At 37.0% G+C, this 53,866-nt stretch overlaps 1 protein-coding gene across 1 annotated transcript; it reads left to right on the top strand.

The window, feature by feature from the left end:
* Positions 1-4,941: 4,941 nt before the first annotated feature.
* NMD3 (NMD3 ribosome export adaptor) lies at positions 4,942-32,120 on the top strand. Its single transcript, XM_059391617.1, has 16 exons — positions 4,942-5,089; positions 5,653-5,709; positions 6,635-6,769; positions 9,421-9,517; positions 12,824-12,904; positions 13,500-13,628; positions 13,912-14,002; positions 19,800-19,878; positions 20,545-20,641; positions 22,614-22,731; positions 23,816-23,961; positions 26,438-26,550; positions 27,338-27,410; positions 29,114-29,220; positions 30,232-30,302; positions 30,734-32,120. Exons 2-16 carry the CDS (start codon positions 5,666-5,668, stop codon positions 30,865-30,867), a joined length of 1,515 nt encoding a protein of 504 aa, XP_059247600.1. The 5' UTR covers positions 4,942-5,089; positions 5,653-5,665; the 3' UTR covers positions 30,868-32,120.
* Positions 32,121-53,866: the final 21,746 nt, after the last annotated feature.

The following is a 53,866-nucleotide window of genomic DNA, read 5'->3' as shown; positions in this document are numbered from 1 at the left end:
GCCAAGGTCAAACACACAGAATTTAAGTTTGTAAACACACACTAAAGCAAAGATTTGAATAAGGACAGAGATCCTGAACATAGGACTATGGGATAATAGAACTCATTTTTCTAAGATGAGATTTGAGGGTTAAGTAAGAAGTGCAAAACAAACTTCTCTCTGGTGAAATTTGCCCGTGTTACCTGTTCTGAGGCCAATCTTAGCAAGCTCATCCTAGGTTTGCAGCAGAGACATTTGACACCAAGCACTTACTTCTGACATCTGGAGATCTTATCAGGAGGGGAAAGACTATGAGGAGAGATATAGGTACTTTCTGTCACATAAGTATTTCATTTGTCAAAAGCCTGTGGCCTTGGGGTGCCTGGGTGGCTCAGTGGGTTAAATCCTCTGCCTTCGGCTCAGGTCATGGTCCCAGGGTCCTGGGATTGATCCCCGCATCAGGCTCCCTGCTCAATGGGAAGCCAGCTTCCTCCTCTCTCTCTGACTGCCTCTCCACCTACTTGAGATCTCTGTCTGTCAAATAAATAAATAAAATCTTAAAAAAAAAAAAAAAGCCGTGGACATTCTGTGCTAACAAGAGAGGGGTCCATATGAGGATCTATATTGTTCTGGATTTCCATGGAACCTGAAGGAAACTTTCACAATGTCTGGAGCCCTGGACATCCTCCTGCAAAGGGAGGAGTATGTCCTATAATTCCTTCCAGCAGGAACCTGCTTAGGTGGCACTAACCCTGACTTCTAATTGAAACAGTACATCAGGACACGTGGGTGGCTCCGGTTAAATATCTGCATTCGGCTCAGGTCATGATCCCAGGGTCCCCAAATAGAGTCCCGCATCAGGCTCCATGCTCAGTGGAGACCCTGCTTCTCCCTCTCCTGCTCCCCTGCTTGTGTGCTGTTTCCCTCTCTCTCTGACGGTAAATAAATAAATAAATAAAATCTTAAAAAAAAAAAAAAGAAAAGAAACAGTACATCTACAAAAGAGAAAGCGATGACATATCTCAAACTTGAAGAGATCCTATGAGAAGCTTCTGACAGCAACCATGCCATCGTTGTCATCAAAAACCCAGCTCATGTCAGTGTCATATCATCCAGGAACATGGGCTCTGCTGGACTTGGCTGCTGCCACTGGAGCCACTCCAATTGTGGCCGCCTTCCTCCTGAAACCTTTATTAACCAGGTCCAGGCGGCCTGCAGGAGGGCTGTGTCTCCTGGTGGTTATTATGGATCCCAGGACTGAGCACCATCCTGTCACAGAGATGTCTTAGGGTAACCCACCGGCCATTGCTCTGTGACCCAGACTCTCCTCTGCGCTGTGTGGATGTGGCCATCCCACACAACAGCATGGGGGGTTGACGCAGCGGGTCAGAGGCAGTGGATGCTGGCCCTGGGAAGTTCTGCGCATGCATAGCCCTGTCTCCTGTGAACCTCCATGGGAAGCCACCCCTGATCCCTCCTCCTAACAGAGAGCCTGAAGAGACTGAAAAGGAAGAGCAGGCCCTTGCCGCAAAGGGGAGGAATTTCTTGGTGAATGGGCTGCCCCAGGTCCCAAATTTGCTCCTACTCAGCCCGATGTCTCAGATTATGCGAAGGTGTGCAGGGAGTCCCTGTCCCTGTCCCGCAGTTCCCAGCCGGGGCTTAGGACAGCTCTGCACTCCCACTGCTCAGGTGACTCAGTGCAGAGGAACAACCCCTGAGGTATCTATCCTAAGCTGCTCTACCACAGACCCTTTTTTTTTTTTTTTTAAGATATTGTATGTCCATAAAAGACTCAAACTCAAAAAACAGACTGAGGGTTGCTGGGGGGAGAGGGGACGGGAGAGGGTGGTGGGGAAATGGACATTGGGGAGGGTATGTGCTATGATGAGTGCTGTGAAATGTGTAAACCTGGCGATTCACAGACCTGTACCCCCGGGGATAAAAATACATTATATGTTTATTAAAAAATTAATAAAAAATATATTTGTTTGTTTATTTTGGCGAGAGAGAGCAGGTAGAGTGAGCACTCAAGTGGGGGAGGGGCAAAGAGAGAGGAGAATCTCAAGCAGACCCCATGCTAAGGACAGAGCCAAAGGTAAGGCTCCATCTTACGACCTTGAGATCATGATCAGAGCCTAAGTCAAGAGTCTAATGCTTAACCAACTGAGCCATCCAGGCACCCCTCTTTCATAGACTCTTAAACAGGAAGTGAATCTCTCCTGAAAAGGAAATAAGGCTAATGGAAAGTAAATAGTCTATTTAAAAAGAAAGAAAAAGAACAACAACAACAAAAAACCAAACCTGTGGATAATAGATGTCCTGAGCCTCAGAAAGGCATGCAGCCCGGTGAAGAATGGGTACAGTTAGGTTCACTGTAGTTCAGGTTCCAGTTCTGCCACTTAACTTGCTATAGAACTCACATCAAGTTACCTAAGCTTCTGGAAAATCACCCTGTCTGAAAACGTAAGCTCCACAACGGATGTCTGTGTTGTTCACTGTTGTATATCCAGTGCCTAACAAGCCTGGCACTGCGGCACCTGGTGCCAAATCAAATAGGGTATTAAGGGACTATGTTGAGAAAAAAAAAAAGTCCCTGACATTCAGAAGCTGGCCTGTACTCAGAGGTAGCCCACATTATTCTCTTGTTAGACAAAAACAACTTCACAAAATAGCCACCTCTGCTGAGGTTATTCCAACACCATATTAAAATGAGATAAAGCAAGGCCACTGCATAATTTTGTATAACCATAGATAAATACAAGGTTACTGTGCCACCCGCAAAATGCCAAATACTCCCTCTCTTGGCCAAAACGAGTAATTGCTACTTCTTTACTAACAGCAGTCTGATCTTTTGCCTCTCTTCCCGTACATAAGATTTCTTGAGCTAGCCGCCCATAGAATTACCCCTACTTTCTGACAGCATCCAATCTAAAACAGACCCCTGCTTTCTTAGAGCCTCTCTCAAGTTACCCAAGAAAGCCCAAATTCTGATAGATGTTTTCTTTTTTTACGTATTTTATTTATTTTTTTATTTTAAGAATTTTATTTATTTATTTGAGAGAGAGAGAATGAGCAAGCAAAAGAGAGCACAAGTGCAAAGGGGGTGGCAGGGGAGGGGCAGACAGAAAAACAGATCTCCCTGCTGAGCAGGGAGCCTGATGGGGATGGTGGTCTCCAGTGGAAGACCCTGGATCATGACCTTAGATGAAGGCAGATGCTTAACTGACTGAACCACCCAGGTGCCCCTACTTATTTATGAGAGAGAGAGAGAGAGAGAATCTGCACACAAGCATGAGTGGGAGGAGGGGCAGAAGGAGAGGGAAAGAATCTCAAGCAGATTTCTTGTTAAGCATGAAGCCTAATACTGGGCTTGATTCATGACCCTGAGATCATGATCTGAGCCAAATGCTCAGAGTTAAATGCTTAACCAACTGAGCCACCCAGGAGCCTCTATGATAAGTTTTTCCTAACACCCTCCTAATGAGACACTCCATGATTCCTCGCAATATGTTTGCATTCACTTCAGTGAATAATAAACACAATCTGTTTAGCTACAGTTGTGTTCCTAGTAGTATTTGGCTTAAGGGAAATGACAATATGAATGGAAAAAATGGGAAGATAAGCTGTTTCTTCAGAGCTGTATCAAATGGATACTTAACTCACCAAAATATATTGAGAATCTGTTTTGCACCAGGCACTGTGCTAGGTGCAGGGAATATGGAGAAGAACGAGACTCATACTGCTCTCCAGCAGTTGAACCTGTGGAGGAACATGCACAGTAGAAAATTTATGATCCAATTTAATGTTGTTGGCACCATTATAGATCCAATTTAATGTTGTTGGCACCATTATAGAGGCATACACCTTCTATAAAGATGTTGTAGGACAACACAAAAAGGAAGAACATCTTTTTAGACTTACCACCTTCAAAAGTGGTAAGTTATTTTAAGCTATAAAATTTGTAATTTGCTGCAGAAGCAATACAAAACGAATATATGATACTAGAGCTTAATCTTTAAGGCAGGCTGTCCCAGGCATAGACTAGCTCCTGTAGGACCTGCCCGCTGGCTTGTATGGCTGCCTACTTGAGTATGTGATGGGGTATGTCAGGATTAGATCCTGAAGGGTCTTCTTTCCATGCAGAGAAACTGGAAAGAATCCAAAGGTTGTCAGAGACCACTGAAGGATGAATAGCAGTAGAGTGTGACAAAATCAGATTTGTCTTTAGAGGGGTAGATTGGAGTCTGGAAGTAAGGACAAGGAATGGGAGATTACTTTAGTACCCCAGGCAAGAAATGAGAAGCCTGCTTTGATCACCTTGCTTATTCCTTGAAATTTAGGTGAGAAGACAGAAAGCAATGATTGTGTTCTTCAGATATTTGAAGTTCTGTCATGAGAATGAGTGGTTAGACATGCTCTGTGCTGTACTAAGATCAAGGTATAAAGTCATAAGGAAATATTAAATGTACTAATTAGCATACTTAAATGGACTAGAAACAACAGACTTCACAAATAATTGGGTTTTACCTTTCTTTCATCTCTTCAACAAATATGCACTTGACTAGTTAGAATGTAGCAGACATTAGGCGTATGATGGGAACAAAAGAGATTAAAGACACTGCCCTTGATGGAGCTTAATTTCTTTGTGTACTGTGTGTGGTGCTGTTTACAGATAACTTTTATATAATCATTTAACCAAGAAGCAAGCAAGCTCCCAGGATATCTGAGAAGTGATTTATACACAGGGGAGAGGTTAGCTTGGAATGAACTCTGGCCAGGGAAAACCGGAAAGGAAGACAACCCTAGAGCAGTTGGGAAGCCAGCGCGGGTCTCAGGCACCATGGCCTGAAAGAGGCACACCTTCTCTCCCACAGCTTCCCATTTGCCCCGCCTCTAAGCCCCACCTCCACCTCAACAGCTCGCCAATGCCTTCTCCTTCCTCCGCGTAGCCGCCCCTTTAACTCCCAGCTCTCGGCCCGCGGGATTTCGAGCTCTTCTCTCGCGAGACCCTCGCTGTATTGGAGCCGGCTGTGGTCAGCCCTGAGGGGGCTGTGGGGGGCTGTCGTGTCGCAGTTTTGCCGCAAATCTGGGTCTGTTCCAGACTAGCTAGGTATGTTCTGGGCCGCGCTCCGGCCTGCTGTCGCGCGGGGGTGTCTGAGGAGAGAGTGGGGCGGATTCCCTTTGCTCCGGCAGGCCTCCCGCCGCGTGCGTACCGCGTGTGCGCCGTGGCCCGGGAGTCCGCGTGAGGTCCCACCGGCTGGGTGCGGGGGTCGGGGTGGCCCGCGGGGGTCGGGGTGGCCCGCGGCACCGTGACGCCAACAGCGATTTCTGCAGCACGGGTCCGAGGCCCGGTCGCTGCCGGCGTGAGGGTGAGGGTGGCGGCCCCGGCCCTTTCAAGACCCCCGCTTGGGCCCGTAGGAGTTGGCGCCGAAGTGATGCCTTCGGTCAGCGGCCGAGTTTAATGGCCCGAGGGTCTTACGTGTGGGAAATTCCAGAATTCCCTGGGTTCTGTTATTAAAGGAAGTTAACTTTTTGGAGTGACCACGTGGAATTGGCTTGTTAACCTCTTTACGAGGCTTGGCTGCCTTCCTTACTCAGAGGAGAAGGAAGATTTGTATGGAGCTGAATGTGGACAAATGACTTAAGTCCCACAATTCATTCTCTTAAAATCAGGGCATACAGAAAAATGGAGTATATGGCAGAATCCACCGACCGCACCCCTGGACACATGTGAGTCGTATCCCTTTCCCACGTTCCCCTTCAGTTTAAAGATATTAAAGTGACTCTTTGAAACGTAATGCCTGTGAGGAAAGCTTGTTTTGTTTTTTTGTTTTCGGAGGGAATTCTTTTTCTTCAGTGGGAGAAGTGGAAAGGTTTATTTCCTGAGACAGTCAGACTCATTTTTAGTTGGAAAGTTGTAGTAAATACGTCAAGAGTGTTAAAAAATCCTTCAAGAGTGTTCTAGAGTTCCATGTATGTTCTTGATTGGCTCTGTCCTTGTGAAAACCATTAGGCATACGTGGCTATGTAGATTCAAAGACATTAGCATGAAATAAAATTAAATGTTAAGTTCTGTATTCATACTAGTCACGTTTCCGATTCTGAGTAGCCACATGTGCCTGCTGCCTAGCTACCTTATTGAACATCCATAAATTATAGAACATATTTTTGGGACACATCAGTGATTGCTAAACATTTCCTGTCCCCAGTACACATAGAATGATGCCATCAGTCCATTATACTGAATCACGAGGCATGGTATGTTTTCCATCCTTTGAAAAATTTTCTGCTCTGGTTAAATGTTTGCATTTTGGCAATCCTCTACGGGCATCTTAAAAAAAAAGTCTTTGTACTCTGAAGCTGCCTGATAATCACTATTAGAAATCCGTTAGACTGTCTCAGCCCTTTGGACATCCCCGTACTTAAAGGATTTTTGGAGTTCTAGCCATGCTTGTTTTTTTTTTTGCCTTAGTATTCCAAGGTGACACTTTATGTATAGCATCTTTGAAGATTACTTTGCCAGGATTTTGTATTGTTTTGTTTTCTTATGTTTTTAAAGCAGAGATGCTATAGCCTAACTTGAAGGCTTTTGTTGTCTCTTTGATAACCAGTGCATTTATGAAACTTAACTTGAAAAATTTATGCTTTATTGAAGCTTATGCTGTGAATGTGGTGTCCCGATTAGTCCAAATCCTGCCAATATTTGTGTGGCCTGTTTACGAAGTAAAGTTGACATCAGCCAAGGCATTCCGAAACAGGTCTCTGTATCTTTCTGCAAGCAATGTCAAAGGTACAGTGCAGCACTATTTTATTCTACTTAAAGTTGAGATTTATATGTGGGAAAGCCACTGGGATATGCTGAGATGACATCCAAGGTACGTAGAATAAAGCATATGTAATTGAGATAAAATTGTTATTTATGTTGGTGTCGCCAAAGATTTTAGGTTTTGCAATTTTGTAGTTTACTTTTCTAGTTTGCCCTTTTAATCTGGTAAAGTTAATGTAAAGCTGTTTGAATTTGCTTTTTCTTATAAGGGTTTAATAGGTTTGGTTTATACAGTTAATAGATAGAAGTTGGTGTTTGTAAGGGTAAGTGAAAGCAGATTTAGTTACTAAGGACATAATATTGTTATTATCATGAGGATTTTTTTTTTTTTCACCAGAAGCTATGTATGATAAAATGCCTCTTAAGTTTGAATGTTTAAAGTCAGTTAGCAAGGTGTTTTAAAAATCTATTAAAATGCCAGAGCACCTGGGTGGGTCAGTCTGTTAAGCATCTGCCTTCTGCTTAGGTCATGATTCCTAGGTCCTGGGATTAAGTTCCTGCATTGGGCTACCTGCTTGTGAGGAAGCCTGCTTCTCCCTAGCCCCCTGCACTCCCGCCCCCCAGCTCATGCTCTTGTACGTGCATGCGCATGCTCTCTCTCTCAAATAAATAAATAAAAATTTTTATTAAAAAAATCTATTAAAATGCCATTGTAACAAAGTGATTGTAGTTAGCTGTTGGTAACAAAACTCCCTAATGATACTGCCCACATAAAGTTAATTGCCTGTAATTTCCTAAGTGGGTTAGGACTCTAGTAGTTCTTAACTTTTTGGGGTGGGGAGTGGTTCATGAAACCCTTTGGGAATTTGAACACTGTCTTTCCAGAAAAATATTTAAAATGTACATATAGGGGCGCCTGTGTGGCTCAGTGGGTTAAAGCCTCTGCCTTTGGTCAGAGTCAGGTCATGATCCCGGGGTCCTGGAATCAAGCCCCGTATCTGGCTCTCTGCGAGCCGGCTTCCTCCTCTCTCTCTGCCTGCCTCTCTGCCTACTTGTGATCTCTGCCTGTCAAGTAAATAAAATCTTAAAAAAATAAATAAATAAAAAATAAAATAAAATGTACATATATACAAACACATGAAACTTTCCTGTACTGTTTCAGGGAGATTACAGTTTGCAAGTTTGGCAAGTATAAGACTTAATCAGTTACAGATATTTGCTATTCTTCAAAGCATGGTAGAGTGAAAAAAGCACTGGACAAATAATCTGGAGACCTAGTTTGTCTTGGATTTCTCACAGACTAGCTTTTTGAAACTCTGCCAGTTAACTTCTCTAAAACTTAATCTCATCAGAATGAAAGGGCTTTATTAGATAGATGAAGCCCTTTCTAACTCTAAAAGCATGCTTATAATAAAGGAACCTGTATAAGGTTTTTGAATGAACCTTTACAAGTGAAAATCAGGAGCCTCGCTGGTTCAGTAGGTAGAGGCTTGTGACTGTATCTTGGGGTTATAGGTTCAAGCCCCACATTGGGTGTAGAGATTACTTAAAAATAAAATCTTAAGTAAATAAAAGTGAAAATCAGAACATTCACTTAACAAACATAGTGAAAACAAGTACTTCTATAACATATTTAGAAGTGTTATGTATTTAACATTTATTGAGCACTTACTATGTGCACTGTCCTAAGTCTTATTTATTTATTTATTTATAAAAAGATTTTATTTAGGGCACCTGGGTGGCTCAGTTGGTTAAGCAGCTGCCTTTGGCCCGGGACATAATTCCAGAATTTTGGGATTGCACCCTGTGTCTGGCTCCCTGCTCAGTAGGGCGTCTGTTCTTCCTCTGCCTGGCCCCTTGTGCTCACTCCCTCTTTCTCTTGTCAAATAAATAAATTTTTAAAAAAGTAAAGATTTTATTTATTTGACAGGGAGAGAGAAAGCTCAAGCAGGGGGAGTGGTGGTAGGAGAGGGAGAAGCAAGGTTCCTGCTGAGCAGGGAGCCCCATGTGGGGCATGGTCCTGGGATCATGACCTGACCTGAAGACAGCGCTTAACTGACTAAGCCACTCAGGCACCCCAGTACTGTCCTAAATCTTGAGTAGGCTGGCTTAAAAAATCTTAAGGCATATGCCCAGGGATTGAAATTTTAATTTAATTAGGTTTTATGTAAGATTTAAAAACATGTTTTGCAATGTAAAATTTGAGAAAGGACTTTAAATAGATGAATAGTCTGAACTACTGTTGATACATAGTATGAGGTACTAATTTTACCTTTTCTGTGTGTGAGAAGTCAGTTCTCAACCATTTGGTTTATTATAACCATTTTAAAGCTATTTTCAGGTAACTTCTTACCTGTTTTTCAAGGTATAGCTTCAAGAAACTCTTAGGAATTTTGTTATACCTCCCTGGAATTCTTTACTGGTGTTTGAAATAATATGACCTCTTTAATATCAAATAAGCTTTTTCAAATATACTTGGGATTTCACTTTTTAAACTGAAGCTACTGATCTAATTGAAAGTTTTCTGAAACTATTAAATGTATTTGAAATGCTTCAAACCAGTCTTGGGAATTACTATGTCTGATTAATAATCAGTGTTACATCTGCAGAGTCACATTGAAATTTTTTGTTTTTCCTGAGAGATGCTGGGTTTCAGTATTTTCTTTCCCCCTCAGGTATTTCCAGCCACCTGGAACTTGGATACAGTGTGCATTAGAATCCAGGGAACTTCTTGCATTGTGTTTGAAAAAAATCAAAGCCCCTCTGAGTAAGGTAGGTCAGTCTGTTAAAATCGGTTTTTATAGGTATGTGTTTTTGTTTCTATGTTTTAAAGTTACATGTATTTTTATGGAAAGAAAATCATTTTGCTTTAAAAGATTTAATGTAGAATCATTTTTTTCATTATTTATTGAGAACCTCTATGTGCAATAAATTTTTTTCTGAAAAAATACATAAAACCATTGCTAAACATAATTTAGAAGGCTATAGTATTAAGGCTATGTTATTTAGTTTCTTTTTATTTTCAGTGTTGCTCTAGAAAGAAAATATTTGTGCCTATTACTTAAAATCAGTGCATTAATGTCTCCAAAAAAACCAGACCTTAAGCCCAGTTTATCTTTCTGCATAATAGTTTCAGTTGTCTGTGTTAAACTTTATGACTTCTACTTATATCAGCTATGTTTTTAACTCAAATGAACTCTTGGTTTGAAAGTCCAGATTCTCTTCTAAGCTCTGGAAATTTCATGTAATAGTTCTTTGGGATTTTTTCCTCCATTTCTTTTTTTTTTCCTCCCTGGAATTTCTGTTAGACTGTGTTGTCCCTACTGGCTTAAAACTATCTTTTCCCCCTTATATTGTTTGTTTTTCATCTTTTTGTCTTTTTTTCTGTGTTCTTGGTGCTTTACTTTATATTCTGGTCTCTGTATTGATTTTGTTTTGGTTCCAGCAGTGATATTTTTGTGTTCCAGAGTTTTTACCATAGTCTTAATGTTTTTGATGCATTCTGTTCTTTCTTTAAAAAATCTTTTTCTTTTTAATTTTTTTTTAAATTTTTGGATATAGTTGACAGAATATTAGTTTCAGGCATACAGCATAGTGATTTCACATCTTTATAGGTTATGCTGTATGTACAAGTATAGCTACCATCTTTTACCATGCAATGCTATTACATTATCATTGACTATATTAACCTGTGCTGTACCTTTTATCCCTGTGACTTTTTCATTTCATAACTGGAAGCTGTATTTCCTATTCCCTTTACCCCTTTTGCTTATCCCCACAGCCCCCTTCCCTCTGGCAGTCATCAGTTTGTTCTCTGTATTTATAGTTCTTAATCTGTCTATTTATTCATTTGATTTTTAGATTCCATGTATGACTGGTATCATACGGTATTTCTCAATCTGACTTACTTCACTTAGCTTAATATCCTCTATGTCCACCTGTGTTGTTGCAAATGGCAAGCTCTCATCTTTTTATGGCTATATAATATTTTGTTTTCTATATATACCATATCTTATTTATCCATGCATCTATCAATTAACGTTTAGGTTGCTTCCATATTTTGGTTATGATGAATCATGCTGCAGTGAACATACAGGTGCATATATCTTTTCAAGTTAGTGTTTTTGTTTTCTGTGGTTAAATATCTAGTAATGGTATTTTTGGATCATACGGTATTTCTATTTCTAACTTTTTGAGGAGCCTCTATACTGTTTTCCACAGTGGCTATACCAATTTACATTGCTTCCAACAGCATTGTATTCCGTTGAATTTTTCTGAAGGTTATGATAGTAGGTTTGTAAAAAATTTCCTTCTGTTCCCTAATTTGTCTCTGGACTCAATTTTTTCTGTGATTTTGTCTCACTTTCGTAGTTCTGGCTTTCATGCTTTTGTCAAATGACTGATAAGTCTTAATAACTCATTAGTTCATTCGGCAGCATTGATTAAGTGTCAGCCCTGTCAGTGTGCTTTTGGTGTTGGGGATATAGCAGTGAATGGCAGAGACAAAAATGTCTGTCTTAGGTAACTTTTATTCTTGTTGGAGGGGAGGGTGTGGAGTAGGTGTATTATTCATTTGTTAAAAGGGTCTAAATTCTGTGGAAGGAAAAACCAGGAAGGGGATAAAAACTGCATAGGGGAAGAGTTGCATTTTAAAATGGAGTGGTTAGCATTTTATGTCCACTATACTCAAACAAAATAAATAAGTGAAACAGACTGTTTGGGTAAGGCCTCACTAATAAGGTGATATTTGAGTAAACATTAAAGGCAGTATGGGAGGGAGCTGTGCAGAAGTCTGCAGAAGGGAATTATGGGTAGAAAATGTGTTTGGCTAGAGGCAGGAGCATAGCTATATAGTTAGCATAAAGTGGGAAGGGGAACACTAGTGGGGGATGAAAACAGCAGTCATGGAAAGTCACAGAAGGTTAGGTTTTTGCTCTGAGTGTAATGGGTATAGGGGTAGAGTAGTAAGATGAATGATTTATCATTTATCAGGATCCCTTGCTGCTGTGTTTAGAATACATATGAGGGAAGTAGGAGTGAGGGACCTTTAGGAAGTGATTGTAGAAATCATGAGTAATGCTGATATTTGGGTCAGTAGTGAAGGTGGTGAGAAGTGGACAGTTTGGATCTAAGGAAGGAAATCTGTTATTTACATTTCTGGTTTCTCCATAGAACTCTAAACCAAATGTGTATCTTAATATCCACTGAACAGCTTTGTATAGGTATATCATAGATAGATCCTCTTAAATTCAGGTGTCTGAAACCAAATGCAGCATCTTCTCTCCATCAAATCTGTCCTTTATTTATTTCAGAAAAGTAGTTATTACCTAGATACCCAAACTGGATACTTGAGCCTCATTCTAGAATCTGTTTTTTTTTCCTCCTTCACATACCCAGATGTCATTCAGTCCTGTAGATCTCATTTCCTAAATTAACTCTTGGGTCTTTCTGCTTCTTTTATTTCCAATACCTCTCAGTTCAGATCACCTACAATTCCTGCCTAAATTATTGAAACAACCTCCATTTTGTTCCTCTTCCCTCTTCCTCAAAACACCTATTTTAGCCATATTGAGCTACATTAAGTTCCTCACATGTAGCAGAGTTTTTTGGCCTCTGCTGATAAAGCAGTGAGTTACACTGTGGATTCAGCATGAGATGCCCCCTAATGCATTTTTTTTTTAAAGCTGTGTACTTAATATAGTTAGAATAATCCAAGTAGAAACTTTGCTAATGAAATTTCTAGTAGATGATGAGTCATCAGATCTTTGCTTTCTTCTAAAAAGTATAATTTCCATTTTAAAAAACATTATTTAGGGAAAAAGATTTTTTCTCTGCAAATACTTTAATTTTTGCTTGAATTATACCAGTTGCATTAATGTAGTCCTTAGATGGTCCTTTTACTGCTTTTTGTTGCCATACCTCTGATGATTTTTTTTTTTTTTTACTGGTGATGTTGAGTAGTGATGCTACTCACAGATTCTTTAAACATCTTAGGAAATCTGTTTGTTAATGAGTTGTTCTTTTATCTTTTTTCTCAGGTAGAAACTTACGTTTCTTTTTATTTGTGTCCTTTTGAAGGTCCGACTTGTAGATGCAGGTTTTGTTTGGACTGAGCCCCATTCTAAGAGACTTAAAGTTAAACTGACTATTCAGAAAGAGGTGAGCTGAATACAGTTTTCTCAGCATTTCTGAAGTATAGGTAGTAAAAATGAGGGGATATATTGGCAAGTTATGTTTGAATAGCTTAAAAGGAGAAGATTATACTCTTAATTTTAAGCTTTCTGGGTTTTGGGGGACAGGGGTCATCTGCCAGATGATCAGGTCATTAGTAAGAGCAGCTCTTGCTCTTGATTAGTGGCTAAGGTTATTTTTATTAGGAAAAAGATTGAGATAAAAGCACGAGCTAAGACAGTGTTTCTTAGATTTTGTCTTTTTTTTTAATACATACACATGTATATAGATATTTAAATTCTTCAAAGACTTTTTAAACCACTTTAAAGATAAATGTGAAATGTTAATTTAATCGTACAAATTAAACTTGTTTTTTTCTCAAAATAGGATTATTTTTATGATGTTTAATTGATTTATTGTGGATGTCCTCAAAGCATTTGTGAAAAAAGACTTATGTTAAATATTAACTTTAAATATTAAAGTTACTAAACATTATTTTCTTTTAGGAAAAAATACTTGTTATTAAGCAAAAAGGCAAGAAGGAGGAGTTTGATTTGTTTTTTTTTTCCCCCACTCCCATCAGGTGATGAATGGTGCTATCCTTCAGCAAGTGTTTGTGGTAGATTATGTTGTTCAGCCTCAGATGTGTGGAGATTGCCACAGAGTAGAAGCTAAGGATTTCTGGAAGGCTGTGGTTCAAGTGCGGCAAAAGGTACTGAGAGAAAGATGATGATTGAATCCTGCGTCTTGTATTTCATCTTTGTCAGTTAGGAGCACTTAGTAAAACCTCCTCCTTTCCCTTCTTTTCAAATCCTTTAGGCACCAGGGATAGGCTAGGTTTCTGGAACAATCACTTTTAAAAATAGGTCACTATCATGTTTTAGATAATCTTTAAAGATCATTTTTGTTTTAAAAATCAGTGTGCTAGATATATAGATGCTTTTTTTTTTTTTTTTTACATTTCACTATTAATCTAATAATGCATTCGTATTTAGACTTTGCACAAAAAAACTTTCTACTATTTGGAACAGTTGATTTTGAAATATGGAATGCATCAGAATACACTTCGTATCAAAGAGATTCACGGTGAGTTAAAATTTAAAAGCATTTCAATTGATGTCAGTTATTTCAACTAACATAGGTCTTATCTTTATTGATAATATCTAGAATAGTACTGTACAAAGGAACAGTTTCTTCTCTTAGGAAGAAAAAATCTTGGTTCTTTATTTGCACTGTCCAATATGATAGTCACTAACCGTATATGGCAGTGGAATACTTGAAATGTGTCTAGTGTAATGAAGAACTGAATTCTTGATTTTTTGATGTTTTAATTTAAATTTATACTAAGTAGCTACCAGATGAGTAAACCAGTAACTGCATTAATATAATGTAAAGTGCTCTGATGGAAAATTCATTGAAAACTTGTTGTATGCAAAGATCAGTTACTGATTGGAAGAAAATTAGTTTTGAGATCTGTAAGTTCTTTTGTAATATTTTTGGTTTTGATATACAAGTGATATAGTTAGATTTCTTAAAGGTGGAATTCAAAATTTTTTGCATGATTTCATAATGGTTCCTTAGAGTTTGTTCTGTCTAGAATATTTCTCTGATTTATAGTAGAAAACATAAATATTCTTAAGCATACTCTTAAAGGTTAATATTTTTAAATGGTGCTTGCTACTGGTGAACATCTATATTCATTTGTTTTCCTAGTCTCTATAGACCTATAGATAGCTGTTCTTGAAGGAATGACCAAATTCTTATATCATACTCCTCATTTTAAAGCTCGAGGTTCCATTGTTACTAACTGATCTGTTACTCATCTCTTGTATGTCTTGGGAAAGTACAGAAGTGTGCTCTTGGGTCCTTAAATGAGGGGAGATGTATGTAGTGCTGTCACCTGGAGAAAATCTTTTAAGCTTTGTATCTGACCTAAATGTTTTAGCAGTAGACATAAGGTTAATAGTCCAGATCTGAGAAACACAATTTACTTTATTTATTTTTTTAAAAAATTACTAACTTATTAGAGGGATAGAGAGAGAGATGAGTATGAGCTGGGTGGGGGAGGGGGACAGGGAGGAGCAGAGGGAGAAGGAGAAGCAGATTCCCCTCTGAACAGGGAATCCCATGGCACTCCATCCCAGGACCCTGAGATCATGACCTGAGGCAAAGGCAGATGCCCAACTGACTGAGCCACCCAGGTGCCCCTAAATCGGTGAAACACAATTCAGTGAATACTTACTGTGGGTAAGGTACTATTTAACATAGTGCCTGGCAACTTGTGGTTAGCCACCAGGGAAAAAGACATCTTTGTTCTGCATAACTCTCCTTTGAGTAACTCTTTCGGGGATAAGTAGATCCAATTATTCTAGCTAAGAAAGCAAACCACTATTCTTTTTCATCATCATGGCAGAAATATACTCAAAGAATTTTTTTGTAGCAAAAGACTTGGATACATCTTGGGACATACTTTTGCAGTCATTTTCAAAACCAAAAATACTGCCAAGTTCATCAGCCCTTTTTTCATCAAGAGGAGTTAATCTGTCCTCCCCCACCCCCTTGCCCTGACTAGTTCTTTGTTTGATTTAATGAATTTTTTGTTTGTGGTTTATTTGTAACCTTGTTTTTTAAAATCATAGTAATAGTAAAAATAGTAAAAGTTCACACATATGTGAATAAAAAACGTCTACAACACTTTTATCAGTTTTAGATCCCAGAGGTAGTCCTTTAACACAATATAGTATAATATGTACTCTTTGGGGGAGAGGGAGCAGAGGGAGAATCTTGAGACTCCCATGTCCAATGTGGAGCTCGACAAGGGGCTCAGTCTCACAACACTGAGATCGTGACCTGAGCCAAAATCAAGAATTAGACATTTAAATACACTGAAGTTTGTAAATTTTCATGAGTACATGTTGGTTTTGTAGCTAGTATTTATAGCTACCTTTTTCCACTGTACATTGCATATTTTATTTCAACAAGTGTCTCAGTTGTTTTATTATTTTGGGTATATATCTAGGTGTAGACTTGCTGAATCATGATAAATTTATGTTTATCATCTTTTTTTACATTTATTTTTAAGAAACTGGCAGACTGTTTCTACAGTGGGTGTATAATTTTACGTTCCCATCAGCAGTGTTTGAGGGTTCCAGTTTCTATGTTTCCTCACCAACGTTATTGTCTCTTTTTGTTCATAGTCATTCTAGAGAGTGATGAAGTGGTATCTCATTTTGTGGTTTTAATTTGCATTTCCTAATGACTAATGTTGATCAACTTTTCATAAGGTTATTAGCCATTCCTATATCTTTTTTGGTGACATAACTTTTCAGATCTTTTGCCCATTTTTTAATTGGATTGTTTGTCTTAATAAATTTTAAGAGTTTAAAAAAAATATATTTCCTGGATACTAGTTCCTCATCATGTATATGATTTGCAGGTATTTTCTTGTAGCTCGTAGCCTGTGTTTTCTTTGTCTTAATGTTGTGTTTTTGTTTTTTTTTTTTTTTGTGATGTGAACACTTAACATGAGATCTTCCTTCTTAAAATTTTAAGTGTATAATATATTATTGTTGACTCTAAGTACAATGTACAGCAGCTCACTAAAGCCTATTCATTTTGCTTAACTGAAATTTTATGCTCATTAATTGGTAATTCCCTCTTTCCCCCTTCTCTCAGCCCCTGGCAGCCATCATTCCACTCTTTGAGTCTGTGAATTTGAGTATTTTAGGTATTTTGTATAAGTGGAGTCATGTAGTATTGGTCTTTCTGTGACTGGCTTATTTCACTCAGTATAAGATCCTCAAAGGTCACTCATGTTGCATAATGCAGAATTTCCTCCCTTTTTATTTTATTTTTTATTTTTTAATTTTTTTTAAAGATTTTATTTATTTATTTGACAGAGAGAGATCACAAGTAGGCAGAGAGGCAGGCAGACAGAGAGAGGAGGAAGCAGGCTCCCTGCTGAGCAGAGAGCCTGATGTGGGACTCAATCCCAGGACCCTGAGATCATGACCTGAGCCGAAGGCAGTGGCTTAACCCACTGAGCCACCCAGGCGCCCAATTTCCTCCCTTTTTAAAGCTGAATAAAATCCCGTGGTAGTTATATACCACATTTTATCTATTCCTCTTTTGTGGAAACAACCCAAATGTCCATCATCTTGGCTACTGTGTGCAGTGCTGCAGTATACATGAGAGTGCTAATATCTCTGAGATTCTGATTTCAGTTCTTCTGGATAAATACTTAGAAGTGGGATTAATGGAACGTATGGTAGTTCTGTTTTTTAATTTTTTTGAAGAACTTCCATGCTGTTTTTCATAGTGGCTGTGCTATTTCACATTTCCACTGGTGTACAAGAACCAGTTTACCTGTATCCTCATCAGTACTTGTTTTGTGTTGTTGTTGCTTAAATAATGGCCATCCTAATGAATATGAAGTCATACCTCATTGTAGTTTTTGATTTGCATTTGCCTGATAGTTTTGACCTTGAACATTTTTCATATACTTACTGGTCATTTATAGGTCTTATTTGGAGAGATGTCTATATAGTTCTTCTGCCCATTTTTAAAATTTAAAATTTTAACTAATCAGGTTATTAGTTTTTTTCTTGTTGAGTTGTAGGAGTTCCTAATATATTTTGGAGATTAACTCCTTATCAGATACATATGGTTCACAGATAATTTTTTTCCTTTTTGTAGGCTTCCTTTTCACTGTGTTGATGTTACTTTTGCTGTGCAAAAACTTTTGAGTTTGATGTAGTCCCATTGTTTTCTTTTGTTGCCTGTGCTTTTAGTGTCCTATTCATGAAATCGTTTCCAAGATCAGTGCTGTGAAGCTTTTCCCCCTGTTTTCTTCTAGAGCTTTTATAGTTTCAGGTCTTTTATTGGACTCTAATCCATTTTGAGTTGATTCCTGTGAATGGTGTAAAACAAAGGTCCAGTTTCATTCTTTTGCATGTGGATATCCAGTTTTCCCAATACCATTTGTTGAAGAGACTGTCCAAGAGTGTATTTTTAGTACTTGGAGATCAGTTGACCCTAGATGTGTGGATTGGTTTCTGGGTTCTCTGATCTGTTCCATTGTTTATTAGGACTGTGTTTCTGTCATTACCAAGCTGTTTTGATTATGGTAGCTTTGTATTTTGAGGTCAGGAAGTGTGATGTCATTTGAATTGCAGAAGTTTAAAATTTTGAAGTCCAGTGTGTAAAGGTTTTTCTTTCATCCATTATGCTTTCGTTGTTATGTCTAAGAACTCCTGTTAATCAGTGTCACAAAGATTTTCTCCTGTGTTTCTTCACATGTTTTATAGTTATAGCTCTTAAATTTAGATCTAACCCTTTTTGTGGGTTTTTTTTTTTTTTTTTTTTTTGCATGATGTGAGATGAGTGTCTAAATTCATCTTTTTCTATGTGGCTATCCTGTTTTCCCAATGAAAAGTCTATTCTTACCTCAGTGAATTCTTGGATGTTCTGTCAAAGATCTGTTGACTGTAAATGTCAGAGTTTACTTCTGGATTCTCGTTTGTTCCATAGATCTGTATATCTATGTTACGCTAGTACCATGCTGTCTTGACTAAAGTTACCAGGTTTTGAAATTGGGAAGTATAATTCCTAACAACTTTGTTCATCTTGGGAATTGTTTTGGCTATTCTGAGTTATTTAGTTTCCTAGTTAGCTGAATTGTTTGGAAGAGTATTTCTATAAGCATTTTCCAGCGGGTAGGTAGGTATGTTTTTAATTATCCATTTGTTGCTGATTTCTTATGTTACTGCATTATGATCAGATAATACTGTCTAGTAATTCATACTGTTTAGAATTTATTAAAATTAAAGAAAAACTTTTTATTATTTTATAAATGTTCTATGGATTTTTAAAAATAATATATTTTCTTGGGAACATGTTCTATAATCTCAGTTAAATCAACAAGTTACTCAAATACTGTGTATCCTTCCTATTTTTAGTCAGTTTGGTTATTTTATTTTTGTTTTCTTTTTTATTTAAATTCAATGAATTAACATATATCATTATCATTAGTTTCAGTGGTAGAGTTCAGTGATTCATCAGTTGCAAATAACACCCAGTGCTCATTACATCAAGTGCTCTCTTTAATGCCCATCATCCAGGTACCCCATCCGTTACCTCCCACCCCTCTAGCAGCCCTCAGTTTGTTTCCTGTAGGTAAAAGTCTCTTATGGTTTGTCTTCCTCTCTGATTTCAACATATTTTATTTTCCCCTCCCTTCCCCATGAGCCTCTGTTTTGTTTCTTAAATTCCATATATGAGTGAAATCATACGATAATTGTCTTTCTCTGATTAACTTATTTTGCTTAGTGTAATACCGTCTTGGTCATTTTGTTTTTGATAGTCTCATAGTAACCTCCCATAGTGATTGTGCATGTGTTAACATTTATTAATTCTTTTTTTTTTAATAGTTTTGTTTTCTGCATCTCAGTGCTATGTTATTAGATGCATTCCTTTTATCTTGGGAGATTGTTATATAAAATACACTTCTGTGTAGTTTTTTCTCCCTTCCTCCACTTTCTGTAAGTAGGCTCCATGCCCATTATGAAGCCCAGTGTGGGGCTTGAAACCACAGCCCCAAGTTCTAGACCTGAGCTGAGATGAAGAGTCGGATGTGACTGAACCACCCATGCTCCCCGTTTCTTTCCTCCTTTGACCTTGAGTTTTATTTTGTCTGAAATTAAAATTGTGAATCTTGTTTTCTTTTGTTATTATGTCTGATTTGTTTGTTTTTGTTGTCTTAATTGATAAATTTTTTGTGTTTTCTAATAATTTGTTTACTACACTTTTGTGAGATAGTCATTAGTAGAGGAAAACCTTATTTTGAAGAATTATTTTCATGTGGCTTTTCTTTTTCTTTTTCAAGATGGTCTGGATTTCTACTATTCCTCAAAACAGCATGCTCAGAAAATGGTAGAATTTCTTCAGTGTACAGTTCCTTGTAGGTATGTTCTGAACCTAAATGTGCTTAAGTCCAAGGAGCTGGGAATGAATGTAGATCATATCTGTTCTTCAGGCTTAGGCATCTCTTATGTTAAAAAAATTTTGAATTGTAGTAGGAATAATTATGTAATTAGTAAGCTTCTGTTAGATTAGCCACTTTTAGGGAATTATAACCAAAGAGTATGTAAGAATCTCTTTGGTGAGCTAGACATCACCCTGTGATAAATACTATAGTGCTAAACCTTTGACTGAATGTATTTGAGTAAGATAAAAGATGGGGGTAGAGGGCTTTGGGGAGAGACTTCATGGAAGAGAGGAGATCTCTTAAAATGGGAAATTTTCGAAGGTAGACTTTATAGTGAAAGGTGAGATTAGTGTGAACGAAGACTTTTGGTGGACATTATTGTGGCTTTTAATGGATGCTATATATAGACTACATTGGTCTGAGCCAATAAATAAATAAATAAAATTGAAAAGAGGTAGGGTGCAGTTGGATTGGTGAAGGCTTTGAAATATAAGTGGTTGAAATTCGGCTTTTTCAAAGCAGGCATCAGAAAGCTGTTTCCGACCTTGGGGAGTGATCATTTGATGTGATAAAAATTGATACTCCCTAGACTATAATAAGGAACCTTTGTCTTTTTATTACTATAAACTTTTTTTCTTGGCAGAAACAAAGCCTCACAGAGATTGATCTCTCAGGATATCCATAGTAACACATACAATTACAAAAGCACTTTTTCTGTGGAAATTGTTCCAATATGCAAGGTACTTTTTTTTCATTTAATTAACCCATGTCTGTAAAAGAGTACAAGTAATTAATTGGCTTATATGTAATTATTAGCTCCTGATTTCCTTCTGGGATTGGTTAAAAATTTAGAATAACTTCCCTCTTAAATGATTCCTTTCTGACATACTCAGCCATATTAAAAAGATGTTAAAATTATAACATGCTTAAAATTATAAATTGGCATACCTTTTACTGTGGTAGACTTACTCAGGGCCTGGTTGCAGTTTTTTTAATGTTCATATTCTTTAAAATTTGTGATTCTGGTGGACATATGAAAAGTTTGAATACAGGAAATGACATTAAAATAAATTTCAGTAGTGTGGAAATGAAATTGTAGAATCATTTTTGTGATTTAAAATGATCTAACAAATTGTAGATTATCATTTATTTCATTTCATTGTATTAAGGTAAAATCCTGCTTCAAAAATATAAATGAATTAAAATGCAATAGTTACTGAGGATCTACTGTATAGAAGGCAGTATATTAAGGATTATTATTTAGAGGTCTCTACCATACAGGAACTTACATGTCAGTATCTACTAATAATGATAAGTACCATAATTTATTATGAGCATTCCATATAAATTTGTATCTAAGTACTTGAATATATTTCACTTTTTCATCTTGTTATACCGGGGTAAAGCATTTCATCATTTTGAACATGGTGAAATTGAAGCATGGGGCGTTTAGATGACTTGCCCAAAGTTACATAACTACAAAATGAAGCCAAAATATGTGCCTAGGTCTGTGACTCTAAAGCTTTAAAAATAACTGTACAAATTCATGGTGCAGTGTATAGTAACAGGATGAAATGATAGCTTAGAGCGGTCAGCAGGGACACCTGGCTGGCTCATTAGGAGAACATGTGACTCTTGATCTCAGGGTCATGAGTTCAAACCCCACATTGGGCATGGAGCCCACTTAAAAAAAAAAAAAAAAAAGCAATGTCAGCAAATTTTTTCTGGAAAGGGCCAGATAGTCAATGATTTTGCTTTCAGGCCATATAGTCTATTTGACAAATTGTGGGCAGCTCTGCTGTTTATTTATATAAGTAGCCATAGATAATAGGTAAATGAATAGTGAAATGGTATTTCACTGTTTACAGAAATGGTATTGGGCCAAATTTAACTTGAGGGTCGTATTTTGCTGACCCCTGGTTTAAAACAGTAAACATTTTCCTGGTACAAAGCCTGGGAAATGTGAATCTAGGTGTGATGCCAACTTTAGGCTATAGGTTAAGTGCTTTGAGTGATTCAGGTAAGTAACAGAATAAATGCAAAATGTAAGAGTATTTTCATTAATCCATTGAGACTTAGAAATGAAAAACACAGTGCTGGACTAGGTATTCTTAAGAGATGCACAGGATGCCCCTGCAGTGGAGGAGCCTGTGATTGTGAATACACACAGCTTAAAATACAACTCAGATTTTTTTCATATTTTAATACAGTTTAAAAACAGTGTACACGTGGACACATGTGCTTTTTGGCCATTAAATTTTTGATTATGTATTGATGCATGTATCCATAAAAGAGAAACATGTGGCTTCTCTGAAATTTATTTTTTGTGGAAATTATAAGAAGTCACAGGTGGATTTAGAAAATCACTCTCCTTCTGATGTTTATAATACTTTGTTTAGAATGTACGCTGTATTACTATAGAGCAGTAAGCATTCACACTTCAGTAAAATTGAAATAAACTTAATACTTTGAATAAGATCTGGAAAAATACTTTAAAGCATTTTTATTAAGACAGATATTCCCATCTTTAGAAGGAATAGCTTATTTTCTGTTTAAGATTTGATTGTTTTTCCTTAGGCCCTTTGTTAATAGAATTTACAGTAATGTTTTGGTTTGGGGACATACACTTGGGTCAGGTTTATATTGATGAGTGTTTATTGGAGACAGTTATTTAGGACCAGCTTCACTCTAATTGTTAGTTCTTATGCCTAGGATAATGTTGTTTGTCTGCCTCCAAAACTGGCACAAAGCCTGGGAAATATGAACCAGATTTGTGTGTGTATTCGAGTAACCAGTGCCATCCATCTCATAGATCCAAATACCCTGCAGGGTAAGTTTTAGAAAATATTTACCTTGACAGTTTTGCCCAGCAAGCTGTAATAATTTATATTGCTAATTTTATCAAATATTCTTGGTAATATTGTTATGAAAAACTAGTTAAGATTTTTTACTGCTGTTTAATTCTTACAAAACACTGGCATTTTTAAAGCTTTTGATGAGTAACACCTGTATTTTTTATTTGAAGAAACAAGACTGAACTTTTAAAAAATGTACTAGTTTTAGTCCACTTATTTTTACTGGAATTGACTTATTTACCTCATTTAATTTTTGTGAATAATTATTTAAGTTCATTGACAAGTTTAGTAAAATTCGGAACATTTCACTTATAATGCAGTAAAACATTTAGTTTAAATATGAATTTTAACTAGTTTTATCATTATTACACATAATTTTTAACATTCCCTTTATAAAACTTTTTTAAAGATTTCATATTGATGCACCTCCTGCTTCTTGATCTTTTTCATATACTTCCTGTAATTTTTCTGTTGTAAAAAATCAAACTTTTTTTTTAAGTAAGTCATTTAGTATCCTTGTCAATCAGAATTCATAAGTTAGAGGTCTTTTTGCAGTTTCGGGATGCGTATCTGTCAGGTAGAACTTTATTTCCTGTTAAGTAGCTGAGATGACCGATAATGTTTCTTAAGTGCCAGCATATGAAACAACTATATAACTGAGTGGATCTGATCTCATTTACTTTTTGTTATTTTTTTGAAGTAGGCTTTTTTTCGAATCCAATCGTAGGACTTGAACTCACTACCCTGAGATCAAAACCTAAGTTGAGATCAAGAGTTGGGCACTTAACTGACTGAGCCACCCAAGCACCCTGATCTTACTTTGAAAACCCTTAGCTCTGTGGGGTTCTGATGATAGTAACTACTTATATTCTTGACACCTGAAAGTTTTCTTTTGCTATGAGAAATTTGGGGCTGATTTATAGGAATAAATGATGATTCTAGAGAAATGCCACTGTGGTCTCTTGCCCTCATGCTTCTCAGTTCATATATATCAACTTTTTTTCTAATTAATATATTTGATGGCTTTTGAAATACTTCATTTATTCATGTTCTAATTAGTTGCAGATATTGATGGAAGCACTTTTTGGAGTCACCCTTTCAATAGTTTATGCCATCCCAAACAGCTAGAGGAGTTTATTGTGATGGAATGCAGCATAGTCCGAGATCTAAAACGCAGTGCAGGTGCTGGAATGATATCAAAAAAGGTAAGTTCCATCCCGTCCATCTTTGTTCCTCCCTGAATTAACTGTTTTGGTCCCTCTTTTGTGTTTTTAGGTTTTTTAGTTTGTGAATAATTCCAAAATGTGGTTCCACGTAAAGCTAGTACTTCATTAGGTTACAAATGCATTCCATGTTTGTATGTTACTTAACACGTGGTCATTTATTAGACTTAATACTATCTGGTAAATTCATTTTTCTCTTTAATGTTAGAAAAGTTTTAAAAAATGTTTATTGTAAAAAAGCATTTCTTAGCTTTACTTTTGTATAGGAAGACCAAATGACAAGCAAACCTTTTCTGACTTTAAAAATTTTCAGACATTTTGAATTTAAGTATATGTTATATTAGCACTAATTACTGAATACTTCAGTATGCATTTCTAAAACATAAGAACATTTTTCTACAGAATCCAAGTATTATCGTTCAGATTTCCTCATTTGTCCTCAAATGCCTTTTATGGTTTATTCAAACTAGTATCTGGTTGGGGACCATACATACACACACACACACACACACACACACACACACATTTTTTAAAAGATTTTATTTATTTGACGAGAGAGGCACTGAGAGAGAGGGAACACAAGCAGGGGGGGTTGGAGAGGGATGAGCAAGCTTCCTGCTGAATAGGGAGCCCCAATGTGATGTAGGGCTGGATCCCAGGACCCTGGGATCATGACCTTGGCCAAAGGCAGACATTTAAGGACAAAGCTACACAGGTGCCCATATTGAATGTGAATGTTATACCTCTTAAATTTTGTATGTAATAATGGCCCCCTTCACTCCTTTTTTTTTTTTTCTTCCCTTGATGATACCAACTTTCTAAGGCAGTTAGGGCATTAATCCATTAATCTTATGGATCTCTTATTGTTTTCTCATGATGCTTTTTAAAATCTTTCTTAATTTCTTGTATTTCTTTTAAATGAAAAGTGGATCTAAAAGGCTTAATTATACGTAGGTTATGTTTGGCCAGAACATTTCAGAAGTGTCTCTCTGCTTTTTATATGCCAAGTGATAGTAATATTTGGCTGTTCCACTGATAGTCAGATCCCTTCATTGTAATGTTACGATTTTTTTCCCCTTTGTTATTAGCTTGCTTGTCTTCCTTTTTTTCCTTTGGGACATTCAGATTGTCTCAAATTGAGCCAGTGGGAGCTCCTGTGCCTTTAAAAAAAATTTTTTTTTTAACAACTTGTACTTTTTTAGAGCAGTTTTCATTTAATAGCAAAATTAAGAGGAGGTAAGAGATTTCCTATATACCATCTGCCTCCACACATGCCACAGCCAACCCTTTTATCAATACCTGCCCATCAGAGTGCTACATTTGTTAAAATTGATGAATCTACATGCATACCTGATAATTCTATTTGATAATGAATAAACTTGCTATAAACCACCTTGTGTTTTCAGGTTTTGTAGAGAGATAAGCTCTCAACTCTTTTGGATAAGTATGTATCAAGGAGCATGTTTGTGGTATCATTTGGTGAGATATGTTTAGTTTTGAAGAAACTGGTAATTCACTTTTTTTTCCCCCAGTTCTTTTCTAAACCTGGGAACTATCGTATATTTCAGTTTCTCCCTTTATCTATTCTTTCATCTCTTTGAGATTCCATAATACCCTATTTTCTAACTCTTAGTATTTTGCTCTTGATCCCATTTTACTTACATCTCTTTTTGTTAGTAAAAAGTATTGGCAAGTGCTATATTTAATTCAGCCTGAAGTTACAGTTGCTTGTAAAATCCTGTGTTGGAAAGGTACTTTAATGGTTTTTTAATTTAAAATTTCAAACTTGGGGAGCACCTGGGTGGCTCAATTGGTTAAGTGTCTAACTCTTGATCTCAGCTCAGGTTTTGATCTCAGGGTCATGAGTTCAAGCCCTGTGTTCAAGCCCTCCATGCTGTGCGTGGAGCCTACTTTAAAAAAAAAATTACTCAAACTTGGGATGTTGTTTCTGCAACATATATTAAGCACAAAAAGGAATATACTTCAAATAGTAGACATCCAATTTCTCTAGTAGTGGTAGTAGTGCCACTGGGTTGCTAGATTGCTTTGTCTAAAAAAACCTTGGGTTTTTTTAATGTTATGTGTAAAACAAGGGGTTGTTAAATGTTTTCTGGAGTTAAGACTTTTCAGTTATTCTTTTTGCTCAGTCTGTATTGCCTGTTACCCTGTGAAAACATTAGTTTTGAAAATTCTATATATGTCGGTATTTAGATATTAATGTTTTCTAAAGTCTTAAATCTTAATAAAGATATTTATGTATTCCTTATTGAGTCTTTTTTTGTACTAAATACAGTAATTAGTTAATTTTGACAGTATTTCAGAGATCTGAAAAAATAAAACAGTTGCTGTCTTTAAAATGAAAATTTGAAAACCAAAATCAACATTGTATATAGTTTCTGTGAGGTGCATTTCGAGTCATGCTTGGGTTATTGAAGAGTGCATTTTCTTTCCTGTCAAGCATACCCTCGGGGAAGTCTGGGTACAGAAAACTTCTGAAATGAATACAGATAAACAGTATTTTTGTCGCACTCATTTGGGACATCTTCTAAATCCTGGAGACCTGGTATTGGGGTTTGTATTATTTTACAGTATTTTAAACTGGCAGTTAGCATTGCAAATTTTCTTTGGGAGCCAGCAAGATATCTAAAAATACTACTAAAAATATGTATTCTAATAAGAATTTAAGAGTTCTTAGGAACTTTACAGTTCACTTTATTGATAGCTAAATTAAACTAGATTGGACAAAAACCCTAGTCACTCTATTTCGCCATCATTGTAAAGAATTATTTAATCCAAGATTTTGAGTAATTGAACCCTGAAGTTGTATGGTTAGATCATATTTATAGCTTTTTTGGGGAGTGGATAGTTTTTTTTTTTATTATGCATACGCTGTTGGTCAAATATTTCACTTTTAAAATATGGAAGCCATAGTGTAAAGCTCCTTTATAGGCACAAGACAGTCTGTTTTAATACAGGGCTTATCAGCATGCTTTAAGCATTACTTTTGCTCTTGGGGATTTTTTTTTTTTTTTTTTTTTTTTTAACTAGAGAGGAAGGTTGGTTTTTTGTTTGTTTGTTTGTTTTAATTAAATGGAACCGTCTAACTGAATTCTAATGTTATACTGATATGCCTGTTGTAGATGGACAGTGATGGATAATATGTGAAGCTTGGAGGTAAAAGTATGTTGTTATCTTCACCAGGACATGTGGAGGCATGTTCATTGTATAGTAAACTGCAAAACTTTTAATGTGGGAAAAGATAATTAGATGTGCTTTCAGGTGAACATACATTAAATAAAAAGTAATGTGGAAAGAATAAATGTTTTTGTCATTAAGTGTTTAATTATTTTTATTTCAGGTTTGATTTGGCCAACTGTAACTTAAATGATGAGCATGTCAACAAAATGAACTCAGATAGAGTCCCAGATGTGGTAAGGCTTTAGATTTTTTCCTGTGTTAAAGAGGACTGATTTAATAACTCTTATGGGTAAGATGTGCGAGTTCACATTTATGAAAATAACAAATCAATTTAGAGATTCTTTTGAAATTGCGGTTAAGGTTTAAAGGCAGAAGCCTTCATATAGCATCATGTGTCTTTGTGGGGAAGATCCAAGATTTATTGAGTTTTTTGTTGCTCTTATAATTGAATTTCCATTCTCTGTCAAAATGCTTGATACCATCTGTAGAGCAAAAATAAATTTGCAGCTAAAAATGATGACCATTAGGACTTAATTTAGGTTCATTCTCCTAGGCTCAGCTTATTTCATATATTGTTCAGTTAAAGCATTTAGAATTAAAACCATTATTCAGATTTTTCAGGTTTGACTATAATAGCAGTTGAAAATAATCTTTACAGTGTTGAGTTTTGGAGAAAGAATGTTTCTTCTGAAAAAAGCCTGTTAAATTCTAACATGGGTTTATTAGAATCATAAGCAAGAGTGAACCTTGTGAAAGTCTGTAATTCTTGCTTGCTTAATCTTCACTGATTTCTTTAGATGTGGGCAAAAATGAAGTCATGGTATAAGAAGGACTCCTCTTCTCACCACCCAGTTGTGCTTTTATTAATTAATTAGTAAGTTAGGAAATAGAAACATAGTTTAGATAAAGTCTTAGCAGTCATAAGAGGAGATCAAGATGGTCATACAAGATTTTGTATTGTATAAAATTATTTATTACACAATTTTTTAAACTGTCCTAGGAGATATTTTTGTAAAAGACATATGTAGTTCTATAATTGTTTATTGGTAGTAATAAAAGGGGGAATGTCTGCCTGTGGTAATATTTCAGGATGATTATGTGAATGGTAGCTGAGAACTGAACTTTGGTATAAAGAAGGACACCAGAGGGGTGCATTGGTGGCTTAGTCTGTTAAGCGGCTGCCTTTGGCTCAGGCCATGGTTGAGTCCTGGGAAGTCCCTGGTCCTTTGCAGTCCCAGTCCTTTGCAGTCCTGGGATTGAGCCCTAGGAGCCTCAGGAGTCCCAGTTTGTTGTTGTTGTTGTTGTTCTTCCTCCTCTTCTTTCTTTAAAGATTTTTATTAAGTAATCTCTGCATCCAATGTGGGGCTTGAACTCACAACCCCGAGATGAAGAGTCGCATGTTCTACTGACTAAGCCAGTCAGGTGCCCCTATTTATACGGGTTCTTATTTCCAAAGAGGAGTTAATACAGGTGCAGCAAGTCGTGTTAACTATCATAGACTCTGCCTCATTCGGGCTCTGCAGTGAGTGGGGAGTCTGCTTCTCCCTCACCCTCTGCCCCTCCCTCCACTTGAGCTTGCTCACTCACATTCTTTCTCTTGCTCTCTCAAATAAATAAATAGAATCTTTAAAAAAAAAATGTGAAATGTGAAGTTTTTGGTGTAAAAAAACAGCAATTCTCAATCACTGGAAATTTTCAGTTATTAAATTTTAATAGTTATGGAACTAATGGCAGAATGCATTTTCATAAAATACTAAGTACATGGAAAAAATATTGAAACTTCTCTTGACACTGCTCCTTGATCCCTACTGTCATCAGTCTGGTGACTTTTCTAGCTTTCTCACAATCTTTCAGTTTTTAACTTTATTGGATTTTGAGGCCCCTTTACTTTGTTCCCATTTTTTTGTAACTTTGCAAATATTTCTGTTACTTTTAGGTATTAATCAAGAAGAATTATGACCGTACCAAACGTCAGCGTCGCAGAAACTGGAAACTGAAAGAACTTGCAAGAGATAGAGAAAACATGGATACAGATGATGAAAGGTCCTACTTTTCTTTAAATCTTCTGTATTGTCTCAAAGGAAATCCTTATAATAAGTCTGTAGAGTTTTTATATGTAATCATCTCATGAATGTTGCATTCAATATTAGTTTTGTATTCTTACTGTGTTACTTGAAACAGTGTAAGAGGATATAATGATATTTAACATTTAATTACTATTTCCTGGGTTTTGGCCTGAGAATTGCAGTGTTACTGTGAACAATGCATTTGAAAAACTAAAATAAGTACCTGTGGGTATCACAAATAGCAAGTGAATAACTGTGACTTGGGATAAAAAGAAAATAGTCCATTAATATCAAATATGCTGTTTTTCAAACAACTTAAGGAGAAATGAAGATGTTGTCTTCTAGAAAAGTATATTGGGCGATTCAAAAGTGGCCTTAATGCTGGTGAAGACACTGATATCTAAAAAAATGAAGAGTTTAAATAAAATTGTATCATGAAATGTGAGTGGGAAAATAGTATTTCCAAAGTACAATCTCATAAAGTAATTTAAAATAAGTATTTATAAATATATAATGTTAAATTAATTGGATGTTGTAAGTACATATTTTATTTCATCTGTAGTCTTAAAAGTGTATGTATTTTTTTAACTTGGTCATAAGACTTTGTGGTGGGATGGTAAAGTAAGAGGACGTTTTCTTAACTGTTTCATATTCAATATCACCTTATATCCACGTGTGTATTTTTTTAATCATATAACTTTGAAAGAAAATATTTTTTTAACTTACCAGAGTATTTAATTAACATCCATATTTGACTTCAGATATTATTTTTAAAGATTTTAATACTTGGAACACATTTCTTTTATAGTGCTGAAAATGAAGAAAAACATTATACTCATTGGTAAAGATGAAATATTTAAATATTTCCTTTTTTTTTTTTTTGGTCTCAGGGGTATAGGTCTGTGAATCATCAGGCTTACACACTTCACAGCACTCACCATAGCACATGAAATACTTAAATATTTCTTTATCCTTTATCCTTCTGTAGGCAATACCAAGATTTCCTTGAAGATCTTGAAGAAGATGAGGCAATTAGAAAAAATGTAAACATTTATAGAGGTTAGTGTTTTAGGGGTGTTTGATTTAAATTGTATCTTTTGCTTTTGTGTAGATATATTACCCCAGTGTAAGTATTTCCGTATCTTAAACTTTCATTCCATAAATGACTTCTTTTGTTTTTAAAACTTACTAAACATTTATAAAAAATAAAAATACTGGCAGAACAGTAAGAATTACTAAAATATCGTTTTGCCACATTTGATATCATTTGTATCCTACCGTGATACCTCAGGTTCCTGATTCCTATACTAATGGATATTTATTTATATATTTATGTAGTTCATTTAGTGACTAAATACCTGCTCTAGATATGATACAAGAACTGCAGATATAATGTGGTTAAATAGTAGTAATAATGATGGGGGCAGGCATTTTGCATATTTCCATATTTGTATTGATTTGAAATCCTTGCTTTTTTTTTTTTTTTTAAGATTCAACCATTCCTGTGGAAAGTGACACAGATGATGAAGGAGCCCCTCGAATTAGTCTGGCTGAGATGCTTGAAGACCTCCACATTTCCCAAGATGCTACTGGTGAAGAAGGTGAATCGATGATGACACAATGAGATTGTGCTGTAGATGATTTTCATATCTCTACGCTCAGGATGTTGGACGAAATAACTCTTATTGTCTATTCAGTCTATGCTTCCGTATTAAGAAAGGAGAAATTTAGATTTAAAATTTGAATACAACAGGACTATTTTGATTGCTCATTCAAAACACTGAAAGAGATAGCTTCAAAGTTTTTGGATAAAAGATTATGGAGAATGTAATTATTAATGATATTCAGGCCATTTTATGTGTGGAATTTTTCAAGTTTGCCTTTTTTAGGAGACTAGTATTTTTGCATACTGTAGCGCTGGATTTAAAATCTCAAAAGTTATGATGTCTTGGAGGTTACCTTAATCTTCCAAGTATAAAACAAGTTTTTACATTCATTTTGCTTTGATTGCTTTAGAAAAAGAGCATATGAAGAATCATTAATATGAACTTGTTACGCACTTTGATCCACTTTAGGTCATTTTTATGTAGGGTTCAGTTTATTACCGGACATTGGGGGAAAGTTAATCTATTCATAATATTAACATCTTCAGAAGCTTTTAATTTGGGGTTATTTTAATTTTTATTGCAGAAGAAAATATATTTAAAGTATTTGTGGATTTGTAATAAACATGGACTATTTAAAGGTTAAAAAACAATTTGTTCTTTTGTGATTTTTGCTCATGCCAGTGGCTTAGAGCAGTAGCTTGCTTGTGTCATAAGAATGTCTTCCTATCCCTTAAAGCATTTTTACTTTTGAAATTTTGGTTTACAAATTAAGAAGGAATTTTCTTTATATAAGTTTCTGTCATTGAATATATCACCATCAAAAAGAATATTAGGACCCAGCATATAGATGATGAAATGATAAAAATGATCTTTATGCTTTATAAAACCATGAATCAGGCTTGAAAAAGGAATGCCTTCCACATCCTTGAATGAAAAGCATTTACTTGAGTTTTAAAGTGTCTTGAGAATGAGGTTTTAAGATCCTATTTCTATAAGCAAGATCAGACTTAATAAGTGTGCCAGAACTAAAAGCTAATTCATAAACTTTAGATATACCACTACTAAGGAAATTGAGTAAGTGCCAAATGGAGCATTTTTTTTTTTTTAAGATTAGACTTCCCAATTCTGAAGGTATGGATAAAGTCCTGAACTTTATATAGTGGTTCCTGTTCTGTCTGCCTGTTTAGTTAAAATTTTCACTTGTGGTTTGTTTTTACCTCTTCTATGTCAAGACTTTAAAAAGTGTGAAAATAAAAACATTCTCCCCTTTTTTGTGTGTCTTTGAAGTGATTGTATTGTCATATTAAAAGACAGTATCTTATGCAGTATTCCTAGGTGGAATTATTTAAGTACTTGTCATATGATTTTCTCACTGAGCAATATAATTTCCCACTAAATTTATCTAGTCTTACTTTTTTTTTTAAAGATTTTATTTATTTATTTGACAGAAATCACAAGTAGGCAGAGAGGCAGGCAGAGAGAGAAGGGGGAGGCAGGCTCCCTGCCAAGTAGAGAGCCCAGTGCAGGGCTTGATCCCAGGACCCTGGGATCATGACCTGAGCTGAGGGCAGAGGCTTTAACCCACTGAGCCACCCAGGTGCCCCCTATTTAGTCTTACTCTTTGATGTTGTCTTTATGAGTAATGAATCCTGTTGGTTGAAAGAAGGCTGTGTCAAGGTGAAGGAATGTAAGTAGTAGAAAAACTAATAAGCCAAGAGTTCTCAGAGTTACACAGCCTTGATAAACCTGCCATTTTAGAGTATAGTTCCCAGGCTACAGGTGCCCAAATAACCCTTGTTGATGTCCCAGAGTTGATACAGTTTGGGAAGGCTGGTATTCAAATTCTCAAGAAGTTGATTTATAATCCAATTTATAAATAGGAGTAGTTTCTAAGCCGGTATGATCAGTTAGTTTTTTTTTGTAATCAGTTCTTCACTTGAAGGTGTTTTATAGAGGAAGGTCATTTTATGAGCAAGCAAACAGTTTAGGGAGAGAGTTACTTGCATAATTCAGATATTTAACAGCATCAAGCTAATCCTTGCCACAGTAGAATCTAGAACTCCAGGCTGAGTGCCAGGACTAGACACTCCTCTGTAGTCAATACTAAGTGCCAGAGTTTTCCGTAGACTATTTTAGTAAATGTGTTCATATTGATTCTATCCTTTAGATTACTTATCTGTTATTTTTAGCCCAAGGGATGATGCTTTTTTAAAAATAATTGAATTTTTATATAATTTCAAACTAAGTTATAATAGTACAAAGAATTCCTGGATACCCTTCACTCAGATTTGCCAAATGCAAACACTTACTTCATTTGCTTTCTTTCTTATTAATTTTTCCTGAACCATTTAAAGTAATCCCTCCAAATATTTCAGTATCGTCCTCCCCCACCCCATGCCAAGAACAAGGAATTTTCTTACATAACCATAGTGCGATGATCAAAATCATAAAATTAATAATGACACAATACTGACATTTAATCAGTGGTCTGTGTTGAAATTTATCAGTTTGTCCCAACTATAAAGCCTTTTATAGAAAAAAAAAATCTAGGATTATGCATTGCACTTGGTTCTCATATCTCTTTAAACTTCTTTCATCTGGACCAGTTCTTAAGTTTTTACATTTTATACAAAATTTTGTAGGGTCCAAGCCAGTTATTCCTCAGTTTGGGTTTGTTTGGTATTTTCTCATGATTAGATTTAGGTAAACCCTTTTAGCAGGACTAGAAATAATACTAAATTCCCAGAAGTAATACCAAATTCTCAGTGCATTTATAGTGGGAGGCTCATGCTGTTAATTAATCTTGATGTCCCTAAGCTTCCTTGGGTTATTAGTTGGTTTTGGTTTTAAGGAATTAGAGGATTTATTCTTTTACAATCTTTTTGTTTGATTTTTCCTGAAATTCAGCCTTGTGATTTACAGTTCCATGAATTTCAAAAGACGTAGATTCACGCAGTTACCACCACAACCAAAATACAGAACAATTTTATCATTTCCCCTAATATTCCCTTTGCTACCCCTTTGTTTTCAAGCCTTTTCTTCGTCTGTAACCACCCACCCCATAACTTCTGAGATGCTCTCTGATCTTGTGGTTTGTTTTTTCCAAAATATGTAAATTAAATCATATAGTATATGGTTTTTGAGTGTGTTCTCACTGTGTAGTGCACTTGAGATTCATCCAAGGTGTTGTATATATCAAGTTTGTTTCTTTTCGTTTTGAGTAATGGGATGTTCCAGAGCTATCCATTCCCTAGTTGCACATTTCAATGTCTGGGTTTTGATGATTGGGAGTAAAACTGCTGTGAATATTTCTCTACAAGTTTTCATTTTACTTAGGTAAAAAAGTAGGGATGGGGTTGTTGGATCCTATAGTAAATGTATATTTAACTTTATAAAAATTTGCCAAACTGGTTTTCTGAAGTGGTTTGTGCCATTTTACTTTTCCACCAGCAGTATATGGACATTTTAGTTACTCTGCATCCTCACCACTGTGTGATATTGCCAGGTTTTTTAAAGTCATAATAATAGGTGGATGGTGGTGTCTACTTGTAGTTTTAATTTGCGTCTCCCTAATGGTTAATTATGTTGAGCATCTTTTCCTGTACTTCTTGTTACTCCTATATCTTCACTGGTGTAGAATGGCGTTCAAATCTTTTGTCTCTACTTGGAGATTGGGTAATTTTCTTATTGGTTGAATTTTTAATTTTTTTAAAAAGTATTACTTGACAGAGAGAGCGAGAGTGAGTGTACAAGCCGGGGAGCAGCAGATTAAGAAGGAGAAGCAGACTCCTTGCTCTGCAGAGAGCCTGACGTGGGGCTGGATCCCAGGACCCTGGGATCATGATCCAAGCTGAAGTCAGATGCCCAATTGACTGAGCCACCCAGAAACCCCTGAATTTCTAGTTTTGATGCTCATGTTGTTCCAGATGCTCATGTTGTACCCCATCAATCTGGCTTCTGTGTCCTTTTGATAGGCTCTTACCTGATGTGGAAATGTTGGGGTTCAGGAATGAACAGTCAAGAAATAATTCTTGAGGTGTCTTCAGTGAGGTGTCTTTTACTAAAGCATGAGGACAGGATTGGTGGGCAGAAAGGGCTGTGCTGAGGTTGTGCAGAGTGACTGATTATATGTACACTTAAGTTGGAAGGTGATTAGGGATAGCCTACATCTCTAAGGAATTTTGGAAGCGAGGTTTCCAGGACCTTGAGGGGCTAGCTAGCTGCTGTTAGAAAAAGTGTAGTTTACTACTGTATAGTAAAACCTTAGTCATGAGACCCTTAAGATTTGTATCAGTGGGCCATGTGCTTGGAGATTGTTTGGTGTGGGTAGAGATAAAAGAGTTTCTAATTATATGTTAAGGGGCACTTAAAAGATCCTGGAGGTCAGGTAAATGTCAGGCCAAAATTGCCTTTTGCCCTTAGCAAAGTGTAAACACTGAGGCATTTGAGTTCCTAGAGGAAGGTCTCTCTGCCTGCCTCAAGGACTTGTCAATGCTGTAAGTTGTAAGGAAGTTTAATTTTTTTCTTTTGCCTTATTTCTTTTGCCTTAATTCTCCGCATTATTTTACCCATGTATTTGATCCTGTTTGTGGATACTGATGTTTTAATGTAACTCTGGGCAAGTTTTGGGTTTCCCTTGTTAACGCCTAACTCTGCATTTGACTTTTTTTTTGCATGATGTGGACCAATTTACCTAAAAATAGAGGAGCCTCAGTCAAGTCACCTTGTGAGTTAAGGAATCATGAAATGGAATAAAAAAGCACAGATGTAGGCTATTCTTTCTGTTTATCAGTTCTGTCACATGTGGAAATAACTTGAGCAGTAGGATGGTAAGCCTTGATGAAGGCAAGAAGTCAGTCTCAATATCTATTTGAATGAAGTTCGAGGTAGTATGAGGAGAATGTTCAATTTTAGTTCTTTGACTTGGCACATTTTGAAAGAACTGCTTTATTACTTAGGGAAGAGGTATGATTCATGATACCTTCTGGTAAAACAAGTTCTCTGTAATACTTAGAAGTTATTAGGTGTAAGATTGGCAGTCACTCTGTTTCTTCTAGAGCCGTGCAGCTTGTATCTGATGGAGATTTTGTTTTCTTTTTTGGTGGAGTTAGCACTGCAATGGTTCCTGTTAACACATTTTTGTGTGTGTGTGACACAGTTTCACATTAATCTGGCTTTTTATAATTTACCTTATATCTCAGTTGTGAAGTAATTTAAGATAGTATATATACTAGCATTAGTTTATGAGGTGCTGTACCAGTAATTCTGGGGGAGCTGTATTATATAGAAATAAAAGGATATTTTGGGGTCATTTTACCTGCACCTATTAGCTGTAGGACTTAAACTTTCTAATGTTACATTTTCCCACATTTTAAAAAGGAGTAATACTGCTCACTACATAGAGTATTGTTAAAATTCTTAGCATATGATTCATAGCAAATTTTAATTCAATAAATACTAGTGTCTGCTTTTAAAATTTATAATCACAATTCTAGTGTTCACTAAACAAGTTGAACACTAGTTTATAAGTTTATACTTTTTAGACTAGCATAGAGCTTATCCTAGAAAATGTGTGTGGCCCAGAGAACTATTAAGGACAAAAGCATAAATTATCCATATTTCCATGTAAGGAGATTATCACTGTTGAAATTTTTTGTTCTTTTTTTAAATAGACTTCATTTTTTAAAAAAATTATATTTTATTTATTTTCGGCATAACAGTATTCATTATTTTTTCACCACACCCAGTGCTCCATGCAATCCGTGCCCTCTATAATACCCACCACCTGGTACCCCGACCTCCAACCCCCCGCCAATTCAAACCCCTCAAATTGTTTTTCAGAGTCCGTAGTCTCTCATGGTTCACCTCCCCTTCCAATTTCCCCCAACTCCCTTCTCCTCTCTAACTCCCCATGTCCTCCAAGCTATTTGTTATGCTCCACAAATAAGTGAAACCATATGATAATTGACTCTCTCTGCTTGACTTATTTCACACAGCATAATCTCTTCCAGTCCCGTCCATGTTGCTACAAAAGTTGGGTGTTTATCCTTTCTGATGGAGGCATAATACTCCATAGTTAAATAGACTTCATTTTTTATAGTTTTAGATCTTCAGAAAAATTGAGAAGGTGCAAAGTGTTTCCATATATGACACACCCAGCTTCTCCTTTTATTACTTAATGAGCCAATATTGTTACATTATTATTAACTGAAGTCTAGTTTATTTACATTTCTTTAGTTTATATTTAATATAGGTTTTCTTTTCCCCCTAAGATCCCATTCAGGATACTATGTTACATTTAGTTGTCATGTTTCCTTAGTCTCCTCTTGGTAGTGGCAGTTTTTCTGACTTCCGTTGTTCTTGATGACCTTCACAGTTTTGAGTGCTTGTCGAATATTTTGTAGGATACCCTACTGTTGGAATTTTAATGTTTTTCTCCTAGGACTGGGGTTATGTGTTACTGGGAGGAAGACCACAGACAAAGTGCTATTTCATGACATTGTATCAAAGCACATAATATCAACATGATTTATCACTGTTGATGTTGGCCTTCGTCACCTGAGGTAATATTTGTTAGGTTTCTCCGCTGTAAAGTTACTCTTTTACCCCCTTTCCCTAATGTACACTTTAGAAGGAAGTCATTATGCACAGAATATACCTAAGAGGTAGTGATTCATACTGTCCCTCCTTGAGGGTGGGATATCTATATAAATTATTCAGTATTTTTCTTTATGAAAGATTTGTTTCTTTTCTCCATGTACTAATTTGCTCAGTCATATATTTATAACAATATGGATTCATGAATACTTACTTTATATTTTGGGTGATTATCTAATGCTACTTTATTTTTGGATTGTTCTAACTTTGGCCATTGTTCTCATCATCTGACATCTATTTATTTAATTGTTGAATTCTAGTATACAGAATTGTTAACCTATATCCTGTGAAAAACAACTTATGCTTGTGAGTGGTTCCTTTTGCTTTAGTCTTGTAGACTGCACTCATTTCTAATTACTAGATCAGCACCTTCAGGGTGATCAGATCGCCTTCAGTGACCTTGTTTCGTATGTTCCTAACGCAGCTAGAATCTCGTCACAGTCTGCATTCAATCCTCTGACCTTAATGTTTTTTTAAATTTGCACACATGAAGGTTCATTATTTGTACTATGAAGTTTTGTGGGCTTTGACAAATTCATGTTTTGCATCCACCGTTACGGTATCATACCGAATAGTTTTACTGTCCAAATCCTCTATACTTCACCAATTCATCCTGAACCCAAACCCTTGGCAACCATTGATCATTTTACCATCTCTTTAATTTTGCCTTTTCCAGAGTGTCATGTAACTGGAATTCTACAATATGTGTAGCCTTTCATACTGGCTTCTTTCACTTCACTTAGCAATATGCCTTTAATGTTCTTCTTTTTGTGGCTTACTAGATTGTATCTTTTTACTGCTGAAGAATATCCTATGCTTTGTTTATCCACCAATTCATTGTTTATCCACCTATTATTCATTCATCTTGGTTAGTTCCAACCTTTGGTGATTATGAATAAAGCTGCAGTGCACTTCATGTGCAGGTTTTTGTGTGAGCATAGGTTGTAAAATCATTTGGATAATACCTAGGAGCATGATTGCTGGATCTTGTCGTTAACAGTATGTTTGGTTTTGGAAGAGACTGCCGGCTGTCTTTCATAATGGCTGTACCATTCTTCATTCCCACCAACAGTGTTTAAGAGTTCGTTTCTCTGCATCCTTATCAGTATTTGGTATTGTCAGTTTTGAGGATTTCAACTATTCTAATAGCTGGGTAGTGGTATCTCATTGTTATTTTTATTTATAGTTCCCTGATGACAGATGGGGTGAGCATCTTATTATATGTTTATTTGCTATTTGTATATCTTACTTGATGAGGTATCTATTCAGATCTTTGGCCCATTTTTTTAAACTGGGTTTGTTTTCTTATTGCTGAGTTTTAAGAGTTCTTTTTATATTGGATACAAGTCCTTTTTTTTTTTTTTAAGATTTTATTTATTTATTTGACAGAGATCACAAGTAGTCAGAGAGAGAGAAGGGAAATCAGGCTCCCCACTGAGCAGAGAGCCCGACGTGGGGCTCAATCCCAGGACCCTGGGATCACGATCTGAGCCGAAGGCAGCAGCTTTAACCCACTGAGCCACCCAGGAACCCCGGATACAAATCCTTTTTATCCGCTATGTATCTTGCAAATATTTTCTGGTCTGTGGCTTGCCTTTAAAAATATATATGAAAATAATATATGTATATGAATTGCTTATATGTAATACATGTGGAGGTGGCATTGTACTACCTGTATAATTTTTCTTTTTTTACCTTCTTTTACTTTTTAGCATTATTTTATAAGTCTTTTCTAAGCCATTAAAAAGTCTTATAATGATGAACCAACACTCCAGTGGTAGATTGCAGAAGTAGCCCTAATTCTATACTTTTCCTTATGTTTCATTCCCTGTACCCTACAGCCTAGGACCAAACAATAAACATTTAAGACTTAGCAGGTCATATGGTCTCTGTCATAATTGCTTTGCTTTTGTAGCATGAATGAGAACAGCCCATATGTAAATGAAAGCGGAAGGTTAAATTTTAATAAAAGTAAAAAAAAAAAATAATAGGCAGTAGGCCAGGTTATGCCTGAGGTCTGTAGTTTGCTGTCCCCTGATGTAACTTTGTAGTGCCCTTTTACTCTTACTCTGGGCTTTGGTGATTAGAAGGAGGAAAAAATTCTAAGTTTAGGTCTCCAGACAGCTTGGGCCTCTATATAGCTGTGAGAACTTGCCAGATTGAGTGTTGGAAGAAGAGATACAGATCACACAGACCAAGTGGCCCCAGTTGCTCTAGATGAGGCCAGCTAACCCTCAGACGTGTGAGTAAGCCTAAGATCAGCAGAGCCTTCAAGCCAATCCCCCAGCTGACTGCAGGCATATGAGCAATAAACTTGAATACCATTGTGGGTTTGTGGTCATTGTACAGCATTGTTGTGGCTTTAGACAATTGATAGACTGATATACCAACATCTTATCAGCTAGTCTCTGAAGTTGAGCATTTCCAGGTTAATTTCCATCCCTCCCCCTGCCTGTAAGAAATCTGTCTATTTTGTTCATTATTTTCTTAGGAAGGAAATAACTGTGTCAAAGAGTATTAAGAATCTCAGGACATTATCAAAACCTTTCCTGATAGATAACTACCATGTGGCACAGTTTATGGCAGTATCTCTTTTTATTTTATTTACTATTCTTGATGTTTGACATATTTTCTCTTCACTTAATGTTTTCTAGTTTAACTCAGGTGAGGCCCAGTCCACACTGATCTGTTTGTTGAACTTCTGTAGCAGTTACTATCTGTCCTCTTAGTCTTTATATGCCTCCTGAGTTATTATTACTATTTTTATATGTTTTTGTCTTTCTAACTGGACAATACATTTCTTTAGGATAGTGCAGGTATAGTACAATGCATAGGTCCTCAAATATGTAGTTAGTGGTACTATCTGATTTATGTGAATAGTTAGAAAAATGCGTAGGTATTTTTGTTGAGTATAGTTTAGCTTTAACTAATTCCTTACTAGTCTATCCATAAAATAAGAAACCAAGCAGATCTCAATGACATTAGAGAGATGGTAAGTGGGATTTGTAGGAAGAGTTGTTTGTGATGTTCAAAATCTCATTTTATTTATAGAAATAGAATTTATATCTAACTGTAAACTTTAGGAAATTTTATGTGAGTGGTGCTAATAGTTAACCACAGAAGTTTGATGTTACAGTGTTAACACAGACTGTTCTGTTTAACAGAGTAAATTATTTTCTTTCTCCAAGGTACTTTATTGTATATAATGGCAAAATTGGCATTTGTAAATAATCACATGGACAGAGGACCTATATAGAGAAGGTAATCTCTAATCAGAAAGGAATTTATTGGGTGGTATTCCACAAGTATAAAATACATATTTTCTGTGTTTTCCTGTACCTCTGCATTTGGATCAGAATAATGTTGAGGGGCTGACTACTTGAGAAAGGCTGAGGTAAATCAGTGTTCATCTGGATTCAAGAGTGACAGTGTAAACAATTGCTATAGAAGTCCCCATGGAATGTTACCAAGCAGATTTCTGGGATGGTAATAACTCTGAATGGTCTGGAATGTGGAATTCTGTCTTCAAAGAGGATCTTTAAAAAATTGTATTTTGATTACAGAGTTCTGTTGTGGTATTTTGTCTCTTATATTGTGAGAATAGATAATCTCTGATCCTAAATAAATTTAGAAGATAGCAAAAAGTTTGTTTTGGGTGGTTCCTCCAGTCTCTTACTCTGCCTTCCGTAGTCATGCTTGCCCTTTCTTTCTTTTCATAGGAAATACTTTGATACTAAGGGATAAATAAAGCTATCGAGTCAAGTGTTACCCCGACAGTATTTTCATTTTTGTCAGGGACCAAAGGCTTAAGCAAAGGTATATTCAGATGGAGGAAATATTTGGGGCAATAGCAAGTCTTCTGTGTGTGTGTTGGTCACGATTCTTAACTACTCCGTAGTAACATATAACTTTATATTTACTATATAATTATATTTATAATTGTTGGTCACTATTCTTAACTACTGTGTAGTAACATATTATAGCTTTATATTTGCCCTATCTTCATGGTGGTAGAATGTATTTCTTTGCCCCTTAACTTTGGATTTGGCTGTGTGACTTGGTTTGGCAATGGGGTGTTAGCAGATGTGTAAGAGGGAAGGATTAAAATGCTTTTGCTTATTTGCACTTGTTTTCTCGTCATTCTGTCATCACCGTGAGAAGAATATCCTTGGGTAGTAGTCACTGCCTTCCCCAACTTGGTTCAGAATGCAACATTTAAAGTAGTGTCATCTAAACAGCTGATGAACCCATGGATGTGAGAATAAGTGATTATTGTTAAGCTGTTGAGTTTGGGGTGGTTTCTTATGTGGCATTATTGTCAATAACTGATAGTTTTTGCATCTTTAAAATTTGTTTCATTAAGCAGTTAATGGATAAACTTTTTCTTCTTATAGAAATAGCATCCTTTTTTCCTACTTGCTTAAGTTAAAGTGCAGGTGACAGTAGATGTATTCCTTACAGCAGCCTGACTTTTATTTCTGTTTTCACTGTTACTCTGAGTAGGCATACAGATTATTTTGGTTTCATTCCGATATATTCTCTTTTCTGTATTATAGGTTCTCATGGTTTAACTAGTGCTTTAGAAGGTACCCTGGGCAGGTGGGGCGGTTTAAGATGAACTACCTCCAATTTTTCCTGACTTTTATGTCAGGCTGATCAGTTTTGTTTTTATTTAGATATTTGGTTTTCTTGTAAGATTTTGTTAGAAGTATTTTTTAGAAAATTAAATACTGTTGCTATAAACATACTTGTACATTTGTACCATGGGATATTATTCATCAGTATAAAAGAATGAACTATTGATGGAACAACCTGGATGGATCTCAAGGGAATTATGCTGAGTGAAAAAAACTAGTCTTAAAAGGTTACATACTATATGATTCTGTTTAAATAACATTTTGGAAACAACAAACTTGAAGAGATTAAGAACAGCTTAGTGATGTCCAGGGTTTAGGGATAGGGTATACATGGAGATTGGGTGTGACTATAACAGGGTAGCCTAAGGGAGCTTCTTGGTGATGAAACGTTTCTTTCTTTCTTTCTTAACATTTTTTTTTTTTAATTTTTTAAAAGAAGATTTTATTTATTTGAGAGAGAGAAAGCATAACCCAGGGGAGGGGTAAAGGGAGAGGGAGAGGGGATCTCAAGCAAACACCACACTGAGCGCAGAGCCTGACTTGGGGCTCAATCTCATGATGCTGAAAGCATGACCTGAGCATGACCTGAGCTGAAATGGAGAGTCACAGACATGTGAATGCATGTGTGTGCACACGCACACACACACATACACAAATGCTTATAAAACTTAAAAAATCTGAATAAGAAGTTCTGTGGATTGTGTCAGTATCCATTTCTTGGTTTTGATCCTTTACTGTAATTATGTAAGATTACTGTGGTAGGAGGCTGGATGAAAAATGCACAGGATCTCCCTGTACTTTTTTTGTTTTGTTTTGTTTTGTTTTTGCTACTTCATGTGAGTATATAATTATTTCAGAATTAAAAATTAAGGATCAAAAGCAGTGCCTTTGATCAGAGCTAACATTAGAGGAGAAAGAGTTCTTTGCTGTTACCAAATGATTTATTTGAAAGCAATGAGTGAATATTGACATAGTTTATTACACAAATTTTGCATCTTTGATAATCTGAGATGTTCCTTGGAGAAAAGTGAAAGTGACTAAAGAGTGTGTGTGTGTGTGTGTGTGTGTGTGTGTGTGTTCAGTTCCATCTAATGAAATTCATTTAGAAGAGTCTCACAAAAGAGCCCATTTATTCTTTTAATGTTGTTATTGCTGATATGAGCAAAAGGAAAGAAGAGGATATGAAATAGGGAAAAGAGAAGAGAGGGTCCTCAATTTATGGGAGGCTATTATTAGGGAGAAGGCAACTAACAGAGAACTAATAAATTTCAGTTTTGGTAATCCAAAGGAACTTCTGTGTCAGGAAATTACAAGCACTTTCTAATTGCTTGTAGTGCAGATCTGTGAATGTAGTGCAGAACTATGAATGTGCTCACATTCACAGTAACATTTTCTTTTGCTGTCAGGTATTTGGAAATAAACTGAAGCTCGTTGTAGTTGGGTGGAGTCTTAACTGGTTTGAGGAATAAAATCATCTCCTAGCCCCTGGCTTTGGACTCTAACCTTAAGTGATGGTAACATCATCCTATACATCCTGTACGTCCCCCATTGTCTGTGGTTTTAGAATTTCCAGTGCAGGCAAGAATACTAGAAATGGGTTTTTTGTTTGTTTGTTTTTTAAGATATTGGAGGTGTCTGGGTGGGTCAGTCATTGATCGTCTGCCTTCAGGTCATGATCCTGGAGTCCTGGGATCAGGCCCCACGTTGGCTCCCTACTCAGTGGGAAGCCTGCTTCTCCCTTTCCCACTCTCCCTCTTGTGTTCCCTCTCTCACTGTCTCCCTGTCAAATAAAATCTTTAAATAAATTTTTTTTGAAGATTGTGATACAACTTGTCTCAGTCCTTTTAATTGTTTTTTTAAAGATTTATTTATTTATTAAAGAGTGTGTGCTCAGTGGGGTGGGGGCTGTGTGCCGAGGGAGATTCCCAAGCAGACTCACCACTGAGTGTAGAGCCCAATACAGGGCTTCATCTCTCAACCCTGAGATCATGACCTGAGCCCAAACCAAAAGTCAGATGCTTAACTGACTGAGCCACCCAGGCTCTTTTAATTATTTAAAAAGAAAAATGCAAACAGTCGGATGCAAAACAATCTAACATGGGTTGCAGGTTCATTACTGTCTTTGCCTGATCTGGCACTTGCCACCGAATCAACCATGACAGGTTGAGCATTCAATCTGTAGTATGACATACGGAACCATATTCAGTTTTTCTCCAAGCACATAATGGATCTATCAAGAAGGAAGGGAGGTCAGTTATGTCCTTTATTGTGTGACTTTTTTATTATACTTTTTTCTCCCTAAGGCATGAGGATACAAAATAAATGTTTACTTAAAAGGCCCACAGGCATCATTGAGCTATCTTTACCAGTCTCCTTTCTTTCATGTGGCATCATGTGGAAGTCCAGTTTCACTCTACTTAGACGTATGTGAAAGGAAGTATAGAATGTATTAAGTATATAGGCTCAGGAGCTAGAAATCCTAGATTCATATCCCAGCTGTGGCTTTCAGACAAGTAGGTACATTCTCTGATGCAGTCTTACTTGTAAAATGGGAATTCAGCTGTTTAAAAATGTGGAGTCCAATTATGAGGTCGGTAGAAAAGCAGTATTTTTTCAGAAGTTTGTAGTGTGTACTGACAGGAAGGGGCCAGAGGTGCAGAAAGGAAGACAAGTGGGCCTGGAGTAACAAAAAGGAACATGAGAAGCAAGAAGCTGCAGATGCTTAAGCCCTTTGTGTTGACCTGTTGCTGTACGTAAGGCAGGCCTGGATCTCCTGAAGAAGTGTCACTTAACCAAATGGGGTTGCCTCTGCCCCAGCTGCTTGACTGGAATCACGCCATTGTCGTAGCAGCACGCGTGCCTGCCAGCAACTGTCACACGTTGGGAGCCCGAGCCTTTCTTTTTCTTCAGCTTCCTCAGTTCCCTTCACTGTCTAACAGGAAGCCACCTGGCAAGGGAGCTTAGAAATACAGTTTGACATCTCCCAGCCCCAAGATGTTCAGAAGAGCATACAGAGGGGTAGGTAAAGTGAATTTATAATCAATAACTGGCTATCTCTAGGAAGAACTCAGAGGCTTGAGTACCGCCATGGAGGGATGTGTTAGTTTTACTCCTGTCTTTTGGACTTTGTTTTTGATGCCTTTAGAACCACAGAATTGAATTGACTATACTCATTTTGTGGCCTGTTGATTTTGGTCCATGGAAATCATTATGCCTATTTTTTTTCTCCCTTTGTCACATGTGTCTACCATGGGTTAAATTTAAATAAAGCCTGTCATACATTACTTTATTACACTCAGTCTATGTTTTTAAAGTGGATCCATGTTGCTGCATATAAATTTGGTTCACTATTTTCTCATTGCATAGTATTTTTCCATATGCTTATATATCACATTTTCTCTTCTCATCTGTTTTCCTGTTGATGGGTATCTAAGTTGCCCACAACTATCTTTCACACAATACTGCAATAATGAATAGCTTTGTCCCTGTTTTATTGATCTGTTGGAAATTTCTGGGATATATACCCAGTGTGGTAGGCAGCCTTTAAAATGGTTCCCAGTGGTTCTTACCTCCCCATACTCATGTCTTTGCTTAAATTCCTCCCATTTAATATGGGCTGGACCAAGTGATTCTTTTCTAATGAGTAAAGTAGGGCAGATGTGATGAGATGTGACTTCTGAATAGTTTACCAAAGATCTATGACTTTGTTTTGCTTGCCATTTCTCATTCTTCTTTGGGGAAACAAGCTGCCATGTTGTGAACTGCCCTATAGAGAGATCTGTGTGGTAGGGAACTTAAATCTCTAACAGCTATGTGAGTAAACTTGGAAGCAGATACTTCCCCACTTACCCTTGAGATAATCATAGCTCAGGTGACCCTTGACTGCAGCCTTTTGAGAAACCTGAACTTAGGGGAGCCTAACCAAACCACATCTGGATTTCTCCCCCACAGAAACTTTGAGATAATAAATGTTTGTGATTTTAAGCCTCTAAATCTTGGTTGGGGTAATTTGTTACACAGTGATAAGTAACTAATACATCCAGGAGCAGAATTGTAGTATTATAAGATATATGCATACTTAACTAAGTATTGCCAGATTTCTTTTCCTACAGAAATACTTGAGAGCTCATTTCCTCCCATGTTCATTAGCACTTGCTAATATCCTTTATATTTTGCCAACCTGATAGGTGTAAAGTGATATCTCATTTTAACTTCACTCATTGGATATATACTGAGTATCCTTTCATTTTACTTTTTAAGCCAGTGCTTATTCATATTCTTTCCTCTTCTTTCTTTGGTTTTTCTGTCTTGTATTGATTCAAAGAAATGTCTTGTGTAAATGGCCCTTGTTGGTTTCAGACATCACAAATTTCTTCACTCATTTTATTACTTGTTAAATTTGCAAATAATGTCCTTCATTTAACAGAAATATTTATGTTTCTGATGTAGTTATGATCGTAATTTATTTCTCCTTAAAGTTTGTGCTTCTCTGGTTGTTTAAGTAGGACCATTGATATCCATAATTTTAGATTTTTTAAATAAGTCTTTCTTCTAAAAACTCTTGGATGAATTGAAGTGCGTTTAAACCTATGAGGAAAAAAAAAACAAACCTGTTCTTTTGTTGCCCATTTCATTGGGATTTTCTTTACAATACCACTGTTAAGTACTTACTTTAGATATAATGTAGTAGACCCATTTACAAATCGAAGATGAGGTGTGGCCATGTAGTCAGTTGATAGGTTTAAGGTAAACCTAGAAGTGAATTGATACATTGGTCCCCAAGTTACAGAAACTATAAGATAAACTATATTGCAAAATAATGAAAAATGTTTTTCTGCTTGTTTTATAAAAAATGTCCACCAGATGGCACCAGTGCACACTAAGTATTTATAAAATCCGATGTACTATTCTCATGCTTCTCTTAAAATCTTAAAAAAATGTATTGACCATGTAATTAAGGAGATAATTTTGCCTCCCTACTAATTAGTCTTCAAGAAACTTTTTCTGAGTCTCCAGGTTGGGTGAGGTGTTTTCCTCTAGGGCTCTGTAGCTAATAGCATTCACTTGATTGCACTGTAATTATTTACTGGAGTCTGTTTCTTCCACTTTATTTATTTATTTTTAAAGATTTTATTTATTTATTTGAGCAAGAGAAAGAGCATGAGCAGGAGGAAGGGGCAGAGGTAAAGGGGGAAGCAGACTCCCCGCTGAGCAGGGAGCCCCACAAAGTAGGCCACAAAGTAGGCCTCCATCCTAGGACCCTGAGTTCATGACCTGGGTCGAAGGCAGATGCTTAACTGAGTAAGCCACACAGGCACTCCTATTTCTTCCACTTAAGTAGAGATTGGGATATTTTTAGCCTCACTAGGGCCTTAATAGTCTGTCATTTTTTTCTAGTAGTTTTTAGGTTATGAGTTAAAGCCAGGTTTGGGAGAAGTAAAATCTAAAGTGTAGGTTTTATGACTTAAATGTATCTTTCAATGCTTATAAAATCTGTAGGTTTGGAGAAATGAAATAAATATTTATTGTTTTATTTTTATATTTTAAATTGGATACTAAAAAAATAGTTAACATTATCTGCCTCATTCACAGGACTGATCTAGAAATCCCATTTACTTTTGGGAAATGAACATAAGAGAAATCTATAGACCTTGAAAAATAAATTTATGGATTAATATGTCTGAGGGCCATGAAATTGACTTGTAAGCAGTAGTCTGGACTCCAGATCAAACTTTCATACCATTTATCTTGAATGGCACTAATGGGAACTCAGGCTCTGTGTCTGTGATGTCCTAAAAAAAGTTTCTATGAGCTCCTTCTTTCTTGTGTTTGGAGAAATGATACTTTCTTTGTTACTGGTGCATTTGAGACAGAGCAGGGACTGGAGTCTGGTTGCCTCAATCCTCACTGCAAAACCCAGCTTCCGCAATAGCAGAAACACTATGCCCCTTTGAGTAGCGTGTCTTCTAGGTATGTGGAAGCAGTATACTTACAAAAAGGGGAGACTTGAGTAGGAAGACTGGTGAAGACCAAACCTGTTTGTCCCAAGGTGGACCACCCTAGTGCTGATCTTTCACCAACTTTTTCCTTCATTAGTACTAAAAATCACGCCCAGGAATAGAGATTTAACATGCTAATGAGACCTGAGATGCATGAGGAAGCATGTGCTGTCCATTGCGCCAGAGCACCCAACTTTGTATCTCTCCCCACCCCTTTGTGCTTAGCTGGCACTCCTTTTTTGTCTTAGTCTCTAAAAACTTTCCCTGGCCTTTGGGGAGTCAGCCTGAAGGACCCTTTCCTTTGTGCTATCTCCCTTGTGCTTGAGCCTACACCCCAATAAAAGTCTTGCCTGAAATTCCTGCTTGGTCTCAGTCAATGTTGATTGCTTGGAGAGCCCAAGGATCCAAGATGGTAACACACTGAGAGGTCCAGCCAAACATCAGACTTTCCTGGAAAACATAACTCCAGAACCTTCTTATTGCTGTTCACCTGTGGCAAGTTACTTAGTATGCTTTCTCTATTAAATCTTCTTTTTTAAAAAACAATCAATACCAATATTTCTGGAAGTGTGATTAGTGAAACCATAGTCTTCTTAGAAGCTGTTTGGGAAAGAAAAATGTTCTGTTGTAACGTGTTCTAATATTTTCCTCTTCATGAGTCACATTGTCGTGTTAGACTCCTGAAGCCTTATACCAGTGATTTTCAGTGGAGTGGTACTGTTCCCTAGGGAATGTTTTATAAATTATAAATTTGTGGGAGTGTTTTATTGTCATACTGATTGGCCTAGAGATTATGGAGACTAGCTAGCCTGCAGTTCACGACAGTCCCACAAAAGAGTTGCCTTTGGCCTTCCTGGACTTACTCTTGCCCTTATGGTCATATAGCTGAAAAATCTGCTATAATTACGCTTAGGACCTAACGCTGTTTTACGTATAAATACAAAGTAATTGTGATTTTATAATAGACACTTAATGTCTTAGGAGTACAAATACCATGTAAATCAAGGGAGGATTGTATTTCATTTGGAGCTTTGCCACGAATTAATTTACTGTCAGAAAAGCACATCATGAGCAAACACCAATGGTTGTATCGAGTCACTGATACAGCACAATTTTGTAGCCTTGTTGGAGCTGTCATATTCATGATTCCCTATACAAGTGTCTCACTGTTTATGTCTTTTGGTTTAGTTATTCCCAAGCATTTATGTACTAAAATATATTATATTGGTGGTGTTCCTTTTCAAAATTGTTTATGTAGGATATGTCTGTGAATATTGTTTCAGAGTAATATGGGAGGGCTTATGAAGATAATTTGTTTGCAACAAAGGCACATTGGATCTAATAGGGTTAGGGATCACTATCCTAAGTAGAGAAACCTGTGGAGGATTTTCTTAACCAGCATTTTGCTAAATTAATTTGATAATAGAACCTTTTTTGTGCATAACATCAGTTAATGTTAGGGAAAGCTATACTAATGCAAACCCTATCATTAATATAAATTTTATAGTACTTTATATTTTCCAAAATGCTTTCACATGCCTTATTGCATCTTATTTTCACATTTTATGAGGTATATAAATAGGTCTTCTCATTCTGTAGCTGAAATAGATGAGAATTCAGGTGATGACTCACCTGAGGACACTCAAAGGTGGGTAACAGAGCCACAGACGAGAGGCCAGAGTCCGTGAGTCATGCCCTTTTTTTCTGCATCCTCTGGCTCTGAAAATGTGCCAGTCCTAGCTTCTCTCTGCTCCTCCATGCTTCCGTAGCCAAGAAGGAGGCAGGGAAGAGATGGAATTGCCTCAGAGCCACACTGGGGCAGGTGAGGCATTCCACACTAAGCAGGGGGACTGTCCGGTCTGAAGCCCACCAGCTTATTTCCTGATTCCTACTTCTTGGCTGTTTTCCTTTCAAGTTCATCACCTTTCTTGTATCTCTAGATCAAAAGGGTGATCAGAGGAAAGGAGAGAAAGTGAAACTCCAGCTCCCTGGTGAAAGCTAGCAGATGGAATGTGGAACTTGTGATTCAGCATTCCTTTGTATTTGTTTTCTCACTTTCTTCTGTACTTCCTGGGGCTTCTGGTTGGTATTTGCATAACCAACACTAGTTGAGATCACAGGCCCATAGGATGTCTATTCTTAAGAGGAAATAAAGCAAACAGCTTCAACTGCATGTCAGACGTCATTCTAGGTACCTCACATGAATTAATTCTTGTAAGCCTTACAAAAACTTTATGAGGTGGGTAGTGGTATTATCTCCATTCAGATGAGGAAACTGAGGTGAAAGAGGGTTAAGTCACTTAATTTGAGGTTGTACAGCTAGCTGGTAAGGGGTGAAAAAGTTTTCAGTACTTGGCCTAAGTCATTCAGCTAGTAAATGGCAGAACTGACATGGGAATCTGCGCTGTCCCAGAGAAAAGCTTACGGATTACTAAAGAGGAATGGACTGTGATGTAATCAGAACATGACAGATAGAGTCTTGTGGTTTTCTTTTAGGATGAGGTTTGCAAGGGGCACCTGGCTGCTCTGCTGGTAGAGCATATGACTCTTGAACTTGGGTCATGAGTTCAAGCCCCACTGGGAATAGAGTTTACTTAAAAACAAAAGTAATAAATACATAAATAGGATGAGTGTTGTGAGAACTTTTATTGAACACATAATCAAGTTTGAGCTTTGTTTTTATTTTATTTTTAAGATTTTATTTATTTATTTGAAAGAGAGAGAGAGAGCACAAGAAGGAGGGTGAAGGGCAGAGGGAGAAGCAGGCTCCCCACCAAGCATGGAGCCTGATGCGAGGGCTTGATCCTAGAACTCTGGGATCATGACCTGAGCCGAAGGCAGGTGCTTAACTGACTGAGCCACCCAGGTGCGCAAGCTTTGTTTTTAAATCTAAGAGTGTCACAGTATAAGAGGTCTTACAAGAAACTTCCTACTTCTAAGTCTCTCTCTCTCTCTCTTTTTTTTTTTTAAACATTTAATTTATTTATTTATTTGACAGGGGTGGGGGGAACACAGGCCAAGGAGGAGAGGAAGAGGGAGAAGCAGGCTTCCTGCCAAGCAGGGAGCCTGATGTGGGATTCGATCCCAGGACCCTGGGATCATGACCTGAGCTGAAAGCAAACACCAAAGGACTGAGCCATCCAAGCGCCCCCTAAATCTCTTTATTTAGAGGTCACAGTCTGTTAAATTCTGTCCATTAACATATCAAAGCTTTGGGTTTTCTTTGGGTTCAACTGTTACATATATTCTTAAAAGACTAATGTATTAAAGTGAGTGACAGACGAGACTTAAATCATTTTGGGCAAAACTAACAGAGTGAGACTAGAGCCTCCAGGCCAGCTAACGTCTTCTTTCCTTACCTATTCCTTTCCTCTGCTCTTCCTTGGCGCTGCTATGGCTGCACTCCAAATAATACCAGCAGCAAGGTCCATGAGAAATAGATTTAAAAAGAGGAGTAGGACATTTTAATTTGATGCTTGCTGCCAAGGTTCATTTGCTCTTTTGCTGGGTTTCCCATTTATCCCTCTGTGATTTTGGTGTAAGATTATTACCCACTCACCATGTGGACCAATGCTTCTTTTCAAGCTCGTGCTAATTGATCACTCAGACCTGAGCTGGAACTTAGGCAAGGCAAAGCTGCAAGTGGAACCCCAGGTGGGGAAGGGGGCCCATATCCTGTCTTCAGATGATGGTGAGCATGCTGGTGACCAGAAGTGAGGTGTATCGTGGACGGGACCAACCCCCAAAACATTGGAGACCAGTGGGCATGCGCTGAGGAAGTGCCTGCTTGTTCAGGATTGGGCACTGGGCACTTTCCATAGAATGGCAAACAGTTAAAGACTTCGCTAGCATCCTTCCTGATTCCTGAATTCAGATTTTAAAATAAGGCAATATATGGAATTTTTTAAAAGTCTGAATTGTGATGAATTGTTCCTCAGAACTCCCTAAACAAGCATGCCTTATCTACCCTTTACACTTACCCAAATTGTGATTTCAGACAAGGCTGATTTAAAGATCACTTGTTTTACATTCCTCTTACCACACACAAAAGGGAACACACAGAATAAAGGTATTGTTTCAGACGCTACCACAAAACATTTTATAAAGTATGTAGAAGGTATTAAGAAATTAGGTATTTTGAATGCTGAGCATAGGAATTTGTCACCAGAGAAAGGTCAGAGGGAAAGCAGCTCACAGATGATATCTGGAAATAGCTAAGTAAAACGAGTGGATGACAGTGCTTTTCCTGGTGACCACACAGCCAGGATTGAGAAACCACGGAACTGGGAATTCTTGGGCTTGACTCCTGATTTGCTGTGAAACAGTGGGAGGTCCAGGTAGCCTCTTCTCCATTAGTGTCTTACTTGCCCACCTTACCAGGGATAATGAGCATTATATACAACCATGAATGGGAAAGTATCTTGAAAACTGAAACTTAGGTACAATTAAAGAGGCTGTTGTTACTCCTTAATTCCAGTTCGTAGTAGAGATAATTTAAATGAGCTTTGTTTTTCCCTGGCAAATGGATTCTTTCCTTTATTATGATAACACTATTGATAATATTTGTTTATTTATTTTAAAGATTTTATTTTTTTAAGTAATTTCTATACTCAACATGGGGCTTGAACTCACAACCCCGAAATCAAGAGTTGCATGCTCCAACTGAGTCAGCCAGGCACCCCTCCCCCCAACTTTTCCTTTTTTAAAAGATTTTATTCTTTTAAGTAGATAATTCTTCTTTAATTAACAAAAACGTGATTTGTCCATAGGCAGACAGTAAGTAGCAATGCTGTCGCTGGAGCCCTGTGGAAGTTTGGGGAGATACCCAAGTATCCTGATACATAGCTTGAGGTGCTTTCCTAGGGTCTCCAGGTTATCTGCATTCAGTGCTGCTTGGGGTCTCCCTTCCTTTTAATTATGTATAACTCACTTCTTGTTCTGTGGAGTTAGTATTTTCTAGTCCAGAGAGAGAACCTTCTGGCTTTAATATATCCCCATCACATTCTTACTGGTCGTAGACTTTTTTCTCCCTTATGGGAATCGGTATCTGGGTCCCAGCCTATAGCCCGTTTATTGTATAAGTGCTGTAGGGAAGAGGCTATCCCCTAGTTTATGTCTACATCCATATGTACAGACCAGCCTGGGGCTCCAGGGAAGCTCTATTTTCTGGTGGTCTCCAGTGCTGAGGAAGTGCTACAGGGAGATCCCTTCCTGGAATGACCACAACTATCTAGCCGTGCTCTAAAGCCTCAGATGGTTCCAGGTACTCCCTGAGGAACCAGACTTGTCCTCATCTGACGTAGATCCCCAAGGCCTGTTCAGAATAGCCCAGAAATCCCTGAGAGAGCCTTAAAAATGATGTGTGTCCTGAGACATTCTCCAGGCTGAGCTTCGTGGATCATTAGTCAGCCTTGGGGGAGAGTTGCAATTGTCATAAACCTTGTTCTCCCCAGGGTTCTGACAGGACACCTGAAGTGTATCCTGGACTCTGTGATGGAGACTGCTGTCAGCAGTTAGCTCTGCCTGCCAGAGGGGCACTAGCCGCCCTGAACCTCACTCTGCTGTCGGGCTGCAGCTGTTGCTCATAGAGTCCTAATGTGGTCAGTTTCATTCTCATCATTATAAGTTCCCTTGAAATACTGCTTCATATTTCAAGACCCAGCTCAAATGTCACTTTTTTTTCCAGCAGCCTCCCAATTTGAGAATAAATTACTATACATACA

The sequence above is a fragment of the Mustela nigripes genome, chromosome 2, assembly GCF_022355385.1.
Source record: "Mustela nigripes isolate SB6536 chromosome 2, MUSNIG.SB6536, whole genome shotgun sequence".
Taxonomy (NCBI): Eukaryota; Metazoa; Chordata; class Mammalia; order Carnivora; family Mustelidae; genus Mustela; species Mustela nigripes.
Note: the sequence above shows the minus strand (reverse complement) of the source record. Positions and strands in the feature narration are given on the sequence as shown.

What these genes read in the sequence shown, in the direction of transcription:
- NMD3 (XM_059391617.1), top strand. Translation starts at nt 5,666, where the DNA reads ATGGAGTATATGGCAGAATCCACCGACCGCACCCCTGGACACAT. An exon ending in TCAAAGCCCCTCTGAGTAAG is followed by an intron (nt 9,518 to 12,823) that starts GTAGGTCAGTCT and finishes GTCCTTTTGAAG; the next exon opens with GTCCGACTTGTAGATGCAGG. An exon ending in TCGTATCAAAGAGATTCACG is followed by an intron (nt 14,003 to 19,799) that starts GTGAGTTAAAAT and finishes TTCTTTTTCAAG; the next exon opens with ATGGTCTGGATTTCTACTAT.